This window comes from Dryas octopetala, chromosome 4, assembly GCF_963921425.1.
Source record: "Dryas octopetala chromosome 4, drDryOcto1.1, whole genome shotgun sequence".
Taxonomy (NCBI): domain Eukaryota; kingdom Viridiplantae; phylum Streptophyta; class Magnoliopsida; order Rosales; family Rosaceae; genus Dryas; species Dryas octopetala.
The window spans coordinates 7,907,501-7,976,811 of NC_141369.1; the positions used below are offsets into that span (position 1 = coordinate 7,907,501).

Genomic DNA, 69,311 nt, shown 5'->3' on the forward strand with positions numbered 1-69,311 from the left:
ATGTTTTCCTGGCTCCGCCAATGGTGATGGTGATCCAATCTTGAATAATGCATGTGCAAGAAAGGCGAGATATGCTACAAGAAGTCAGACAATTTGTCAATAGATAAGATTATGGGAAATTTCATTAAATAACCAAATACAAAACTAACTTTTTTAACCCTCCCCTCCCCTCCCCTCCCCTCCCCTCCCAACTTAAACTTTTTTGACTCTTTAGCCTATTTTTGGACAAAAATACTCCTGATTTACATCCTCCTATTTCACTTCAGAATTTCTCTCACCTTCTCTCTCTCTCTCTCTCTCTCTCTCTCTCTCTCTCTCTCTCTCTGTGCAACACAATAGTCATCGGAGAACAAATAGAGGTTGGCGACCTAGCTGGGCTCTAAATCAGAGACCAACGACCTTGGACCTTGTAGCTTGCAAAAAATCTTCTTTTATGCTTTATGGGGATAACTACTCTTTGTATATAATAAATTGAAAAATTGATTTGAAAAAGAGGGTCTGTTGTTAGATACTAAAAAAATATCCAAATATGAAATTTCGACATGAGTTTGTTATTTCAGACCTAAAATTTTGAACTGGGTTTGCTATTTCAGATCTGAAATTCGACATGAGTTTGTTGTTCTAGATCTAGAATTTTGATGGTCGACAAATGAGAGAAGATGAATATGATGAACTGGCTCCAACACAGTCTAATGTGGCGACCATTTGTCAACTATTAGTCAATCATGTGTCTACCATCGAAATTTCATATCTGAATTTGGGCTTCATTGATTCCGAGCTTTGAAGATAAACAAAACATTCAAATCTCTGAAAAACAAGATGAAACTCTCAAGGAAAAAAAAAAAAAAAGTTGTTTCATTAACCTTTCCCCATCATCAATCAAACCCAAATCTCCAATTTTCATCTTTAATGTCGATATCCATTTTATTTTCATCAATTTTTTTTATACACAATCTCCATCATCTAATTAATGGAAAAATTGATTTGGAACAATTGCTTTGTTGTTAGATACTAAAAAAATATCCAAATATGAAATTCCGACATGAGTTTGTTGTTCCAGATCTGAGATTTTGATCTGGATTTGTTGTTCCATATATGAAATTCTGACATGAGTTTGTGGTTCTAGATCTGGAATTTTGATGGTTGACACATAGTCGACAAATGGGAGAAGGATGAACATGATGAATTGGCTGCAGCACCATCTAATATAGCAACCATTTATCAACCATTAATCGACCATGTGTCAACCATCTAAATTTCATATCTGAATTTGGGTTCCATTGATGCCAAGCTTTGAAGATAAACACGAACAAAAAATTCAGATCTCTGAACCTAACTAGATGAAACTCTCAAAACAAAAAAGTTATTTCATTAAGCTTTCCCCATCATTGATCTATCGAACCAAGATCTCCAATTTTCATTAATCTTTCTCAACAATTTTTTTTATATACAATCAAAACCTTACCGAATCGGTATGGCTAGTCAGCCAATACGTGGGTCCGTCAGCGGAGGAGAGAGAGATGGAGCGAGGAAGGGAGGAGGATGGTAGTGGAAAAAGATGGGTTGGGGAAAGAGAATGAAGGAGAAATGTAATGGGAAGGTACTGGTCAGGGGTAGTTTTGTTCGATTTTGGCGAAAGAGTAAAAAAATATAAAGGTGGGAGGGGAGGGTTAAAAAGTTATTTTTGTTTTAAAACATGTTATTTAATGAAATTTTCCAAAATAAAAGAGTTACATATGGCGTCAGGAAAAAAGTTAGTTTTAAACCACTCCTTGCGACTTAAAAATAAATAGATATTTTACATAGATCTATGAGTGAAATCGTAAAGTCACTTTTGGTTCCTGTACTTTAGGGTAAATTGCAATTTGGTCCCGTCATTTCAATTTGCACATTTGCAGGACCGTGTTTCAATTAGTGTCGCAATCAGGTCCAATCCATCAAGACCGTCTACTTCAGGGACGGAAAATACTGATATGGCACCACTTCATTGGACCTGAAGTAAACTGTCTTGACGGATTGGACCTGATTGCGACACTAATGGAAACACGGTCCTACAAACGTGCAAATTAAAATGACGGGACTAAAATGCGACTTACCCAAAAGTACAAGTATCAAAAGTGACTTTACGCATTATTTTTTTTTTTTTTTTTTGACTTTTTGCTAATTTACTTAAAGAAAGATGCTCTAATAGATTTTTTCATCGCTTTTTTTTTATTTTATTGATGATTGCAATTTGAACACCTCATTCATTCTCAGTACACACCACTTTCATTCAATTTGCGAAATGATAAATTCAACTTTATATTAAAAGACTATTAAGGACACAAATTTATTAAAAAAAAAAAAGCCAGAAACATTAAGGGTGACCTAAGACCTGATCCCAACCCTGCCACCATGCCGCTGCCCTCACTACCGGGGGTGGGGTCCGACAATTTCATTCTCAGCTGCCTTCCAAAGGGACTCGGACTATGTATATTGGATATGGATATAGTACTATAGTCTAAAGAAAGATCTACTCCAAAAATGGTCATTCAGATATTTCATTGAAATAATTACTCATTACTACATCTTTTCTATGGTTTTTAACTTCTAATACTATTATTATTAATATATAACAATCAGGTCACTTTGAGTTGGTACCAATTGGTATTAGCCATCAAAGCAATCCAATGGTTGCTAATTTTTTAATTTTTTCCAAACTCTCTTAAACTCTCTCACTTGTTCCCATCGAATTAGAGTTGACAAGGCCGGCGATGACAGGTGACAAGGCCGGCTCTCCTTTTCCTCTCATCTCTCCCTCTGGTCGTTGCCTCTCTGCTCAAGCCAAAAATTTCAGCGAAATTTCAAAAATTTCAGAAAATTTCGAAATTTCGCCAAAATTTCGGCAAAATTTTTCGAAATTTGTTTAATATAGTGTTAAAATTTTCATACCCCTAAAAATCGAAATTTAACACCTTGCATATTATTCAAACAAGAGAATTTACATATTATAGAATTTTAAATCACATCATTTTAAATTCCATCATTTGTGAATTCCTTAGTAGTTTCAAACTACTTCATCCAAACGCACAGTAAAAGTTTACTCCCATTATTGGTGATTTTAAGAGGCTGAACTAATCCATGTTAACCATAATAATGGACGAAAATGATAAAAAAGCTCCTCCACAAGAATTTCATTGACAAAATAGTTCCAAGTGTTTAAATTCTTTCCTTTCAATCCAACTTTGGGCTCATGTAAATGTTAATTGGTATTATGCTATTAATAAGATTCTCTTGCTTATAAGAGAACTTTTTTAGCAGTAATATCATATTTTTTGAGTTTAAGATTGTTTTTTCTTTAAATTTGTGTATGAATTTATTATATTAGTGTATTAAAATTTTACAAGTAACATACGACAAATGCCGTATATATAACTATAATTTTAACATAATTAATTGTCAGTAACTATAGGGTGATGGGTGTTCAAAGTTCAAATACTAGCTGTTATATCCAGAAAATAACTTACCTGCCCCGTGTTAGGGGACAGGTGGTATCACAAGAGAGAAAGAAAAAGGGAGAGAGAGAGAGAGATAGAGATAGAGGGAGGGATGGGGATGCCAGCTGGTGTCATTGGGGGTGCAGGCAAGTTCTTCTCATTATATCCAAGTTAGCCTTGACCTATTATCCGCGCAGTTGCCTCAGCCTATAAGAAAATACTGTTCACAGGCAAAAAAATCCAAACTGTACCTTGTCAAAAGCTGCTGAAAATAGAAGGGGCAGCGAGATGCTACTTGTTAGCCTTGTAATTTTTCTGGTATATTTTACGAAACTGAAGAAACAAAAATCTTAACTCTGGCTGCAGGAGGAGCCCCTCCTTGCCATCCAATCCTGTGTAGGACTCAGTTCTGTTAAACACCATGCAAATGCATCTACTGCTTGGTTTTACTACCAATACCGGACAAGAAATCCAGAATTTTAAGAGCTTTTGCAGTGTCATTCTGCAAACCTTCACTCATACTGCTATTCTTAGAGTCCCTATCAACCTGAGTACTTGTAGAACCAATTGACTGATTCATCCTTTTGGTTTCATACTTTGCTGCAAATGCAAGTGTCGAAAAGAATGCCCTCTGAGATGATTTGTCTGTGTCTTTATGAAACCTGGATGCTATGTGATCTGAAGATTGACCCGAAGTAAGTGGAGAATGTGGCAGCTTCAGTGAGATTGCACTTGGGTTTTGAGGGTTATCAACTCTATTTTGATTCTCATGAAAACCCTCATTGTTACCACAACCGGCAGCCAAGCTAACAGGTTTTTCACTGCTAGAGTTAGCTACGGAAGATTTCCCGAAAGAAAAAAAGTTTAGTCCCTGTGGTGCTGCTGCAGGCTGATTAACTTTAAGCACCCCAATTGAGTTTTGAACAGTCCTGGACACACTTGGGCTTGTAAGATCCTCATTGTTACCACAACCAGAAGCCAAGCTAATTGGTTTTTCACTACTAGAGTTAGCTATGGAAGCTTTCCCAAATGAAGGACAGTTTAGTTCCTCTTGTGCAAAACCAACTCACTTCAGCTTTCCCAAATGAAGCTTTCCCAACTCTCTCTTAAACTCTCTCATGTGTTTCTTAATCCAATGGTATTAGAGTTGCAGACTTACAGTTTCTGTTTCTGTTTTTTGGTGTTTTTTGGTGATGCGTTGATGCTGGTATTTTGGAAGATGTCTGCATTTTATGTTTTTGTTATGTCTATTTTCAAATAGTATTTTGGGAATTAGTGGTGGTGGTGTGATGTCTGCATGGTATTTTGGAATCTAGTGGTGGTATGGTGTCCGCAAATAAAAAATGAGTTTGTGATAGTTGGTCCGCAAAGGAAGAATGATGCTTTAGGTGGTTTGGTTAATAAAATTAGATGTCAGTACCTATATATTAATGGACTCTATTTCATTTACCAAGTAAAATAGTTTGGAACTTTTTACCCCAAAAAGAAAAGAAAAAAAAGTAAGAAACTGAGGAAGACAATCTATTACTCAAGTTTTCACTATACAGGGAAGAATACCATATTAGAGGGGAGCTTAGCTCTCTCTCTCTCTCTGTGTGTGTGTGTGTGTGTGTGGGCAACTTCATGAAGACCATGAACAGAACTGCTTGATTCCATAGCTCCAGCTCAATGTCTAGAAGCAAGTATTGGATTTTCTGTCCCTTGCTTCCCAGGTCTGGTCTTGTCCAGTCGTGCTCGTCGACCATACTCTTGGATCCGACGATCATGCTCTTTAAGCATCTGATCAACATTGTTTGACGAAACATGTAATGGACCAGAGACATAAATTTTGTTTCCCTTGGGGCCACGACCATGCTGAAAAGAATTTGGAAGAACAATTCAGGTTCAGTTACCTAGAATAAGGAATCAAAGAGAATCTGACAAGAATCCAGGGTATGCAACAAAAACTGAGAATAATTAATTGACATACAAGAGAAAAACAAAACTAACCATATTTGTTTCTTTACTACTTGCTTTCTCATCTTCTATCTGATGAGTACTGGCATTTCTCTGCGTGTGATGCATCCAATCCTGCTTTTTAGTGGACTCCTCTTCATCAAATGATCCTGGAAATCTGCATACTTGCTTTATTGTTTCTGGCCTTGAGGGACCTGGTTTCTCTGGTTGGTCCTCAGATGTAGCAGTCCGAGCCGATACCAAACCAGATAATTTTGACAAGTTCACTCTACTTGAAAACATAAGAGAATCATTAGGTTCCTTCCTAGACTTGGCCCATCCAGGCTGATGGACTAGGGGTCCTGAAACTGAAGTCCTCTTATTATGGTGCACCGGGAAATCTTTTCTAGCATCTTTATCGGTTCGCAACTGTTTAGTTTGATCAATCAGATAACTAGAAACAGCTTCCTCCCTATGAGGTTTGAACATTTCACTTCGGAGATTTGGGTTGGAATGGCCTTGTCTTCTCTGTGATTAGAGAGCAAATGACATCAGAAATAACTAAAATACAATAGCAAAAGCATTAATGGCAGAGTTAAATTGTTATGACTAGAGAGTAGTCCTCACTATCAAAATTAAAGACCAAAATAATTAAAAAGTCTTGGCCTACATTGAAGGAGAAAATCTTCGAAAGACTGAACATAGGTTAGAGAAAAAATTATTAAAAAAAAAAAAAAAAATCTTCTAAAGCGTGCCTTAACAAGTTTGATATAAATGTACATCCATGCAAATATTATAAGAAGCTGCCTTTAATATTGATTCATTGAACACCCAATATTGGAAGCACTGTTCCATAAATTCTCCCTCCTGCAAACGGATATGAACTACTATTCTAAGGGGTATCTAGACACTCAATACAAATGGCATTCTGTGCCAGTAGCAAAGGCAGCTACCCTCCAATGTGATGTACATAAAAACAAGCCACAGCTCCATAGTTTCTTCCTGCTAGCATCAGAAATGCGCAGCAGGAATCTAGAAATTTTAGAGAAATTTAAATATCCACAAGCCTGAAACAGTCAGCAGTGAAAGGAGGGATTCACCGCTTGAAAGAAATACAAAGGATCAAGAACCCAAAATACAAATGACCTAAGAAATCAACACTTTTCACTAACTCTCAAATACAATATTAAGAGAAAAAGGTAGGAAAATAAAAAGTTCCAAGAATTGAAATGAAGGAGCCATGTTCAATTGACAGTCACCACCAAACTTGGCCTATTATGACATGAAATTTAGGTTATCTGGGTCATTGGGTAGGTACCGTACATCAAAACAGTCAAAAGTCAAGCCAACTAGCGATGACTGCAAACCACCATAATTTTGCAGCCCAGAAGCTTGAATTACTAAGAAAATTTAATTTAAGACAATTTTTTATGCATGTGGAATAACATAATAGCAGAGTTTAAACGTTGTAAGAAAATTCCAACATTTCCAAAATTAAAAAATAATTCAAACATCATTTTGTATATACAGAATTATAACTTCACTAGAGCTTATACATAACTTTTGGTCTTTGGCAACTCACTTCAATTTCAAACAAGATCAGAGTTCAACCAAATTGCAAAACCAAGATTCAAAACATATGTGAAGTTACCTGCAGTGACGCAGTTGACTCAGCATTAGCATTGGAACCAGCAATTGCTGAACCTTGTCCTCTCCTGCCTAGGTCTGCCTTTTGAACCCTTCCTCCAATTGCTCCTTGCCTAAAACAATTGTAAAACGATTAACCTTGTATCACCTTTGTACAATATCCGAAAGAACATTAGACATTGGATGTACCTTCTAGCTTCTCCCTCTCGCAATTTGGCATCAATCTCTTTGCTGGGGGGATACATGGGCAAACTTGAGGGATCACAAGCAAGAGGTTCTGTAGTAAAGTACTGTTGAAAGAATATTAATAATTAGAACACCTAAAGAAATTCATTGGCCTGTTGGAGTATCAGTAAAACAGTTTTATGGTTTTAAAGGGAAAGGAAAAATTGTAATGAGAAAAGAATTTCGGGAAGAGAATTTTAATTGTATTCCACTCATCGTCTGCTCAGGTAAATGCATCAAAGAATTGGTTAAGAGGTCCAGAAGATTACAGGTTTTCCTGGTAATGTTTTGCAGATGATTGAAATTGTCGGTACATAATAGCAAAGGTGAGAGCTTATCCAGTGTTGTTAAACCAGTCTGTTTGGCTACTTTAGGCTTTCAATAACTTTGGTACTGATCTGAACGTACCCTTTTTATCTTCATGGACTTCATGTTACATGAACATGAACAATCTTCAGGACCAATCAAACAACTTACAGTTTCAGTTTAATTCTCTGACCCAATGCTTCAACTAAAATGATCCGTTAAAACTTGATTAAAGATGCAGAGGAACATCATTTATGGACTATGAACACTGGCTTTAAAGGCAGAGCATAGTTCTTTCCAAAACAATTTAAAAGTGTTCATTTCTAATCTAAGTCGTAGAATAAAAGGCTCATAATCTAAAATTAAGGAATATTTCAAAGAACTTTATAGACATAGGAGTTGATAGTGTCCTCACAATTGTGGGAAGTTTTCTTTCATATCTTTATCCCTGACATTTTTTTAATCTTTTGTTATTTTTATTTATTTATTTATTTTTCCTTTTTTTTTCATGGAAAGTCAATTCTCATGTGACTGTCATGTTAACTGGTCCTTGTCTTTGCTTATTTTTCAGGCTAACTGCTGTTCCTTATCGTTTCAAGTCTCTTTACAGAAGGAACTGTTCTTAGTCACTACCAACTAAGAGAAAAGTAAAACATACACCAAAAAGAAAAACAAAAATCTGCCAGGGGAAAGAACATGAATTCAAGAATGTCTGAAAAACTTTAGAGATCATATATATCAGCATTCATAAGATTATTTTTGTTGCATTTTACAGAAAAATAAATCCTCATACCTCATTCTCGAGAGCAATTGCAGCAGTTCCTCGATCAGCAGGGTCGACAGAAAGTAATATTTCCACAAGCTGCACAGCAGCAGCAGGAAGGTCCTTAAAAGTCTCTGCAACACATCTTCTATAAGGTTGTGGAGGTTTGATCACTGTAGAATGTCGCAAGTGCAATTTACGCCAATACTCCTCAGATGGTGAACCACAGAGCTTGAAAATTTTATGCAACTGTTCAACCTGCAACATAAAATACACATAAATTTATAGGCACCTAAATATAATACAATTATGATACATTTAATGGAAGACTAACCAAAAAAATTTCTTTAAATATGTGTTCATGTGTATCTGTAAGAAGGGAAAGTTCAGTTTAAATGTGAGGCAGACAGAGAGGACAAATGTACCTGTGAAGAACAGGCAGTGTTGCCTATGCTTCACACTAACCCACGGCACATGTCAAGTACAAAAACTTGCTACCCAAATAAATGGTCAATATAGATTCCTAAAATACATCAAGCACTGTACTCTAGCTATTCTCCCAGCATCTGTAACTTCAGTTGCAGCAAATTACAGTATTCGAAGCAGATAATTACCAGTTTCTAGTGCAGTTGGATGTATATTATAATGTGGGGGAGGGTTTGAGTAACCATATGAGCTTTTAATTAAGTAAATCTTCACCATTAATCATAAGAATGATTGGTCAATTTTGAATTAAACCATTACCATCCAAGAATTATTTTTGACATAATTAGTCATATACTCTGTCAACAGAAATGAAATACGGATTTAAGGATTGTTTCAATAGCCTTGATAGAGGAAATAAATATATTCATTTCCATGCAATTTCCAAACTCTAAATAACCTCAATATCATTGCAATTTAAAATAAAAATCAAGAACTCAGAGAGATCTTTTAGTTTTATCCTTATTTTATGATATTGTAATCCATGATAATTTCATAGAACATATGTGAATAGTATACTAACGTTTCGATGTGGCCCACAAGGGCATTAACAACGCACGCGTTGCAGGGGGAGGGGTGGGGCAATTCCTAAATATGTTACCTCTGTTTTTCCTGGGAGGATAGGCTGTCCCAAATATAATTCTCCTACTATGCAACCGGCGCTCCATAAATCCACTGCAACCCCATATTTTGAGACCCCAAGTAACAGTTCTGGAGGTCGATACCAGAGAGTTACCACACGGCTTGTCAATTGAATACTCTGATGAGGATCATAAGAGCTTGCCAAGCCAAAGTCCGCAATTTTCAAGACGCCATGGTTGTCAACAAGAAGATTTGACCCCTTTATGTCACGATGCAAAACACCATGACTATGACAGTGATCAAGTCCACTTAGAAGTTGCTGCACGTAACATTTAACCTAAAAGGAATAAAAACAACCCTAGAAGTTAGGCATCAAAGTGAGAAGCAGAAGAATAACTTAATGAATTGAAAACTAAGGAAAAATTCTCTATCTACATTGCTTATTAACCATAAAGCACCACAAAGATCAGAGCTGTAAGAGAACTGTAAAAGTGGTAGAGTACCTGAGGTTCAGAAAACTTAATGTCTGGGTGTGATGCAAGTCCTGTAAGATCATGTTCCATGTACTCAAAAACAAGGTACAAGCTACTAGATGTCCGTGATGTGATTAACCCTTCCAACTTTATTATATTAGGATGATCAAGCCTGCGCAAGAAAAGGATTTCCCTTGCCATAAACTTGACACTCTCAGGATCGAGATTATCAAATCTCACTTTTTTCAAAGCAACAAATTTATTGTTCATGACATCACGAGCCTTGTAAACACTACTATAAGTTCCTTGGCCAATCTGAAAGAAAGAGATGCCACCACATGCCCAAAAAAAGAAAGAATTGATAAATATCAACATGAAAAAGAGTAATTCATCACACAATCAAATTAGCTAGCTAAGAATTATCAAATCATTATTCCCCAGACAATAACATTGGTTATGCCATAATATGAAGATAATTTGAGTATCAAGTAAAGAGTCGAGCATACTTTATTTAACTTCTGGAAAGTGTCAGCACGCCGTGGTATCCATCCATTAACAGCTTCAGCCGCAGCTGCAGAAAGCCAACCTGGCCACCCTGCCGCAACTTGCTCAGCCACTGTAGCCTTCGGAATTCTTCTTGATCCAGGACGATCCATAACAATAATCTCGGCCTTCTCTTTCTTCATATTCTTACCCTGATCATCATATGATCGCATCGAACCATTGACTTTCTTATCAATCAACATAACTTTCACATCACCACCATCCAATCTATCTTTTGTACGAACCGTCTCCTCTCCTTTTGAAGAATTCAACCGTGGAACCTTCAGCTCCGAGTGTTGCTTATTTTTTATGGAACTTGTAGATGATTTTTTTGCTGGGCCTTCCCAGTTATCTTCAACTGCCGAAGGCTTGGAACATATTAAACCCATGTTGCACTATAAACAAATAACTAAATAACCCCCACAAAACCCTCCTTCACAAGCAAAATTCACCACCCGGAACCAATCCAAACCTTCACAAAACCTCCTTCTTTACCCAACTCCATCAGCAAGAATCTAACCCAATAATCAATTATCCATAACCTTCCTCAAAACTCACACTTCACCCTATACCCATTTCATATGAAAAGCATTGGGTTGAATATCAAGACCTCCAAAGTTGCAAACTTCAATATTCACCCAGTAAAAAAGGCTAAGAACCCAGAAAGGAAAAAAACAAAAAACAAAAAAAACAAAAAAAAAGCTGCTAAGTTTTATTTTTTTGGCAAAATCAAATTTACCCAATACAGAAGTTACCAAATTCAATCAAATAAGACCCTAAAAAAATAATTTGAAAAAGAATCTCAAATTTTATATAACCAAAAAGAAAGAAAAACCCATAAAAACATAAACTTTGCTTAGTGCTATGGACAATTGGAGTACGGAAAGTATGAATTTTTTTGAATAAGTCGGATGAATAAATACATAATACCTTAAGAAGTGAAAACCCAGATGAGGGATCAAGAATAAGGATTGAGAGAAATCGATTGACAGAGGCTTAATTACCGAGAAAGAGCAGCAGGCTTGGTGTGGCTTTGGGGTTTGATTGTTCAACGCGTATTCAAAAAAGTAATATATATTTAAATTATTATCATATAGGAGACGGCTTCTGCCGGCTATTTTCTCAGTCAACAAAACACACACATACACACACACACACACACACAGTCCCTCCTTCCCTCCCTCTACTACTGAAAACAGTTGGAGTCGGTTTTGCGTTCAAAGATTGTTAGTGGGTGGGTTCTGTTTGGCACTTCAATGCTTGCATTAACGCGTTTTTACTCAAACCTGACCCTACTCTTTAAGCCTTCAACGAGCAACGACCTTCAATAAATAATGATTAAATAAATAAATTGGACCCAAATGCCAATGGCCCAATCAATACTTTGGTTATTAAAGAGACCCGGCCCAAAAGTAACTTGATGTTTTGGGCCCAGCCCAGAAGCCTAGTCTTGGTTGACCAATTGATGGCCAGCTCAGGCCCGCCCAACTGTAAGCCCATTTTCTTTCATTATTAATTTGATATAGGTCTCCCATTGACATTTTCTTTTGATGAAGTTCAATGGCATTTTTTAGATTAGGTCTTTTAGACTACTTGCCAAGAAGGTAAAGACAAAAAATTGGTCCAGATGGATCAATTTTTATCTCTTTGAGTTATTGAGAGTTTTTCTTTTCTATCTACTAGGACTTACGCTAAAAAAGTTGGAGCAGAGCAATAAATATACAGAAAATGATTAAAAATTTTGGTGTACAATTTGAACCATGTTGAAAAACAAATTATAATTTATAATTAATCTATGATTTTATGGGATTATGATTTGATTTGAATAATATTAAATTTATCATGAAATTTTGATTTAATTAGGTTTGCTTTATGAAATTAGGCAAAGATTAAGGAATTAATTAGTTTTACAGTAATGCTACACTTACCACATTTTTATACCACAATTTCATATCATCTTACATGGTATTCATACATTGGACACTATAAATTAAAAAATAAAACCTAAAAAAGAAAAATGAAATATCCTTCCAATAAAGTAATGACACATCAGATGAGATACAAATGTGAGAAAAAAAATGTGGGACAACTAGCATTATTGTTAGTTTTATTTTCCTAGTTAAGTATTACAGTATTCTAGTACTATAAATTCGTTCAAGATGACGAAGAATAAACAACTCATACTAAAGTTTTTTTGTCAAACTATTAATGAACTTCATGCTCTCTCCCTCTCTCTCTATCTATCTTTCTTTCTTGATTTGGCCTCTCTTTGGATCTGTTCTCTAGATCTTGGTGCCTCAACTAAAACTAACCAAAATCAATCTAACTTCTCGGTGAATCAATGGTCTCGTTTTTGGCTTCATCAGTAACACCGTCGGTTACAGAATGATTCCCATCCGTATTTGAAATCAAATATATCCTATATATAATGCAAAAAAAAAAAATATCATCCCTAGTTTAGAGAAAAAAAAAAATAGATAAAATAAAGTATAATTTATAAACTAAAATTACTATACATATTATAGTTTGGAGAGTAACTTTTTGCATAGTATTCCATGTTATAATGTTATTGGATTGAGATATCAAATCAGCCTAACAGGCCTAAAATTTACTTCTGTAAAAGGATAATTCATTCGGATCAACATGAGAGTCCAACTTCATTGCATTGTCAAAATTATGGATGAAAATATTCACGATATTGTCAATATATCCGTCGAGATATCTGTAATTTCATTCATTGATAGGTTGTAACCGATGTTTTTCTGATATCAGTATATGTTAACAAAATATCAATATATGTCGATAGAATATCGATATATATCGACAAAATTGTATAAAAAATTTGGGAAGGATAAAAATAAGATGAAATCAAATCAAATTCAGCCATAATTAGATCAAAATTCATCCACTAATCTTAATTAATCAATAATAAACTAACAAAAGAATAAAATTTAACTCAGTTTTCTTTACATCAATATTTACCGATATCGATGCATCTATAACTTTGAGTATCCATATTTAATAAATTTTCGATATTTTTATCTTGGCCGGAACCTACGTTGTATGGGCCTAAAATACTAAAATGAACCGGACTTAAATCAACTCTATCATCCACCCTCAGCCTCCTCCAATCTCCATCGCGTTTTTTCAAACCTCTCCAGCCTCTCCGCCTCCGCTCTCTCTCTCTCTTGTCTCAGACTCTGTCTCGCCGCCCTCGCACTCTCGCCGTCGCCCCTCTGTCTCGCCGCCATCTCGCCACCCACTCGCCGAAGCCTCTCTGTCTCCCCACCAGGTAGACCACTCCCTCCTCCTCAGTCCAGAGGAATGATCAATTTTTACTTTAATTTTAGGGTACACGATGAGGCCTAAAATTTCAAGGGTCTGAGTTTAATTATCATGAATGTAATTTAGCATAGTTTTCTAATAAATTTTCTTTTGAAATTGTAATTCCTTAGTTATTTGGTCTAGTCAGCCGTTAATGTTTGTACAGGGAAGCTTTGCATTCATTTTCTTCTCAAATTACAGGTTTTAGGCGTAAAAAGGAGGCAGGTTGCTATTGGTTCTGGCTCTAAATCAAGAGACAAGGTTGTTATCGTGGAGGAGATGACCCTACAAAGTGGTTGATCCTTGAATGTAACATGAAGCTTGATTTGCTTGTAGTAATGAGACTGACTGACCATGTCCATTTGGTTTTGTTTGTTGGTTTAGCTTTTTTTTGGATCAATTGAAGTCTGTAGACACTTTTCTTTTTGTGATTATTTACTTATCCAAACGGGGATTCGGGGCGTTTAAGTATCCAGGGAATTGGGTCGCATTCGGGGAATAAAATAATTTGGGGACCCGAGCCCCGCCCCGTTGCCATCCCTAGAAATTAGTGAGTGTGTAGTGAGTTCATTAGCAGCACTCAAATTAATTCATAAATCATAACAGTAAGATAGTAAATTAAGGACTATATTAGTTTAAATAAAAGTCTGCCTTATGTACAGCAGGAAGCAAGGCTCCCTAGTCCCCATCTATATCATAAAGGCTGAGAGATAGGTGATAATGTGTGGGAGAGTTTCAAACGAAAATGTACCAAGAAGCAGCAAATTAAAGACTAGATTGGTGGAGTCTTTCTCTGGTAAGGAGATTTGATTCTGACGAATACCACCCAAAAGAAAAGAAATTTGGAATTTGGGTTTCACTGGATATATTTTTCCTCATAATTTGCCTTCCATATTTATATATGTTTATGTTTTTATTGTTTTGTGGTCATAATGGGCAAAGAGTTGTGTTTTCAGGTGATCTTTATCATCAATATGCTAATGTTGACTGCTGCAAGTACAATTGTTATCCCAACTCTATTGCCACCAGGTATTGTATGTGTATCCATTGCTAAATTTCTGTGATTCAGTTTATATTGGATTGTGTTAAATATTTGCGAAATAGGAATATGCTTTTTCACCTAATTTAGGTTGTAGGAAATGTGGGTTTGAGTTTTCTGTTGAATGCAATTACATGCTCATGACTGCAGAAATTTACCGAACAAAAAGTGTCTCTTGGAAGAACTTCTTCTATAAGGACCATAACTGTGTTGGTGGTTGAAATTTTGTTTTATTGGGATTTTCAGTTTGATGATATTTGGGTTTTGAGTTTTAGGATATATGACTGTTATCATGTTTCTTTGTATACGGTGGATACAGTGGGTCAATTCCCTGGGCGAGTAGCGCTTCCGGGTCATTGCTGTGGGCAGGTTGTGCTTTCTGGGTCTGATCCAAGATGGGGTAATGGAAGAATGGCAAAGCTTTGGATGGGACCAGTGGGGCTTGGTGCACAATTTTCACTTCTTGAGAGAAGAAAACCAATCACCGGGTCTAGTCGAATGCAGTCTGCTTCTGTAATATGTACTGCTGCTTTGGTTAGTTTGTTTTTGCACATCTTGTATCATTTTTACCTGATTTCTTTGTCTTTGTATGGCAATAGAATTTATATCTGTAGCATGCAGGAAAATTATCTTTTAGATTTCTCTTCTCTAGCAATTTGAAATCATGGTTCATTTGAAGTCATTTTTGATTAAATTATCAATAACCTCATTCATTTGAATTGTGAGAATGGTGACTTTGCAGGTAAGCCAATGCATTTCCCATTTCTTCCCTTTTAATAAGAGTTGGACGGAAGATATGGGCGTCTTTTTCAAAAATTATTTTCACTTAAGTAGGGTACTTGGTTATTAGCTCCAATTTGCCTGGAATTAGGCACTTAATCAATTGATCACCTGGTTCCTTTTTCTTTTCTTGTGTTTTCTTTCTCTCAAATTCTTCTGATGCTCATTTTGGCAGGGAAATTACGCAATCGTAGTTGTATTGTATACTTTTTCTGAACTTTCTGTTTTTGCATCACCCTTGAATATATAGTTAAATGATGGGAGTAATAACCTTTTTGTTGTCTCCTTTTAAATTGATCCCTAACTTCCTCCATTGAGGAGCGAAAAGGGAATCCGAATCTTAATTTTTTCTCTTTTTTTTTTGTAGAATGCCACAATGGGTGCAGAGCAAACCCAAACTGTTATACGCGAGTCTCCAACAATCACACATCTTCCTGGTAAGAGCGGTTAGTTAGTGTTAATTGCTTATATGCTGTGAAAAAAGCTCATTTTGAAACCTGGGAGATGAGTGTCTAGCATTTTTGTTTTTGTTTTTGTTTTCTTCTATAGCCCTCTCTGTCAAGGTTTTAGGTTTTACTAGCTGATACTTATTTGAAATTCTTTTGGAACTCTGCATGTTGTTTTGCATTTTCCGTTTTCTTGAAATTCTGGGGTAATGTCAGAAATCATATAACAGTTGAATGAAATTACAGGGAAGGAGAAGTCCCCACAGCTAGACGATAATGGGCCTGATTTACCACCTAATGACAGTGGAGGTGGTGGTGGCGGTGGCGGTGGTGGTGGAGGCAACTGGTCGGGAGGCTTCGCCTTTTTTGGCTTTCTTCTTTTTCTAAGCTTCTTAAAGGATAAAGAAAGTGAGGGTTCTTATCGGGACAATAGGAGAAGGTGATGGAAGGATTTGAGAGGACATAATATTGGAGATTTTGCGTTGTAGTTTATGGTCTTTTCGGTTGTGTTTTTACTGAACTATGATTTAACTTTCATACTTAATAGAACGGCTTTTTGGCATCAACAACACAACACATAGCTGGTAGCCTGGTATTCTTTGGCCAAAAAATTGAATAAACTATCTTTTAACTACCGACTTAAAGAGCATTGGCAGTTATCAACTAAATTGGTATTTGGTTTGATCCTCAATTACTAGGGGTCGGCTTGGAAAGGGAGTCGTTGGGGACTGGGAAAGGACTTCTGAAATTTTTATGAGTAATTGTGTTTTAATTAAAAAGATAATTGAAATTTCTAATGACTGTATTAAATATAAAAGTTTTAACTATGGTTAACTAATAGGACACGTGGCTTGGATAACAGATGGTGGTGACTGGTGAGCCTCAACACCTAAATTAGGTGGTGAGCAAATTTGCTCTCCTATCTTAAAAGGCACATTACATTAATTTTTGAGCAAATTATAACTTATATCCTGAGGTTTGGGGTGTTTTTCAATTTTAATTTTTTAAATGTGTACCCTAATGTTTCATTGTTTCTATTTACTAACAGTTTGCACTTTATTGGATCAAGGAAATTTTGGGTAAATCATGTTTTGGTTAAAAAAATAATTTAAAATAACAAAAAAATAATTTAAATAATTTCTCCTCTCTCTCTTTTTTTTTCTCTCTTTTATCTCTCTCTCTCTCTCTTCCCTTTATCCGACAACCCCTCCCGACCCCACCCCCACCCCCACCCCCACCCCTCCCAAGCTGTTGAATCTCCGATCTACAACAAAGTTCAGAGGCAAACAGGTAGATGGCGACCTTGGAGACGAACATGTGGGATTTAAAAAAAAGGAATGGATTTTTTTTCTTTTTTCCGTGAGAGACAAAATTGATTGGTGGGTTTCTTTGGTGAGAAAAAGGATGATTTTTTCCTCCTTTCTTCACTGTGTCATGAGAGAAAAAAGAAAATGGATGATATATATATAGTCCTTCTCTAAAGAAGACCGATACGAACACATGAACTGACTGCAGCACATTTAAACTGCCTACAACACATCTCGACATCATGTCAGCGCCATGTCAGCGGTCTGTCGGACATCCACAAATTTTCCTCTCTAGAGAGAAATCCTATATATATATATTATTTTTTTGCTGTTTGTTGCCCCCTCATGCAAAAGAAATGTGAGTGCTTTTAGGATATTAGTTTTGATGAGAGGACCATTGGGTGTTGGTAGGGAGAAAAGAGGTTCGGCGGCTTGGGAGGGGTGGGGGTGGGGGTGGGGGTGGTGTGGGGAGGGTTTGCCAAAGAGAGAGAAGAGAGAGGAGAAATTATTTTTAAAATTTTTTTGGCTATTTTAAATTATTTTTTTTTATCAAAACATGATTTATCCGAAATGCCCTCGAATAAAGTGCTATCCAAATAGCCACTTTATTTCAAATGAACAAAGAGCAAGAAAGTATGGGTTATGAATTTATGATGGAGAATCTAGAAGCTAGCTTTGAAGAATTTATTTTTCATTTTTCATTTTTGATGTCATTTTGGGGAATTGAAATTGTAATACCTAAGGGTAGAATCGGTTCGATTACCGAACTGAACGGCTGGTACCAACAATGGAAACAGACTCAAACAGAATGGCATAAAACGGATTGTTTCCAAACTGATTATGGACGGTTATTGACTTTTCGGGTTCAATTAGGCTCGGTCGTGTGTCGGTGACGGTTCGGTTCAGTTTTTTGGTGTTTCGAGGAGAGTGATATCCAAGTCGTTTCCGATGCCGATATTGACGGTTCAGATCGATTATACCACCAAAATCAACTTTCAACAAATAACGACCGAACCGATCGGTTCGAATTGGTGCGGTTGTCGGTTGTTTTCGGTAATGTTGGAAAAAAAAACCCACCCCTAGTAATACATTGTGACTATTTTTAAGAAAATTGATAAGGGTTTAACTTATGACCATTAATTTTCAATGATGGCGGCCCCTCTGCATCTGCATGTATGCATGTGCATGTACATATGCATCTGCGCATCTACATGTATGCATCTCCACCTGCATCTCTTAATAGTGTTTGAATTTTTTTTTATTTTTTTAAATGATTGTTGCATGTATCTGCATCTTAATAGTGTTTGAATTTTTTATTTATTTTTAATTATTGTTGCATGTATCTGCATCTTAATAGTGTTTGAATTTCTTATTGTTGCATGTATCTGCATCTTAATAGTGTTTGACTTTCTTATTGTTGCATCTGCTTCTTAACAGTGCAGTTGCATTTGCATGTTCCTTGCATCTGCAACAGCATGCTGCGTGCACGCACTGCATGCTGCGTGTATATGAATCTGCATGCTTGTTGCATATGCATATGTAAGCATTTGATTATTATTATTATTTTTAATATTGATTCCAATAATTTTTATCTTTAATATTAAAGGTCCGTTCATTATAACTACTAAAGTTTAATAAAATTTTAGTTTACTACCAAAATATAATTAGATTTTAGTTTACGTACCAGTTGACTTTTCAAGGAGCCTAAATACATAAATGTATCCAATTATCATGTTATTTACGAATCTACCCTATTAAAAGTTAGGTTTGTCTCAGTCTGAACAATATACTAATACCCAATACATAGAGAAAATGGAGTCACATACGTACATGACAACAAACAATGTGTTTGATGAAGCGTCCAACCCCACATGCCCAATTACAAAGAGCCACCGTTGGAGTCCTTGTCCAAATGTATAATGTTATGTGACTGGCCAATTACTCCACCCACTTCCTTAACCTATGCAACCAATCCCACCTTGCTCTTTTCCTAAATATATAATACGTATAATCCATCTCCTTAGCCAACAATTAAAAATGAAGAGAGACAAAAACAGAGACAAAAACAGAGACAAAAACAGAGAGAGATGACCATTAATTAATTACATCATGCAATTGCTGCCTCAATCCAAAATCGAAAGCACCTCCTTCATCAATTAATCCCATCAAACACAGATCAAGTACTTTCATGGCATGTAACCAAACCCAACTTTCAAGCCTTACGTATGCACATGTTTTTCTAATGACCCAGTTGCGAATTATGTCTGCAAATTTCATTTTGGTGTTTCATTTGTTAATTTAGTCACAATTACATTATGATTGTGTGACACACAACTGTGAATGTATGATAGTCACAATTGTGACTGTCATGTAGTCACTAATGTGGTGACTTAGTCACAATTGTGACTGACATGCAGTCACCAATGTAGCTAAGTCACAGTTATACCAATACAGATCAGTCAAAATTATATTAATATTTATACATACACTAAATAATTTTACCTATTTATTTTACTTAGGATCTTGTTTTCACTTAGTATTTAGGATATAACTCCCGGATTTGAGCTTAGCTCGAGAGCTAAATCATAAAAGCATAAACTATTAACTCTAAAATTTGATTTTAAATCTTAAAATAGCAACTTGAAACGTTAAGCCCTAAACTATATTAAATCATAATCCAACAAACCTGCCAAGAAACTCAATAATAAACATCTGAACTAACTTTCCAAAAATAAAATTAAAAATGATACAGATGTTGCTCTAGTGGTATGTTGGGCAACATATGCAGTGGCCCATTCATGAGTGTAGTTTAGTCATTGTGAACCACAATTGTATATTGCAATGAATGATACAGATGTTGCTCTAGTGGTATGTTGGGCAACATATGCAGTGGCCCATTCATGAGTGTAGTTTAGTCATTGTGAACCACAATTGTATATTTCAATGAATGATACAAGAGTATTGAAACTCTTGCATAAACTTCATCAAACGTGGGTGGGCAAATCTGTCAACCAATAAGGCCCAAAAGAAAGGGGCTGTTAGTTTGTGACCTAATCTGAAAATCAACTCTATTAATTAGTAGTCCGACCAAAAAATGATAGAGTCTTACTGGTTTCTAATTTTCTATAATATTAATGTAAATGATGCTTATTGTTGTTTTTTTTTTTTTTTGACATCGTGTGAATAGTATCACATGAACAATAACTGGCTTTTTAAAACTGGAGCTTAAGTCTTGGCCCAACTTTGTTTAAGCTTAATAATCTTTCTCATTTTGGGTTGCAATTTAAAGCACCCTAATAAATTCATATTAACGGCAGTAATAAGATTAATAGAAAACTATGAGATCATAAACACAGTGCTCTGATACCACATATAATAATTAATCACATACACATTATAATCTTTGGAATATTTGATCTACATGATTTCACATATACTAACTAGCTAATAGATAAATTCAGAAACGCGTACCTTGAGCCATTGTACACGGTACTTGAATGCGGAATAATGATTGATGACAAATTGTTCTCAAAACTTGAGGACTGAAATTCGTGTTTCTCTCCCTTCTCCTATAAAACGGTTACGTAAAGTGTATTTTTGTATGTGTAGGTTTAAGAAGCCTACATATTTATAAGAAGAGAGAAGACCAAATTTCCTATGTCAATTCCATTAAAACTCTACCTTCTATCATAGTAGAAATAGATTAGGAATCTAACTCACAATCCTTATTGCTCTGACTATATCAATTTTAATCCTTAATAGACCTGGATTCTTATATGGACCACAGTCACTATAAAACTTAATTATATAATTAATATTGTTCGTATGACTAATCATCTGGGCATAACGACAAGTCACATAAGGCTTAGCATCATATCGTTTGGGTCTAGGCCCAGATAAGCCCCTCCTAAGTTCATGGGCTCTTGGGCACCAACTTCTTAGGCCCAAAGACTAAGCCTTTCCTGGGCTCCTGAGCTCCTAACCCCTAACCTCTTAGGCTTCGGCCCCCTAGGCTCCGGCCTCCCAGGCTCCGGCCTCCTAGGTCTTGACCTCTTAGGTTCCGGCCTCCCAAGCTCCAGCCTCCTAGGCCCCGACCCGTGTCAACTCATTCGGATCCACGAGATAGGTGACACGTGGCGCTCCTACAGTGCGAGTCATTACAAGGGACACGTGTCATCACCGGATTGGTTGACACTCTTCCAAAAGTACTATAAAATAGGTACTTTCTTGTCACAAAAGGACATTCAATTATTACTATACTATTCACTCACTCTGCTCACAGATTCTCTGAACACTGACTTGAGCGTCGGAGGAGCTTCGGCCAGTACCACACCGGTGCCCTTGCTGCTCACTTTTGTGTACTTGTGCATGGTGCATTGGATATTACTCTTTCTCCACTATTCACTAGTCGGACCCAGCTACCTGTTCCTACCCCACTTCGACGTGTCATCCACTCAGTAGTGGGTCAACGGGTCCACGTGGTTTGACTCGACGTTGACTGCTTTACCATTTTTCAGCATGAACAGTTTGGCGCCGTCTGTGAGAAAGTTACAACTTTTTCCCATTTAATTCTCTACCCTCAGTTGAGGTGCAAAAAACCTTCCAATCTTCCGACCCTCGCGATGTCTGACGGAGGTCTCATTCTCGACCAAGTCGACAACACCCCACTGGGTGACAAACGAGGCAAGAAGATTGCCGAACCTGATCAAGATGCATACATCCAACGGTTGGAAGCTCAACTCCAACGAACCCAGGAACAGATCGACCTCCAAAAGGACACAACACAGCTGTACAAGCGACTTCTCCACGACAGGGAATAACATACCACACTCCGGAGTGGTGAGAGGAGGAACCCCACGACAGGGAAGAATATACCACTCTCCGGAGTGGTGAGAGGAAGAACCCCCGAAGGGATCGAAATGTTCCGCGTCAACTGGATGCAGGGCAAGCTAGCCACCCACCACCAGGTTTCCAAAAGAAACTTGTCCACCCGGTCAGCCGGGCCCGATCTGGCGAGCATCCTACCCGCTCTGAAGAGTTCCACATTTATGGGGACTGCCGCCATCTGCTCGACGACAACCGTTCTAGACGAGATGAGCAGCGGGCGACCCGGGGTGAATCCAACCCACGTCCCCAAGACTTTGAGGAGGAGGAGGCTATTCGTCCCAAGCGACGACAGGGAGAAGAGCAGGCTTTCTCGACTGGACGTCGTGCAGGAGATGATACTTTCACAGGTGAGCAAATCGCTGACTCCGGTAACAGCGGATCTCTTCCACCAGACCAGCTCCAACAACTCCTCATGGACATCAGTGAGTGCCTGAGGAGAGTGGAGGGGGGAAGTCGTAGTGGACACCCATCTTTGGAAACAAGGGAGCTACCTGGACCTTTCACAGCCCGCATCATGTCCATTCCCCCGGTTGACGACGTCCGACCTCTCAAAATCATTCCGTACACAGGGAAGGAAGACCCATATAACCACCTCATAAGTTTCCGGTCAGCTCTGGAGTCTAAAGGTGCCGATGATGTTACAAAGTGTCGGATCTTCCCTTCTACCCTCTCTGCTAGTGCAAGGAATTGGTTCTATCAACTTTCTCCCGACTCGGTTGATTGTTTCAATGAGCTCCGAGAGCTCTTCCTAGGCTAGTATATCATCCAGACTGATAGGATTTACACCACGGATGACCTGACGCGGGTTCGCCAGGGCAACAGGGAATTCCTTCGAGAATATATCACCCGATTTCAGCTAGAGCGATCTAGGTGCTGCGACTGTGATGAGAAGATAGCCTTTGCTGCTTTTAAGGGTGGTCTCATAAAGGGAGATTTCTTGTTTGAAATCAACCGCCGCAATTCGCACACCTACAAGGAACTCATGCAAGAGGTCATTACCTATGCTACTGTTGAATTCAAAACATATGGGAATAAGCCGCCTACCATAGACTGTCCAAGTACCGACCAGGCCATCATAGTGCCACCCCAGCCCGAGCCCTACTCGGGTAACCAGTATGGGGGGTCCGGGAAAAAGTTCAAGAAATTTACCAAGAAACAATTTAGTGAAGGTAGAGGTGGAGGACAACGAAAGGAGGAAACTTATCAGACATCCTATGCCTCCAGGTTCAAAGTCTATACAATTCTCACTGTTACTTATACATAATTGTATCCCCAGATCAAGGACATACTTCCTAAGCTCCCACCCCGCCCACCATAAACACAGTACCGAGCTAACAAGAACTTTTTTTTTCCTTTACCATGACGACCATGGCCATGACACTGAGGTATGCAGAGCCTTTAAGGAGGCAATAGAAACTTTGGTACATGCAGAAAAGTTGGATGGTTTTGTAGACAAGGAGGTCACTAAGAAAGCCAAGACCGAAGGACAACGACGAGGGCGAGTAAAGACCATCTGTGGTGGCCCGACCCTCGCTGGCAATTCCAACAGGGCTAGGAAGGAATACGTCCGAAGTGCTCAGCAATGCTCCGGCGTTATGGCTTTAGACTTCCACCGTGGCAAAAAGACTCCTAAGCTCGAGTGGTCGCCCATTTCCTTTGCTGAGGAAGAAGAACGTGATTTAATTTTTCCACATGATGACCCTTTAGTCATTGAGGCCACCATAGCTAATTTCGACGTGGCTCGGATCCTTGTCGATTGCGGTAGCTCCGTCAACATCCTCTTTGCCTCAGCCTTCACAGCTCTTAGAATTGACCAGGAGAGGCTTGACCGGTCGGTCGCTCCTTTACTTAGTTTTTCGGGCGATATGGTCACCCCTTTTGGTGGGATCTACCTCCCACTCACCCTCGGGAGGTATCCTTTGTCCGCTACCACGACCACTCAGTTTTTGGTGGTCGACTGCCCCACAGCTAACAACGTCATCCTGGGACGACCGGCCCTTAACCAACTGAAGGTTATGATCTCCACTCACTTGCTTTTGATCAAGTTCCCGACCCCATGTGGAACGGGGGTAGTTAAAGGCAATCAGGTATCAGCCAGGTCATGCTATACGACTTCCGTCAAGAAGAAGAAAGAGGCCAAGCCCTCTATGGCTGTTTCTGTTTTCCCCACCTGCCCTACCCCGGATTCTCCTGAAGATCCCCGTGATTCGTCTTTCAGAGCTATTGCCCAACCAAATGACAATTGTGTGGAAGAAGTTCTCATCTCACCTGCCTACCCGGACCGCAAGGTTCGGGTCGGAACCCAGCTCAGTGTTGGTCTCTGAGAAGAACTCATCCACTTCCTTCGTGCCAATGCCGAAGTCTTTGCATGGTCCTATGATGACATGCCCGGGATCTCTCCGAAGGTAATTTCTTATCGCCTGAGTCTTAACCGCCCCGTCCGAAAAAAACGTAGGCAGTACAAGCCCGAAATCTATGCTGCTATGAAGGACGAAGTCGACAAATTACAGAAAATTGGTTTCATCCGCGAGGTTTCCTACTCGGATTGGCTCGCCAATGTTGTGATGGTCAAGAAATCAAATGGCAAGTGGCAGATGTGCGTGGACTTCACCAACCTCAACAAGGCCTGCCCCAAGGACAGCTTTCCTCTCCCACAAATTGACCAACTGGTTGATGCCATAGCAGGCCATGCACTCCTTAGTTTCATGGACGCCTACTCCGGCTATAACCAAATCCTTATGCACAGCTCCGACCAGGACAATACGGCCTTCATTACTGACAGGGGCCTATATTGTTACAAAGTCATGCCTTTCGGACTCAAAAATGCCGGAGCCACCTACCAGCGTTTGGTCAACTTAATCTTCTCAGAGTATATCGGCAAGTCCATGGAGGTCTATATGGACGACATGCTTGTCAAGAGTGTCCGGGCGGAAGACCACGTCCACAAACTTTCAGAGATGTTTTCAGTGCTCAAGAAGTACCAGATGCGCCTGAACCCTGCCAAGTGCACGTTCGGCGTATTTTCGGGAAAGTTCCTTGGCTTTATGGTGAGCCAAAGGGGGATCGAGGCAACCCTGAAAAAATCAAAGCCTTGATCGATATGCAATCTCCCAGGACTCAAAAGGAAGTCCAGAGCCTAACAAGCCGGGTAGCCGCCTTAACACGATTCATATCTAAGGCCACCGACCGTTGCACCCCATTCTTCAAAACCCTCAAGACTCGGACAAAATATAATGACTGGACTTCGGAGTGTGAAAAGGTCTTCCAAGACCTTAAAGAGTATATGGACAAATCACCTCTACTCTCTAAACCCGAGTCAGGGGAAGAGCTACTCCTCTACTTGTCCGTTTCCCTCACAGCCACCAACTCAGTCCTAATTCGACTTGAGGATAGGGTCGAGCACTCGGTGTACTATACCAGCAAGGCCCTGTAAGATGCTGAGACCAGATATCCAGAGATAGAAAAATTAGTCCTTGCCTTGGTCACATCAGCACGGCGCCTCCGCCCATACTTCCAGGCTCACCCTATCGTGGTTCTCACCAATCAATCACTCAGGCAAGTCTTGGAGCGATCTGAGGTCTCCGGCTGGCTTATCAAATGGTCTATTGAGCTGAGCGAATTTGACATTTCCTACCGCCCACGGCCTGCGATAAAAGGACAAGCCAGTGCAGACTTCATTTCAGAGTCTACATTTCTACCCGAGGCTGAGCCCTCCTCCGCCATTGTGTCGACCACCGACCCACCAACTTCTTCAACTCCAGCAATCAGGTTAGATCGCCCAATCTGGTCTTTATATGTTGATGGATCTTCCAACCAACAGGGCAGTGGAGCCGGACTTGTTTTGATTGCCCCTGACCAGACCACCATCGAGTATGCTCTTCGATTCGGCTTCCAGGCATCCAACAATGAGGCTGAATATGAGGCCTTCATTGCCGGCTTATCTTTGGCACTACATATGGACGTTGAGCAACTTAGAATCTACAGCGATTCTCAACTTGTGGTGAACCAGGTCACACAGGAATATCAGACAAAGGGTGAACGCTTGGCAGCTTACTTCACCAAAGTCCAAAGCCTACTCAGTCAGTTCATAGCATACCAACTCATACAGATTCCTCGGGCAGACAATGAGAGGGCGGACGCCTTAGCTCGCCTTGCCTCGGCTGTTGACCAAACCTCCGGGAGGTCTGTCCTAGTCGAGTTATTACCTCAGTGCAGCACTGATGTTATGGAAGTCTGCCAGTCTGAGCAACAAACTAGTTGGATAGACCCTCTCCTCACATTTCTTAAGCATGGGAACCCACCTGCGGACAAAACCGAGGCTCGGCGCCTTCGCCATAGAGCCTCCCGGTATACCATTATCAACAACAAGTTATACAAGCGAGGTTTCTCCATGTTATACTTACGATGCCTTACTCCCAAGTAAGGCGACTATATCCTCCGAGAGATCCAATACAAGCGGGGTTTCTCCATGCCATACTTACGATGCCTTACCCCCGAGAAAGGCGACTATATCCTCCGAGAGATCCATGAAGGGGTGTATGGCAATCATGCAGGGCCCCAATCTTTAGCCCACAAGGCCATTCGCCAAAGCTATTATTGGCCGACCCTCCGCGCTGATGCAAAGAAGCTCACCTAGAAATGCATAAAGTGCCAAAAATTTGCAACTTTTCCGCGCCAACCATCCGAACCCCTGACTACCATGAACAGTCCTTGGCCCTTTGCCCAATGGGGCATCGACTTAATCGGGCCAATGACAGAGGGGAAGAGAAAAGTCAAAATGGTAGTAGTCACAGTGGACTACTTCACTAAGTGGGCAGAAGCCAAGCCCTTGACAAAGGCAACCACCCAGACCATCAAGAGCTTTGTATGGAAGAACATAATTTGCTGTTTTGGTCTCCCCTACGCCATTATCATTGACAATGGCAAACAGTTTGACAACAAAGAGTTCAAATCATTTTGCTCCGCATTCAACATCAAGGTTTTCTTTGCCTCTCCTGGTCATCCTCAGGCCAACGGGCAGGTCGAGGCTGTCAACAAGACCATTAAACATACCTTGAAGACCAAGCTTGATGCATAGAAGGGAAAGTGGCTTGACCTCCTACCCGAAGTCTTATGGTCCTACCGGACGACTTGTCGATCCTCAACAGGGGAAACCCTTATTCCTTGGCCTTTGCTTCTGAAGCCGTCATCCCAGTTGAGGTCGGACTTGACTTCTACCGCCTCGACACATTTCAGCCTGAGCAAAATGCTGACCAGCTAGCCCTAAGTCTCGACCTTGCTGAGGAGCTTCGGTCCCAGGATGAGCTACACAAGTATGTCTACCAGCAACGGGTCACTCGGTACTACAATTCTAAAGTTAAGCCTCGCCACTTTCGAGTGAGGGACTGGGTCCTGCGCAGCACTACCTTGGCCAAAACAGGTGCTCTGAAACCTAACTGGGAAGGACCATATGAAATCATTGAAGTCGTCCGTCCGGGCACATACAGGCTTCGTGCCACAACCGGCAAGGAACTAGACCACCCTTGGCATGCCGAGCACCTCCGCTACTTTTACAAGTAGACACATGTTGTACCCCCCGAGGACTTTTTTCAATTTCATCTATCTTATATCGCTTTAATAAATGAATGTCCTACCACAGACACATTTTTTTTCAAAGTGTTAATTGTCTGTATGGACCCCCGGCCCATTAGACATCCGACCCTACCCATATCCGTACCATGCATTCAAGGGAAGCTAAGTATCATGCATTCAAGGGCGGCTATGGAGAATGCATTCAAGGGAAACTAAGTACCATGCATTCAAGAAAATTCCACAATACCATGTATTACAAAGAAGGACATTCTACCCATAACGGGTCGGACACCCTCCAAATCATCCAAATATCATCAAGTACAAACTTAATAATCAAAAGAGTTTGCAATTTGGCACGGGCCACATCCGACCCGACCATATAACTCAAACAAAAATAGGGCGATGGTCCGCCCACCCCTGCCCCCGGGCATGTTTGCTTCAAACATTTATTTGGGATCCTCTCCCATGTCATACTCCCCACCTGTGGATGCTCCATCCTCGGACTCTTCCCCCTGGGTACCTCCCTCTGGGACGTTGGCATGCCCATCATTACTGCCAGCCCTTAGCAGACCACGCACGCGGTCCCAGTCAAAATCAGGGCACATCTCCTCCAGCCCTAATTTGCAATCGCCAAAGCCCATTGCATAGCCGCTGTTATACTCATTGTCCAACTCCTGCTTGGCTTGGCTCAGCTCCTGCCCGTACTGCTCCAACTCTTACCTAGCCTGGTCCGCCTCTTTCCTGGCCTGCAGTAGCTCGGCCTGCAACGCATTGTTCTGGCCGACCAGGGTACTGACCTTCTCCTCGGCTGAGAGCGCTCTGTCCTTCCACACCACGAAGCTCGACATCTCTTCCTTCATCTTCTCCACCGTGGCAAGGACACTAACATGTGCCTGATAAGTAAAATACAGTGCCTGCCAGGTCGAATGTCACAACAATGTTATCACATGCTATAAAGTTTTAACTTTGGACATCTCATCATGATATACCACCATTCCTTACCTGGGATTGCTCGGAAAAGGCCTGCTGCAGAACAAATAGAGGCTTAGCACCATCGCCGATTACCCGGTCATCCCTCCCTTTCTTCAGCGACCCTCCAAAGTCTGTCACCGCCTGCTGTACTAGACGATCCTCCTCTGGGACCGGATCAGACACATTAGCTGCCCTCTTGCCCTCTCTCCCGTGCTTGGCCACATCTACTCCAGTCTTTCTTTTCCTCCCAGGAGAAGTCACCTTCGGAACAAGGGTGTTGGTAGACCCACTATGCCTGATATCCCCAGGCACCGACGCACCTCTACTTGTATTCCCTTGGGACAAGCCACTCCCGGCCAACAACGCCCCCATCATCAGCCTCCTCTGGGCAGGCGGGGCAGGACCAACCGGTCTACTTGTCTTCTTCGTATTGGCCATCTTCACTGTAAGACAACAAAACCAATGAGCACAAGTTATTTTCTCATCAACCAACACTTCAAGAGGGGAAGTACAGAAAATCACCTGGGGCTCCAAAGCCGTACTTGGCCAACTTCTCAGGAGACAGGAGGTATGCGGCGCTCAACTTTCGGGCAGGTCGACTAAGCAACCTCCGCACCTCTTCCACACTTTCTTCCGACAATGGCAGCCTCTCCCACTCACCTCCTGCAAAAACAAACAACCAAAAATTACTATTAGTACAAGCACATTGTCAGCTAATAATTCAAGTGTACACAGACCAATGCATCGGCTCAACCAGACAACCTATTATGTGAAAATTTGTTGGCACTCTATTCATGGTCATCCTTTCACTCCGACCGAATTCCCAGGCTCCACTCGCGAAAAACCATTTTTTCTTCCAGTCCTTGTGAGCATCTGGGTGGCCCACCTGTATTTGGCGAGTCGTACTATCGGTGAACTGCCCGTTTGGCAATTGCGAGCAGTACACCCACCCTCGCAAATTGGGACTTGACTTAATTTCAAACAAGTGTGTGAATTGAGCCATACTCGGGGCACCATACCCCTCATCTCGGAACAATACATACAACCCAATTAATGTTCTCCAACTATTGGGTGTTAGTTGAGCTAGCGCAATTCCCAACTTTCTTAACATATATTGGAAATAGGGATGGAGAGGAAGTCTAAACCCATGGTGAAATTTTTTGGCAAAACACAAAATATGCCCATCCGACGGGTCACTCAAGACATCACCCTCTCCTGGGAGGCTCAGATGGATGTAATCGGGAATTTGGAACTCCACTCTCAATTTTTCAAGCTCCTCTTCTTTCATCTTATTCTCACATAGCCCATTCACGGACCAATACGTCCTAGGTACCCTGTGCCTACCCACATCACCACCACTTGTGGGCGTTTCTCTGTCATCACTGTCCTCACTACCAGTGTCTTTTCCTTCACTTTCCCTCACCATGGACAGGCTCTCTTGGACGGTTTTGAGCACTTTGCCCACCCCCATGTTTCCACACCCCATCCGGGGTCGGGGCACACTTGGCCTCGTCGGTGTCCCATCACTTGTAGACGCCTGGTCGGACTCTCCATCATCCATGGACTTGTCCTCCCTTAACGAATCGTCTGAGGAAACTATGGACTGTCCGACCCCACCACACCTGCCCATCCAAGACAAACCAAAAAATCAAGATGGGAAGTGCTCGAAATACCAAGGCAACACCATGGACATATCAGATTACTACTGGTTTCCCACCCCTCATATGTGCTCTTCCACCCCCAATTTCACAACATTCACCCTATCACTTTCCAATGTTCAGCCACCAATCATGCACATATCAATATTCACAAAATCAAATCAACAGGAAGAGCAATCACAACCCAAGCCTTACCCATATTCCGCGGCTTCCACAGCCCACACAGGCTCTGACCTACTTATGTCAGCTCCTATGTACCTGGTCAACAACAACAAAGACACCCAATAAATTACAAGTCTAAAAATGAAGGCTTGTCGCCTACCCAGTGCTCCGCACGGTTCATACCCGCTTGCCCCTACTCACAATTTCCACAATTCACAATCACAATTCAAAGGTCCGCATCGGGTTGCACAATTACAATTTCTCACAATTCAAAATTTTCTAAGGCAACATCAACAATTCAAATGGCTAGGAAGAATTTCAAAGTGCCTACCTCAAGTGCTCGGCACAACCTCTAATTTTTCGACCCCTTTGGCCCAAGCCGCTGCTGCCCGAGCCCACGCCCAACGAGCAGACTCACGCACCACCGCGCAGCAGGTTAGCCCAGCAGACCCGCGCACTACCGCGCAGCAGCCCAGCCCCGCAGACCCGCGCCCTCCACGCAGCAGCTCCGACCAGAGCACCCGAGCAGCTCATTTCCCCCCCTGCGCAGCAGCCCGAGCCGAGCACCTCACAGCCCGAGTTGAGAAGCCTTTCTAACAGCCACCCCCCTCCGAACCGCCAGAGCTGACCAACTCCTCCGAGCCAAACACCTCCCCCCGAGCCGCGCCGCCCCTCCGCGCAGCACCACAACCGGCCTGAGCCCACCTTCTCACCCGTGCAGATCAGCGTTGATCTGCACTCCGCCCCGTGTCGCACTCCTCCGACCCGAGCCCACCCACCTGCCCGAGCTCGCCCCCTCTCTCTTTCTCGATCGCCTTCCAAGCCGCCGCCAAAAACAGCTCCAGCCCAACCTCTGCCCAGCGCAAAATATCCAGCTCGAGCCCGATTCGATCTGAGCCCACTGCGAAGCGCCTCCGACCCGAACGTTGGCTTCTCGGCTCCGCGCCGCCGACCCGAGCACCTCAGCCAATTCCTCTGACCCAAGCAGATCTCCCCCCAACCCGAGCCCTTTTGCTTCACTGCTGTTTCCAAACACAGCTGAGCCTTATATTTGGTTTTCCCCTGTTTCAAAAAAAAAAAAAAAAAAACACATACATACTCTCTTAATTCTCTCTCTCCAACACACAAAAAAAAAAAGGGGAGAGCTGTGGGTGTGCAATCTTTATATTTATGCTCTACCATTTAATTCCAGATTCTCATTTACAAAGGGCAACATCCCACCATTACGGGATTCACTGGGATTTCGTGAAACGTCTACTGCTCGGAATACAGAGTGATCAAAATTCAAAAAAAAAAAAAAAAAAATCTTTCATATGTAACCCCCCAAGCTTTCCTACAGTACATCTTTTCTTGCTAAGGAACTTGGGGGACTTCTGGACAGTATCTTAAGCAGGAACAAGTATGTGACACTTGTCGTTCTGCTCGGACTTCTTTGTGTACAAAGTTCTCAACCAAGAAGTATCTTTTGCTTGGAAACTTGGGGGACTTCTGTTCGTATGACTAATCAGGCATAACGACAAGTCACATAAGGCTTAGCATTATGTCGTTTGGGTCTAGGCCCAGAGGATAAGCCCCTCCTAAGTTCCTGGGCTCCTGGGCACCGACTTCTTAGGCCCAAAGACTAAGCCCTTCCTGGGCTCCTGAGCTCCTAACCCTTGACATCTTAGGCTCCGGCCTCATAGGTCCTGACCTCCTCGGTTCCGGCCTCCCAAGCTCCAGCCTCCTAGGCCCCGACCCGTGTCAACTCATTCGGATCCACGAGACAGGTGACACGTGGCGCTCCTACAGTGCGAGTCATTACAAGGGACACGTGTTATCACCGAATTGGTTGACACTCTTCCAAAAGTACTATAAAATAGGTACTTTCTTGTCACAAAAGGACATTCAATTATTACTATACTATTCACTCACTCTGCTCACAGATTCTCTGAACACTGACTTGAGCGTCGGAGGAGCTTCGGCCGGTACCACACCGGTGCCCTTCCCGCTCACTTTTGTGTACTTGCGCAGGGTGCATTGGATATTACTCTTTCTCCACTATTCACTAGTCGGACCCAGCTACCTGTTCCTAGCCCACTTCGACGCGTCATCCACTCAGTGATGGGTCAACGGGTCCACGTGGTTTGACTCGACGTTGACTGCTTTACCATTTTTCAGCATCAACAAATATATAATTAATTCCAACATAAGAGCCATCACATGGAAGTCTTCGTTGCTTAATGGCCTAATTAAGGGATTGTTGCAGTTTGGATAAAAAGAACGGCAACAACATTCAAGATAAAAAGTCAAATCAAATTGCACAAAACTGATAAAATAATGAGTGATTAGAATGATTGTAAATAGTAGATTCAATTGAACGAAGTCTTTCAAATAAGAGATGATGTACATCATGACTTAAATGATTTGGGTTAATCGTCACATGAAAAGAGCTATGGTTTGTACTTTCTAGGGTTAAAACGATTTGGGGATGAAATTTGTTTTTTTTCCCCGTAATTTAGATTTTTAAGATTCATAATAAATTAAGGACAAATTAGTAATTGAAAATTTTGATGTTAAAAGTAAGGCATAAATTCAATTTAGATACATAACTATATATGCTATTTCAATGGGGTCCACAAACTTTCAAATATACACCTGATTTATTATGTAAATTGAAAAATGAAATTTCGTCCATCAATTTATTGAGATATCAGTTAAATGTCAGTTTGGCTTTTGCTAACGGGGATTAATTGGCGACGTGGCACTAACTCAGCATACATTTCCTGCCAAATGAGCAACACATGTCCGTTTGACACGAGCCCACACACTCATCACCTCTTTCTCGCTCGTCGAATGCTCTCCTGACCATTTAGTCTCCCAAAAACATCACGTTTTCCCCTAAATTCGAATATAAATCCCTCACTTGTGTTCAACGAGCGAGAAAGAGATGATGAGTTTGTGGACCTGTGTCAGAGGTTAGGTGGACTCGTGTTGCTCATTTCCCGCCAAATGAGCGACACGGGTCCACCTAACCCCTGACACGGGCCCACAAACTCTCTCTCTCTCTCTATTATTATTAAATTGTGGGCCTGTGTCGCTCATTTGGCGGGAAATGTTTGCTGAGATAGCGCTACATCGCCAAGTAATCCCAGTCAGCAAAAGCCAAGCTGTCATTTAACTGATCTCTCAACGAATCAATTGACAGAAATTCATTTTTCAATTTAGATAATAGATCGGATATATATTTGAAATATTTTAAAGTTCATGGACCCCGTTGAAATAGCTTATATAGTTATGTGTCTAAATTAAATTTATGCCTAAAAGTAAATAATGTTATGGGGCTATGCTCTTAAGCGGGGATTACCATGATTTTCTTGATGTGTTGTTTGCCCCAAAGTAACTGTATTCAGAATATGAGGCTGGTCAAGTTGCTTTTATTGCAGGAAGATTGTGGTATGATAGGAATCAGATAGTGCATGGTCAACGTGATGAATTGGCGGGTGTTTCCCTTGAAGTCAAGTAGCTATGTGGCTACATGATGAGTATTAGCAAACAAACACTCAGTTTAGGACTAGACAAGTTGCTGGTCATTAAACATGGCAACCTTCAGGTATCATGATGTAATTTTAATTATCGAAAAATGTTTGGGTATTCAAATTTGAGTATTAATTTTGTACTCATCATCAATCACATGAGATTATGATATCGTCTATTATTTTTTTTCTTACGATGAATCTCATCACGAGGTCATATGATTAATGATGAGTACAAGGTGATACTCAAAATTGAGTACTAAAACAGTGTCTTTAATAATTTACTTAAATTATAACACATGTAAAATTATTAATATCTAAAAAATTAATTCTTAAACAAAATTTACATATATTATAATTTGACTGAATTGATAACATTACTCAGCAGTTATACACAATAATTTTTTTTTTTTTGAGCTATAATTAAGATATCATTATAGAATAACTTATATCACACAAGAGAGAGAAAGAAAAGAAAAAGAAAAAGAAAGAGATACAGAGAGAGGAGAGAGATAGAGAGAGAAAAAGGGAGAGGTGCCAGCATTACTCTATTAATAAATGCACTCTCTTCCGCCGTAGAAAAAAAAAAAAAAAATTCTTGTACACGATTAGTAGGAAAACAAAAATAAAGGCTTCTACATGGACATGCCGTACAAGACCATTCCAACGATACAACAAGCGACCGACACCGCGCGACGAGGAGACTTGGTTTGACATTCAGGAATCGCGTGTCCAATAGCTACGGCATCGGCTTTCTTTTGTGATACGTGTTTATGACTCCAGTCTATAGAGACCATTCGACCAAAAAAAAAAAAGTCTATAGAGACCTTGATTTTATAACTGTTTTGTTTATTCTATTTTTATTACCAGATTACTCATTACTGATTTGCTCTAATTATAATAGGAGAATTATGCATCTGGATTCTGCTAATTATTACCACTTTCCTTAAATTTATTATTACTTACAAATTAAATTAAAAAAAAAAAAAAAAACTTAAAGAAAGAGAAACACTGTATTACTAAAGAAAGCATCTGTCTCTTACATAAAAAAAGAAAAAGAAAAAAAAAGAAAGCATCTGTCTCTCACATGAGTACAGTTTTCAGATCTGTCAATTCTGAAATCCTTTGTCCTCGGTCGATCAAATGGTACATTTTCCTTAGCTTAAAAAGTCAAATGATTGCACAATCTGAGGAGATGAGCTGTGTGACTGTGTGAGATAGTTTCTTTTTCTCTTTTTTCTTCTTTTCAATTTGAATGACCCTTTTTTTCATATAAACTATTAAGCAGTTGGTGAGATTCAGCCATTCAGTATAAATCCACACATGGCCCATGGGTGTTGATCAGAGACCTGTTGTTCAGTGTAACATTAAACTTGAAGAAAAAGCAGTGGAAATCAGGTGCCTCAGATCTAAACAACCAGCAGACTCTGATAGCCTGATACCAACATTCCACCACACACCCACCACCACTCTCACTCTCTCACTTCCATTCATTCATTCAAATCTTTCTCTCCTCTCTCATTTTTGACTGTTGTTTTCAAGGTTGAACATGTTAGCTGTGATTTCTCCACCTTATCCCCCACATGCTCTGAATAAACCTTCCACATTTCTTGCATAATCTTACTTTAGTTCAGGACAGCAATATACATGTTTCTCAACTATTGGGTGCATTTTGATGTGTGTGTGTGTGTGTCAGTCTTGAGCTTTTTTGAGGATTCTTGGAGTTTGAGGATCTGGGTCTCCTAAAGATTGGGGTTTTCAAGCATTCCTGTTGGCATCTGGGTCTAAGGTACCTTAATCTCAATCTGGTTATTAATGGTTTTACAAGTTTCTTGAAATAGAGCCAAAAGGGTGTCCAAGAATCTTTCCAATCTGTGCAAATTTTGGGGTTTTTCTTTTTTATGATCTTGAGGTCCTCTACAAGATATAGAAAGAAAATGGTAGCAGCAGGAAATGGCCTGTTCTACCCAATTATTGGATTTGCGTCATTGGTGGCTTTCATCTACATGTCCTTTGGTGACTTTAGGCCGAATTTTCATCAAGAACCCAAGTTGGGTTTTGTGGAGAGGAATGGGACTCAGTTTATGTTGGATGGTAAAGCATTTTACATTAATGGATGGAATTCTTACTGGTTAATGGATCATAGTGTGGATGAATATAGCAGACCCAGGGTCCGCGAAATGCTGCAAGCCGCTGCGAAAATGGGTCTTACCGTGTGTAGAACTTGGGCCTTTAATGATGGTGACTACAATGCTCTCCAGATTTCCCCTGGTCGGTTCAATGAGCGAACTTTCAAGGTATTAAGGGATTCATATATTTTCATCTTTTTGTCTTATATTTTGCCGCTATAGATGGGCAGTTTTTTTTTTTTTTTTTTTTGTAGGAAACTTTAGGCTTAGGATTTCATGAACAAAAATTTCGACCTTTTTTCTTTCATTTAGTTTGATTGAGTTCTGAACTTTCTCTTTGCTCATGTTTGGTTTTCTGGGTTTGCTTGAGTGGTGATCATGTTTTTCCATATGTTGACATGAATCATATATCAGTGGTGAAGTTTGCAACTGAAGTAATAAAATTACAGTTCCATATAAGAAGGTCAATGAGAAATTCTAGTACGAACTAAATGCATGCTAGTGCTCTGGAGATTCCTTGTTGATAGAGATTATATTGCTTTTTGAAACTGTGAATAACACAAAACAAAAACTATGTATTCTGGAATTTAGCGCAGTTGAAAGAAGATCAGTCATGTTTAGGTGTTTTTAACAGTATAAACTTAACACAAAATGTTTTGGATTGTTATGTGGTAAAATTTTTCCAATTTGTTATTCTTCTGCTCCTTCTAAGTTCTTTTACATTCACGGTTTTCTGTACTTCAATTTGAAGAAGCACATACATGCCTATGAATTTATTCAGATAGCCATATTTTTGTTAATATCCAGTAGAATTCTCTATAAGTTTTTTATATGTTTGTCTTGCTGTGACAATTCATTTTTAAGGCAGGATAATCAAAGTTGCCCATGCTACACATATACCTACAATAAAATGCTTTACTATTTCATTTTTACTAATGTTTTTGTTGTCTCATTAAGTATCATTGCTTAGCATTTCTTCTCCATTTCTCATTCTTCGTTATAACAACTTGATTTGGGTGACAGGCTTTGGATCATGTCATTGCAGAAGCAAGACAGCAGGGAATCCGGTTGCTTCTTAGCATAGTTAATAACTTGCAAGCATATGGTGGGAAGACTCAGTATGTGAAGTGGGCATGGGAAGAAGGTGTTGGTTTGAGCTCTTCCAATGATTCCTTTTTCTTCGATCCATCCATTCGCAATTATTTCAAGAATTACGTCAAGGTACTTTTGTTTTGTTAATTTTCTTTGCAGAAAAAAAAAGTTTATTGCATTACTTTTAAAAGTCATTTTGAGACATCATAAGCCTAAATTGAATGGCTGGAAATCTCTTTATATTATGTTGGGTAATAATATTATAATTTATTTACAATTTTTGTTCAACAATTTTATAGTATGTCATTGATATGTTTATTTTATATTGGAAAAGGGAAAAAAACAAATTTTGGGAGTCATGCTGTCTTATATTATACTTAGGTCCACCATAAGTCCTTATGTTGACATGAAGGCAGGGTATGGGGAAAAGATTTTGTTGCCAAGACGACTTGCTACTTTTTTTTTTGAGAATAAAGAAACTTTATTAAGAAGAGCTCACAACTGTACAATCAATGGACAAGGAGTCCATCAACTTAGGTGCAACACAAAATAAGAAAAAAACAGCTCTTGCACCACACCCTTTCCTCTTGACTAAACAAATCAAGTCCAAAACTAACTAATTGCTGCCCTCCAATCAAGTAGAATGGCAAACAAAGACACTACCCTAAAAACACTAGAGACTGAGGCCCAAAAAGATGACCAAAAAGAAACTGACTCCCACAATGGACAATGGCAAACTGACTTGCTACTCGATTATACTTACTGCACATGTGACAGGTTATGTAATGTAAGCTTTTTGGTTGCAAAGTGGGGATTGGCCAAAGGTATAATGACTAAGAATGCAAAACTCTGACTCTGAGTGTCATGATCAACATGAAAAGATTGTACTAAAGCTACATTTGATCTCATAGAGAAATATGTAGATTGAAAGGAAGAGCTTGAAATAGCTTTCTTTCTTGGCCTTTGTAACTTTTTTGCTTCCCTTTCTGTGTTCTTGCTGAGATACAAATGGAAGGATCTAATTGTGTGCAAGATCATATAGTAGTGGTAGCATGAATTTTAAAGCATTCTGGAGGGAGATTGTGAATTTTAAAGCATCGAGTAAAGGTTAATAGGATAGTGGCAAATAGGATTGAGATACAGGTGATATCACTGATTCTGGAAGCCATTTATGAAATTTAGATTCTGGAGAGCATGTATGTGACTCGCTAAAGAGATTGATTGTTATGAGATAAATGATTTTGTACCTTGCTGGTATCCTGAAAGGTCACCGCTTTCCTTCACCTATACTTTTTCCTAAAATAACATGCATTCCCAAGAACCTTTTTTTTTTTTGTGCTTAATTACAGCTATGCCTCTGGACTGTTCCCACTTTATCCCATACATCTCTCTCTTCTCTCTTATCTTCCTGCTATGGCTGCTTCTCTCTCATTTATCTCATCACATCTTCATCTTCTTGATTACTTGGTCCAGCTTTTCCAAATTTTCAATTCTTACTTCTCTTCATCTGAATTTGACTACAATCTACCCATTTTGTAACACAAATAAAATTCAGGTTTCTTCTTCGTCTTCCCAGTTCTAAGCCTCTTCTTCTATTTTCTTTAGGGTTAGGTTATATTGTATGGGTTAATGCTGTGAGTTGTTGCTTTCCTGTTAATGCTGTGAATTTTTGCTTTGCTTTATTTTATAAGTCTATTTCGCTACAAATTTATAACAAGGAGCTGCATTCATGTTTCAATATGACCCAGTTAATTTATAAACTGGTGATAAAACTACACTTTGACATTGTAACGCCATTCTAAAATATCAGAATCCCAATTTCTTCTGGAAGTAACAAAAAATGTGTTCAATTGTTCATGGACCAGACAAATGAATAATAGAAGTGAGAGAAGAGAGAGAAAAGAGAGAAGAGAGATTAGAGGGAAATGTTGAAGGACCAAAATTCCCATCAAAATTTTGTCACATAAGTGCCATGCCAACAAGGCTAACAGGAGGCTTGGCAGAGTTGACAGAATGAAGTTTTTTTAAACAAGGGGAGTAGCTTAGGGGACAATTCAGCTTTGGAGGGTAAAGTGAGAAATGGGACATAGTTGAGGGGTATAGCCATAATTAAGACTTGGTTTTAATTGCTTTTAGGTGCTACAATGATATAACATTTTTAACCAATTCTAATTCATTCTTTTTTTTCTCCAGACTCTCTTAACAAGGAAGAATACTTTCAATGGAATTGAATATAGAGATGATCCTACCATCTTCGCATGGGAGTTAATAAACGAACCCCGTTGCATTACTGATGCTTCAGGCGACACTCTCCAGGTATGCTGTTTACTCTTGAAACTGCTATCTAAGAGATCTTTTAATTTGCTTGTAAATAATTTCTTAAATCCTTTTATGGTCGCTAAGTTTTCTTGTGGAACTTCCAGAATTTGGTATATGTGAAATTTGATGTTTTGTGGGCCAAATAACACACTTTTTTCCTATTTTACTTTATTTATTGCTGATACAAAGGTGTATGATAGGATCACCTGCATTGGTTGTGCCTACTAGAAGGGAAGGATTTCGAGTTTCAGGAGTTGTGTCTACATGGTGGACTCCCTTTATTTGAATTTTACCGTGTTCTTTCACAAAATATTCTCACTTTCACTGAAATTCAGTCAGAAATATCTTAATTATTTGAGACAAAGCGCAGTTCTAGTTGAACCTTCCTTTAACTTGCTTTTGGTTTCTTTCTGATTACCCTATTAGGAAAAAAATAGTAATTAATAAAGAGCGACTACTTCTTCTCATTCTTCTCTTTCTTTGGCAAAGAGCTTCTTATTCTAATAACTTGATGGTTCTTAATTTTTATCGTTTGCTTTACCAGTCAAGGCTTTTTTGGGTGGGGTGGGCAGGAGGCTCTGTCACTTCTCCTATCTGAATATGAATTTGATTGAATGGCATACTATTGCAGGATTGGATTGAAGAAATGTCAACATTTGTGAAATCAATTGACAAGAACCATCTACTGACTGTGGGCCTGGAAGGATTTTATGGTCCTAAAAATCCCAAGAAGTTGACTGTAAATCCAGAAGCATGGGCATCCAGACTTGGATCGGATTTTATTCGCAACTCTAAGATCCCAAATGTTGATTTTGCCTCCGTTCATATCTACCCTGACCATTGGTAAGTATATGCATGTCGGTTTACTTTACGTGAAATTTCTTGAGTTATGAGGGAATTTCTCACGAAAAAAAAATACGAGGGGAGTCAAATCTTGCATACTTATTAAAATATGTGTGTATATATATATATATATATATATAATGATGATCTCTTGCTAGATATGTGACATGTAATGTATCCAGATTGTGAATCAAGACTTCAAATTCAGACATGATTCTAGTTAGTGGAACGGTTCTAATTCACAATCTAGCAACATAACATGTATGTCAGACGAGGAAATTACTCTCCTCTCTCTCTCTCTCTCTCTCATATATATATATATATATATATATATAATAAATATCGATACATCTCAATACATCTCTATGCATATAGGGAAATGTTCTCATACTAGACTTAATCTGAAATAATGATTAGGTGGATTCTTATTTGAATGTGTGGTTCAAAGTGACAATGTGATAACATAACATGTCAGGCAGTTTGGTAAGAGGATATTACTTTTCTAAATTATATTAAGTATGTAGTTACTGCTCACCTATTCTATTTGAGTAGATTCATTTGGACATGTAATCCAATCCTTTCTATCCTTTAGTTCAGCTCCCAGGCTACCTATGCCCCCAACCTCAAGTCTTTCATAATTCTTTGAAAGAGATTGTTCTCTTGTATTTTTCTGATTGTACATCTAACCAGTATTCACTTTATCCTTACTTCTTGGGTAGGTTTCATGATCAAGAATTTGAAGACAACCTGAAATTTGTCTCCAAGTGGATGCTTTCTCACATTGAAGATGGTGACAAAGAACTGAATAAACCTGTCATGTTCACGGAATATGGATTGTCAAACCTGAACAAAGACTTTGATCCATCTCAGCGTGATAGATTTTACAAAACTATTTTAGACATCATTTACAAATCTGCAAAGAAAAACCGTTCTGGGGCAGGTTCTTTAGTCTGGCAGTTTTTTGTTGAAGGAATGGATGAGTATAATGATGAATTTGGGATTGTTCCATGGGAAAGGCCATCTACATATAAGCTGATAATAAGACAAACATGCAGGTTGGCTAGAATCCATGGACCAACTCAAGAACAGCGAAATTTGAAAGAGTTGTGTTCACAAAAGCAGTGAAATGCTTACTTTCTGACCAAAAACAAAAAAGAAAGCTTACCTTTTTTAGCAGAAAATTTCATTTCTTTGGCGGGGTGAAATATGATCATCTGTTATGGTTTGACGGTGTTTAAAGGAGGAAGCAGGTTTTGAGTTTGTACCATACACATTATATGATTTCATCTTAAATGAATTAGATAAGTTATAGAAACTGTCATAAGTTGTGTTGTTTATCAATCTTTTCATGAGAAAAGTGCATATTAACAACCAAATAGTAACTCATTTGAATTATTAAATAGGTTACTTTTCTTGTAAGCAATGGTTATCTGCCATCCTGAAACTATGCTTAATAGGACACCGGTAGGATTGGCAGCTCTCTTATAGGTATCATGGCACTAGCTCTCTTGTATTGACACTGCTGTATTATTATTTATACTGCCCCATTCATTCTGGTGGGGTCTTATCTCATAACTTGAAAATTTTCTCTAGCAGAATGCATTTTGCAGCTTTTAAGTGAAATCTACACCCAAATGGACTGATTGTGCAAACAATGAGTTCTGTTCTCTTTTGGGCCAGTGCTTTGAGGACTTGACATTAACGTTTCACTGGTGCTACCTATGAATGCATTTTAGACCTTGATTTCATTCAGTAAAAAACATGAGGCATCATTGTCCAATGTTTACTCCTTCACAACAAATGCAAAGGCTTGAACTTTGAAGAAATATTCAAGCATCAAATTTAGGCTTAAATTTGTACTTTTTAATGGAATTTTTTCCCAAAAAAACCTTTTACTGCAGAGGCGTATAGGGTTGAGTTTGAGATGACCATTACATATATGTTAGATGGACATCATTGCACACTAATATAATCACACCTTAATTCATGAGAATAATGATAAAATGAATTGACAATTTCTGCTCTGCACTCCAAAACCAACAGATTTGTATACAAAGCAGTGTGTTTTTTAATCATAAACATCTGAACAAAAACAATAAAAAAAAAAAAAAAAAAAAAAAACGACTACATCAACATTCAGCTACGGCTTGCCAATCTAGGCGAAGTCCTAGTCCCACTTGCATTACCAGACACGGTTTGTTTATTCTCTTTCACCTTGTTTTTACCCTTGAAGTTGCTACCCTTGAAACTCAACTTATTTACCTCCTCTACCACCTTCATCACAGACAGAGTCTCATCATCCACCTCCAATTTCCGACTCCTCCGAGTTCTTGAAGCCACGGACTCCGACGATCCGCCACTCAAACCCTTCGCCGGGCTCCCACTGCTACCCCTCTCGCCCTCCATAGCCACCTTATCAAACTCATCCGCCAGCTTCTTCACAAGTCTCTTTTCCTTCACAACAACTTCTTCTTCTTCATCATCCTCATCATCATCGTCTTCATCGATCAGGGCCAAGAATCTACGGCGCTTCGAGGCCACCGGAGCCGGAGGGGGCGAATCATCGGAGGCAACCCTCTTGCTCTTGCTCTTCCCCTTGGGCCCCACAATTGCGGCAGAAGAGGAATCCGCAAGTTCTTGCTTCAGCTTCTTCTTCTCGATCTTCTCGCGCTCGGCGCAGAGCTTGCCGACGTTGCCCTCGATGCGGCCCTGGAACCGGAGGCGCTTGAAGCTGAGGCCGCCCATGGACCAGTGGGCCTCGTGGGCCCACGAGAGCAGCGGGTCGAGGACGGGGGCGGGCGGGTCGACCCGCTCGTCGCTGAACTTAAGGTCGGTGTAGTAGCGAGGGCGGGGGAGGCTGGAGCCATAGAACTTGACTGGGCTAGCCACCTTGAGCTTTAGCACCATGGCTTCTGCTGCTGCTGAAAAACTAGGCTTAGCTTTTTTGAGAATCTCTCTTTCGGCTCTTTTGGGAATTTTCACAAACAGATTGGGGTCAATAGAATTATGCAATTGGGTATTTTTCTAAGGTGGTTATATAGCAGATGGCGTGGCGGGTAAATACTGGCGGGAATTGTTTGGCGCTCAGCATTTTGGCGCCACCATTTTGCCGCTAATAAATCTCAAAAAAGTTTAAAAATTGGACCCTTTGCTTTTTTTTCATTTATTAAGGGCTAAAGTTGACTTTTGATTCGTTTAGTTTGAGCTAAGTTTTACTATAATTCCTATAGTTTCAATTGTTATGATTTTAATTTTATAATTTATAAATTATTGTAATTCAAAGATATCTTAACATTTTCAATATCAAATCGTTAAATTTATTGTGTTTTTGGTCATGTACTTTACAAATCATTTCGATTTTGGTCATGTTAAGTATATACGTAAAGTTGTTAGATATACTGTTGTTATTGCGTATAATTTAAAATAATTATTTTTAAAAATTTTAATTAAATTTTTTGCCTTAACAGTTAATTTACATTAAAACAAATTTAAAATTAACATTTCATTATTGGTTGAGGCTATTAATAAAAAAATTGGGTACGAATAGCGGCACCCAAAGAAAAATGAGGAATGTTATTCATCTTCTCCATCCACCTTCTCTACTGATCTTTTCTTTTATTATTCTCATTGTACAATGTATTTTCATGATCATAAACGTGTATATCTTTTAGATAATTATTTAAAGATTATCTTTGCAAAAAATCAACTAAATTGAAAATCGTTTAATCATATAATCATTACAAATAAACTAACCGTGAATCAAATTATTACTAAATCCGTTGGTTTATTTGATCACAGTTACATAACTAAATGATTTTCGATTTGGTTGATTTTTTGAAGAGATTATCTTCATAGTTAGATCTAAAAAATGAACGATTTTGATCATAAATTTACACTACAAAATGAGAATAATAAAGGAGAAAGTCGGTGGAGCGGGCAGATAACATTTCCCGAGCAAAATTAAGCCTTTATTAAGTGCAACCGCTCAAACGACGTGGTTTTGGTAGTTTCACTTGCGCAAAATGCTTCAGTCGACTTCAGTTCTGGATATCTGAGTTTTGGCTCACCTGAGTTCACTCTCCTCTTCCCGTTTCAGCCGACGCCCGCCGCACCGCACCACCACGTCATCGTCGCCACGACGTGTTGACGCTTTCTATCGTCTCCAATCTCCACTATTGGTACTGTATGTCTCAATTCAAACTCGTCTTTAGATTTATTGTGGTTTTTATGGTGTTTTTGATTGATTAAATTCATTGGGTAATTGGGTAATGGGTAGTATAATTATATAGAATAAAAAATCTACAAACGCTCTACGGGTTTGTATTCAGCCTTTTGTTTTCTCTGTGGTTCAATGAAGTGGATGGAATTTTAGCTTCGCATTTGTATTGATTTTTCTCAAAACTATGCTTTTTCGCTTTTGGTTTCTTATCTGAATCTTAAGGGTCAGTTTCTCATGTAATATGTGATATATATATATATTTATATATATCGGTACTAGAGCTAGTCCTGCTTGGAAATTTTCTTTATCTGCGTGTATATGAAGTTTTGTAGAGCAGTTCTTGCTGCTATTAACTATAACCTGTGAAGTAGAAACCATTTTGATAAAAGGGTTTCTGTTTAACAAGTAAATGGTGATACCCCCATTATGATAAAATCTGCGCTTCATAGGCCAAAACCACTTTTAACTTAAACCTTTCTCACAGACTCACATTCATGCAGGGGCTAGTTTGGTCAGAACCATAAACTCACCGAAAACTAAATGGCCACAGTTTCAATCTTAGCATTCTCAGCGCTACACTCAATCTCTATGCCCAGAGATCACCGTTCCTCGGCAATTGTGAGCTCCTTCAAGCATTTGGCAGCCGAGGAAAACTGTTCTCAATTGGAGTTGCTTTATAACACCAATGCCTTGAAGGCTTATAGTATAAGGAGGGCTAGCTTTAGCTTCCATGCTGTTGAGAAGCACTCAAAATTGAGGACATTTTCGGTTGAGGCAAACCAAATATCTTCATTACAAACCCACCAGGGAACTTGGGAAGATCCTGACGATGGCAGTGGCAGCGAAGATGAGGAAGGAGAAGAAAATGACTTGGATTTTCAAAGTGAATGGGAGGAAGAAGAAGAAAATGGTGCTCCAGCTTCCACTGATGTTGAGACGTCCACAACCAACAAGTATGAAGAGGATCTTGTGAAAGGTTTGTTATCCCCTTTTATGGTCTATTCTAATATCCTCTTACATTTTATTTTCTATTTTCTTCATATTCACTGTATTCACTGCAATGGGCATTATGATCTTACTGGAAAATTGATGGAAAAAGAAATTAATTTTTCTAACTATTTTTATGATTTCTTAAATATAGACTTAATGACAATGTTCTCTTGGGAGACAATCTGACATGGTGGGGTTAAGATTCACATCTTGACAACATAATGTGCCAGATTGTGAGATTGTTTGACAAGAGAACATTTCACTTGACTTAACCATGTTAGCTTGCAATATTTGCAAAGCTGTTCCTGTATGATTATTCACTTCTGGCTGATGATTTGCATTTTAAAATTCCCTGGTCATGTAGATCTTAAAAATACCTGTTTGACATTTTTCTTTTTTAATGTTGTAAGTTACTAGTAACACATTTTGGGCATCTCAGTTCCTGACTTCCTGATAACCACCAAACATCTATTATTGGTATTTTCTGATTATTGTAGAGGTTGAACAGCTCTTGAAGCAAGAAGAAAGAGCAATTTTGCAAAAGCATGCGGTTCCCAACATGGAGAAAATATCAACTGTAATTTTTTATTTTTTTTTTTAGATTTTCAAAATTTAGTTCGTAGCAGTCTGCTGCTGCTATTTCCTACCTCCTATAGTACAAATTATTGCTAAAATGTAGATGCAGCAAATTAATTGAACTGTTTCTTTCTTGCTAAAGCATTACAGGCTTACAATTGTTAATAAGAAGTCAAATATGCAAATAGAGACTGGTTTGCCTTTGAAAACTTCATTTATTGCGTCTTGTACTTTTATTACTCAGGAAAAATGGAGCCCAGTACATACTCTTGCACTATCAGGGATGGTTACTTTCATGGACAAACTACTTGAAGATTGTATAGATATTGACCTTGTTGATAAGGTGAGTTTTATCTATAATTGAATCACCATATCTGTCTTCAATTTGGTAGCATCCTGTAATACCTGGATTAGTAAACCTCAAATAATTTGGTGAAACAGGATGGTGTAACTGCTCTTCATACTGCAATAATAGGCAAGAAGGAGGCTATTATTAGTCATCTTCTGAGAAAAGGCGCAAATCCTCATGTCAGAGATGGGGTAAGGATAAGATATTCCTTAGTATCTATCTCTTGGTCCGTTTTTCAAAACTATGGGTTTCTAATTTTATAACGTAATAGGATGGCGCAACACCACTTCATTATGCTGTTCACGTTGGCGCCAAGCGGATTGTGAAGTTATTGCTCAAATACAACGTTGATGTCAACATTGCAGATAATGTGAGTTTGAATTTCTAAATTTCATAATGCTTATGTCCAGTTGATTGTTTAGTTTCTTTTTGCTCAGCTTGTTAACATCATTACTTGTATTCCAGGAAGGATGGACTCCATTGCACATAGCTGTTCAAAGTAGAAATAGAGATATTGCAAAAATTTTGTTAGTCAATGGTGCAAATAAGACTTTAAGAAATAAGGTAAAAGTAAAAAGTTTAAAACCAACCATTTATCATGCTAGAGATGAAGCAAGGGTTTTTCTACTTTTTGTTTTTTCTGTAAAAGTGAACTAAACATAGCTGCTCACTGTTTCAGGATGGCAGAACTCCCTTAGATCTGAGCTTATGTTATGGGAAAGACTTTAAGTCGTATGACCTCGCCAAGTTACTGAAGACAGTGCCGGTGGACAGAAACTTTTGATGTCTAGAGTTGAGACAACTTTTAGGAGAGAATATACAGTCGATTATGTTTTTTAGTATCTGGTGTTACATTGTTTCAAAAATCCTGCATCCAAGATGGTACGAGATCTAGGGGGAAGCTAAAAATACATGGACGGGAAATTTGTGGACGGAGAGAATATATCATGAAGCAAATTGGTTGAATGCAGGGTGTACAGGAAATATAAACTTATTCTGGATGATCTATTTTGCATCAATTAATTTCATGGTTTATATGTTTGATGGTATGGGAGTACAGGAGCTATTGGATGACTTGCTACATTTTGTTATGGGGAAAAATTTAGCAAGATGTGAGACCTTGAAATGATCATTTCTGGAATTTGATTGGACACAGAGGAACCGGTAACTGAAAGAAGTAACTATACTCGAAGAAGGAAGACGAGTCATAAAGGCAAATATCTAACGATTTGAGGATGCACATCTCAACCGAATGAACGAATTTTTCACATTTTTTTTTGGGGCCAATGAATTTTTCACACTTAGGTTGTGTTTTTGAGATTCAGATTGAAGTTAAAAAGGAAACTCTAAGAAACCAAATCAGAAATTGAACCATTGAAGTCAAATTAGCAAAGTACCTTGGGGGATAATTTGACTTTGGTGTTGACCTTGAACCAAGCGTTTACTCGAAGCACCCACATGGTTAGGGCTGCCCTTTCGTTTGGTTTTTACCGAACCGACCGATTACTGACCAAATTTTTTTGGTTTGGTATACCGATTTTTACAATTCGAAACCGAAAAAATCTAAAAAAAATTAGTTTGGTTTTGGTAAAAAACCGAAAAAAGTTGGTAAACTAACCGATTACTGAAAATTATTACTGAAAGAAACCGAATTGATTATTACCGAAAAAATCAAAATATATATCCAAAAAAACTGAAACAATTATCGAAATTTAGTTATATATACTTATATAATATTATATAAGAAAATATAATTGTATAATGTTATCATATTAATATTATAAAAAATGTCAGTTAAAATATAGAGTCATTCTCTAATAAGTAATGCATATATATATCTACTCATATTTATTGGTATATATACATACTAAATTAATAGGATATGTACTAATACATATTATTAAACTAATTATACTAGTATATATTATTAGTGTATTACTAATATTAATATTATTGCAATTAATACTAGTACTATACTAAACTACCAATACTACTTGTGCAAATATATATTCATCAAACATTATATTATTTTATGCATTATATTTCATTAAATTTTAATTTATATTGGTATATAATAATTAGTATTATTATAGTTAAATCGAAAATGAATCGAAAATATACCAAAGTAAATCGAAAATGAACCAAAGATATACTGAAGTAAATCGAAAATGAATCGAAAATATCCGATACCAAAATTACCGAAATCGAACAAAAAACTGAAATTTACCAAAAATTACAGAATAAAAAAATACCAAATTTTTTTGTTTTGATTTGGTAAGCTCTAATACCGAACCAAACCGACTCCCTACACATGGTAATGGACAAAGAGACGTGGGGTTGACCATAGGCTTGATTTATCTTGCTTACCAAAAATATTGTAAAGTACACCAATGAATTTGGTGGACCCCACAATCTAGAATTTGGCACCAAAGGCCAGTAGGAAAAGCTCATGACCGAACCTAAATTATAGTCGAGGAGTTTTAAACGCTGCATATGTTTATTCCATGCTCACAATAACGTTAATGTGTCCTCTACCCACTGTTCCAGAGTTTGATTAGTTATAGATTGAGTCACATCCAAAGTGGACTTGTGAAAAGTGGCAAAGATGTTTTCAATACTATTATCAATTCATAAGAATTGGCAAACAAAGAGAAATAGTTTTCAGCTTGATCAATCACTCATTATATACTTAAACATAAAATCAGAACCACTTACAATGACGGCACCTGTGGGTTAAAAAAGAATCAATGGAGCAGTTAAAAGTAAAAAAAAAAAATGAAATAACTTCGGCTGCATACACCAACATCCATTCATAGAAAAATAATCACGAAAGCCGGCGACAACGACCATTAGACATTAATATCTGAGCGCTTTGATCGGGCAGTACTGTTGATTTCTGTGTAACCAGTATGGGCAAATCTAGGAAGGTTGTAGTTTTCAGAAACTGAAACTGGCTGCTGAGGATAAAGTGTGGGAGGTGGTGTCAGATTGCGTTGTGCTGGAAGAGGAGGGAGCACCGGGTACTTGTAAGGGTTGTCACGTAAGCTGCCAAAAGGAAAATTGGTAAGAAACATTGCTTCTTTTTGGTCAGAAAAAACATAATGATCTTCAAACACAGTAAGACAACAAATTGGGAGGAAGAGGAATTGATGGTGATGAAGACTATGGTTATAAACAAGTTCGTGAGAAAATGTAACTAGCTGAAACTACCTGGTATTCCTGTAGGAATGATCCTCATCAGTCCAATTTTCATCTACAGTCTCTGCAGCTCTTTGAACTGGAGAAATAGACCATGGATTTTGTGCAGGTAAATCATCGGAAAAATATCTTCTCCTGATCAACTGAAACAACCAAGGCAAAAGAGTTGGACATCTTTCTTAAGACAAGAAAAATAAGCTAACATGAACAAGAACACAAATACAGACCGTACGGAAAAATTTCATCACAGCTTCCTTGTCATATCTTGCTTCTTTGGCAGCCTGTATATATTCAACGGACCATCACATATTAGTATAACTACAGCCTTAAAAAAAAATTGATTAACAACCATTCCTAATTCATGTTGCCAACAATTCCCTCACAAGATACTTGTGTGTAATCATGATGACACATGATGTTCCCTGACAGAGCAATTGAACAATTTTTTATATAGAAAACATACTTTACTGATAAAAGTCAATAGTTACAAAAAGTTTACCCAACCTTGGACAATAGGTCCACAATGTAACGAACCTAAACAAACTTAGCTTACTTCATCCAGGAATTGAACTACAAACTTCTCTCTAACTACAAAGGACTAAAACTAACATGCTCTAGACATGGCCTCAAAAAGATTATCGGCATAAAGATGAGCTCAATTGTCTTCCTGCATGTTAAATGCAATCACAACCGACAGATTTGTTAGATGCTAACTTACCATATCCTAATTTAATTTTCATCAGTCATAAAGCCTACAATGACAAGAACCAAGGAGAAAAAGGTGGGGAAAGAAAACGAAAAATTAAAAATCCGTTTCTCACCGCAACAAGGCCTCCAGTACTCGGAAAACTCTCAGTCAGTGGAATTTCCTCACTGGATGGAAGCAAACCTTGCTTCTCCACCCAGTGTCTAGCTAAGTCAACTAGATTGCCACTGCTTTCCCTTCTACCCTCTTTTGCCTCAATATCAGCTTTGTTACCAATAACGATATATGGAACAGGAAGGCCACCAGGACCTCCAGATCCTAGAGGAGCCGAAAATGTCCCAGTTGCAGCAATCTCAGCTGCCCACTTTTGCAAGCCAGTTTTTGTCCTTCTTTGGGAGAGATCATGAACAAAGATTACACCTGTACAGAAGTTCAAGCAAGAGTATGAGCTGAAAAATCAAAGGTCTGCTTGCACCATGTTGGTCCCATTGCTGTTGATAGGAAGCAAAACACAAAAAGAGATGTCTGAATACTGTAAAATAAGTCGCCTACCATCATAATGGTGATAACCGTATACTGCCATGACTTACCCAAATTTTTACTAAACACTTCTCATCCTCATTTGCATCATTACTACATAGAACACGCATGCATCAAGAGACGCATAAATGTTTAACCCACACACTTACAAACTCAAGCAAGGTTGGTTTCTATATTAAAGATATATATCAAATAACTTTTTTGATTAAGAGATATATAGTCAAACAATTTGTCTCCCCGCAGCATTTTTAGATTTAACATGCATACTAGTTACCAGGAGAATAAGAAGCTAATAGAAGGAGAGAGGTCCCAAACCTACCATTAATTTGAGAATAAAAAAGAGACCGGCATTCTCTGTATCTATCATGTCCAGACACATCCCATAGTTCAATAAAGAAATCTCTCTCAGCATCACCTTTAATGTTGCTTGAAGAGCTACCAGAATTTCCATAACTAGTATGCTGAATTAAAAAAATGGTAAAGACTTAATGAAGACTTGAACATCAGCAGTAGCTCACAATATCCCCTTAGAATCAAAGTAATAGCAATTCTTACCTTTACACCAACTGTACACCCTACTGTCTGAGGAGGGCGAGCGACGGAAGAACCTTTGACAATCAAATGAACAAGAGAAGTTTTTCCAACACCTACCAACCAATAGATCAAAATCTAAAGATGTTGAAATTTATAATTATAAATGAACTTATGAGATGTAATGGACAACAAGGCAGAGATTGGAGAAAGACCATCCTCCATGCATGCATTATACAATTGCACTTAAGCACATGCGTGAATGTTAAATTATAGATTCAAAGGGTTGCATTTCAGCCTACCAAATACTAAATCATCCAGCCCAACATCATAAACATGTAACACATTGTTCTTCTAGTTGGATATGATAATATACTATAGCAATCAAGCATGTCAAATAACAGATCTTGATACAATTACTTGAAACTATCATTTTTTTTTTATAACAATTACTTTAAACTAACACATATATACAATTACTTGAACATCAAAATATTCAATGCTAATTCAAGATCAAATCAGGTAAAGGTTCGTTCAAATCTGGTCAACATATGTCAACATCCAATGAGGCATTGATCTTTCCTAAAAGAAAAAATTAGTCTCCAACATAACACCACCAATATCATTCTTTAATCCCTTCAATTCTACAACCCACATCTAAGAATACTATGCAATCTCATCCACTGATACTCAAGGATATACAATAAATTTCAAAATTCTTATATAAAATGTGTAGAACATCTATTAATCATGTTCCGCAAGTTACATGTCAAAGCCATTCTCACGTGTCACTTAAGTCCCTGCATTAACATTATTTTGGCATCACATGAAACAAAAGTTTTTTCACTCTAACAGTTGTACTCAATCCAAAACTCTTTAATTGAACTAACCCGAAGAAGCAGGAATCACTCTGATCAGAACTGTACCCAAACCATAATGACGGAAATTTGATCCCCAAAGTTTTAAGCAAATTTAATTCTCACTACCCATATTCTTTATACACGAGGTTTCACTAATTATGAACCTCATTAAACAAATACAAGCATATGCAACATAAGCCAAAGGCCCAAAACAAACCAATCAAAATTTGCAAAAACAAAAATATAAATAAAAAATGAAACAAAAATACATAGAAAGAGAATTCTACAGTCAGAATCAAATACCTGAGTCGCCAACAACAAGCACTCGAACTTGCCCACAAGGCGGTCCACCACCGTTTTGCTCTTTGTTCTCCCTCTCCCGGTCCCTCCAGAACATGTTGTCCTCCAAACCCTTTCAAACCAAAATCACCTCAAAATGCATACAAAATCAAAGACCCCTCTCCTTTTCTCACACATTCGAGACCCATAAATCAAGTCCCATCAAACAAATGCAAGAACCAACAATTTCTCCAAATGGGTACCCTCAGTTTCAATCTAAAATCCATTTCACATCAAGATCAAAGCTCGAACCATAAAACCAATTTCTAAACCGAAGGACCCAAAGAAAGCCCTACTCAGGTGCTCAAGAACTAAAGCCTAGTTCCACCGACAGAGCTGGTGATCAAATCTTCAAGATACCTCTTTGTAAACGCAGAAAATAAGAACTTTTAGTTGCAAAATCAATAACTGGGTCATGAAATAAGAACTGGATTTGGCTCCAACTTCCGCGGTAGATTTTAAGTAGTTAATAATGAGGACGATCTGAAAGATGGGATATAATAAAGAGGTTGATTAATTGAAGATCGTGATCATTCTTGTTTTAAATTCCCTTTTTTTGTTTTGGCTTTTTTTTTTTTTGGTTGCGTTAAGCAAGTGAAACGGTATACAAAATTTGGATTTTTTTTGTTTTTCTAGGTTAAGTCCGAAAATAAAGTGATAAATAAGGAGAGGGGTTGAAATAAATGAAAGGGAAATTTTCATCAAATAACCCTTTTTAATACCAAAATTATTTTTTGATTCTCAGCTCCAAAATTAATCTTTTTTTTACTCTTTGAACACTGTTTGGACCAAAACACCATTTACGTCCACATGGTCGACATGTCAATATCGACTAAAAAATTAAATTTAACAAAAATGTCAAAAAAAAAAAGGGAGAGGATGAACATAATGAACTGGTTGCAGCACAACTTAAAGCGGTTGTCGCACCATCTAAAGTAGATGTAGCACCATCTAATATGACGACTATTTATCAATTATTAGTCAACCATATGTCGACCATCGAAATCTCATATTTGAATTTGGATTCCATTGATGGTCAAGCTTTGAAGGTAAACACGATGAAACTTTCAGATCTCTGGATCTAACAAGATGAAACTTGCAAAGCAAAAAAGTTATTTTATTATGTTAATTTTTTACATCAATACAACACGAGGAGATTGTAAAAGACCCAATAAGCAGATTCAACAACCCAGATTTAATTAGCTTCTTGAAATTTTTTTCAAGATTCAATATAGCTCATTTTAGCACGTACAAGACTCAATAAGTAGCACGAAAGTATAGGTATTGGGACCAAACCCATTTCTCATCCATTCAAAATAGAACACCAAAGCTTGATCTTGTGGTTTTCAACGAGGCCGCTGACGGTGGAGAGAGAAGAAGAGAGAGAGAGAGAGGTGGGATAAGATCGAGAGAGAGGTGCGATGAGATCAGAGGACAGATTTGATCATCTTTGTTCTTTGCTAGTTGCAGCAACTCTTCAACTTTAACAACTTTTTAATCTATATAGGGTTGTGGTCGCTGGAGAGGAAGAGGGAGGAGGGGAGGTGGGGAGAAGGGGATCAGAGAGAGATAGAAAGAGAAAGAAGAGGTTTGTGGGAGAAATTATGAAAAATATATAAAGGGTAATTTTTTCTAAAGAGTAAAACAAGATTAAATTTGAGAGTGAGAGTCAAAAAAAGTAGTAAGTTTGGTATTAAAATGGCTTATTTGATAAAATTTCCCTAAATGAAAATGCCGGTCCACTCTTCAGTTTAGGAAAAAAAACGTTTTTAGTCCCTACGTTTTACTCCGAAAACAAATTTGGTCCATGTGGTTTTAAAAATCTACATTTAGTCATTGTGTTTAATGTTATTTACAATATAAGGACAATTTTAACAAACTCAAATTTCAATTTTCGTTTCAAATCATGTCCAAACAAGTTCATTAAAATAAGTTTAGCAAACTCAATCATGTCAAATTAGAAAGAGAAATATAATTTGCCAGAATACTTGTTCTATTCCACGTTCTGCGTAACTTATACAAAAACTATCCTACTAATCAGCTTTCTAGAATCAAGTTCAATCTTTACAAACAAGGAAAGTAAATATATACATAAAAGAGTATAATAAAACTTCCTATATTCTATTCCTAAAATGGTGGTACAAAGTTGACTTATCGACACTCCTCCTCAAGTTGGAGAGTGGATGTCAAGAACTCCCAACTTGCGCAGCATAGTTGAGAAAGCATCATTTCCCAATGGATTTGTAAACACATCAGTTAGTTGGTGTGATGAGGAAACATGTTTGGTAACGATTGAACCATCTTGTACCTTGTCCCTGATGAAATGGCAGTCTATTTCAATATGTCTGGTTCTCTCATGAAAAACATGATTAGCAGCTATGTGCAAAGCTGCCTTGTTATCACAATGTGGTAAAGCAGGACCATAATGCTGCAAGAATAAATCTTTCAGTAAAAAATGAAGCCATGTCAATTCACAACAAGCACCTGTCATGGCCCTGTACTCTGCTTTAGCCGAAGAAAGAGAGACTGTCTTTTGTCTCTTTGTCCTCCAAGAAATTAGAGAAGACCCTAAAAACACACAGTAACTGGTTGTAAATCGTCGAGTGGTTGGACATCCTGCCCAATCAGAATCACAATAAGCATGAAAAGAAAAGACTTTGTCTTGGTGTGTTTTTGAGGTATCTCAAGACTCGCGGGGCTGCCTCCATATGAGGTTTGCGTGGCTCCTGCATGAACCTACTCAACACATGAACTGAATAAGTGATATCAGGCCTGGTAATTGTGAGATAAATTAATCGCCCTACTAGTCTTCTGAATTTGGAAGGATCTTTGAGAAGGTCACCTGTGTCCGAAAGTTTAGAATTTTGTTCCATTGGAAAATTGACTGGACATGCGCCCAGAAACCACCATCTTTTAAAATTTCAAGAGTATATTTCCGTTGTGAAATGGAGATACCTTTCTTTGATCGGGACACCTCAATACCCAAAAAAATATTTTAAGTCACCAAGATCTTTGATACGAAACGACTGTGTAAGAACTTTTTAAGAGATAAAATAGCAGTATCATCATTCCCTGTAATCACAATGTCATCAACATATATTAAGAGAGCTGTAAAAGACTTCCCTTGGTGACGTGTGAAGAGAGAATAATCAGCCTTGGACTGAACATAACCAGCAGCTTGAATAGCCTCAGAAAATTTAGCAAACCATTGGCAAGACGCCTGCTTCAAACCATACAACGATTTGTTGAGGCAACATACCAAATGCTCCCCCTGTCAGGAGGAGACATGTAGATTTCCTCATGGAGATCACCATGAAGAAAATCATTGTTAACATTCAACTGATGAAGAGACCAATGCCTAGCAGCTGCAAGAGCGAGTAATCAACGGACAGTAATCATCTTCGTAGTTGGAGAAAAAGTATCATGATAATCAATACCTTCCAGCTGAGTATATCCTTTAGCGACCAAACGAGCTTTATAACGCTCAATGGTGCCATTAGAACGATGTTTGATTTTGTAAACCCAATTAATGACAACCAATAGGAACCTTGCCAGGAGGAAGAGAGGTAAGGGTCCAAGTGTGATCATGTTCCAAGGCTTGCAACTCTGAACGCATAGCCTCTTGCCAGTGAGAATGAGAAGCGGCCTCAGCATAAGAACGGGGCTCCACAGCCTTGCTAATGGTACCAATAAAGGAAAGATGCGACGGTGAGTAGCGATGATAAGACAAATAATTACAAAGAGGAAACCGAGTACCTTTAGTAGGACCTGCTGACAAAGACGACAACGAGTTTGGAGGAGGCAACATAACCTGCGAGCAAACAAAGTCCTGAAGATGAGCTGGAGGATTATGTGGACGTTGAGAGCGGCGGAGATCAAGCGCAGGTGGCGAAGCAATGGGAGCAGCTGGGGAAAGATGTCAGACAGGAGTGAAGGCCGGGCTAAGGGGAGCGAGTAAAGGAGAAGAAACAAGAGAGGAAGGACTAGCCGGTTCTGGGTTTTCAAGAGGAGAAGGAGATGACGCATGGAGAAGGGATTCAGTTTTGGTGTTGGGCAAAACAAAATGTGGACTGGAAGGGAATGGGTGAGACGGGCTGGAAGGGAAAAATTGTTTTGTGAAAAATGTCACGACTTGTAAAGATTTTATGAGTGGCAAGATCATAAAGTTTTTAGGCCTTTTGACTCAAAGGATAACCAATAAAAATACATTTCTTGGCACGAGAATCAAATTTGTGAGACACATGAACTTCAGTAGCATAGGCAAGACACCCAAAAACCCGAAAATGAGAGAAAGTGGGTGGCTTGGCAAAAAGAAGTTCAAAAGGTGTCTGTTTGGAAAGGTTTGGTGTTGGAAGCCGATTGATGAGGTGTACAGCAGTAAGCACACAGTCCCCCCAAAAGGATAAAGGCAAATGTGCCTGAAAACGTAAAGCCCTTGCCATTTCAAGTATATGGCGGTGCTTTCGTTCGATAACACCATTTTGTTGAGGCGTGTAGACACAAGAATGCTGATAAATAATGCCTTTTTCCTTGAAGAAATTACGTAAAGAAAAAAAATTCTCCTCCATTGTCCACTCGAAGTGTTTGAACCTGGGAACGAAATTGTGTTTGAACAAAGGAGAAAAAAGTTTTAAGAAGATGTTGTGTCTCATGTTTATGATGCATAAGGAAGATCCAAGTAAACCTAGAATAATCATCAACAATTGTTAGGAAATATCTTGCTCCAGAAAGAGAGGTTGTTTTATAAGGCCCCCAAATATCACAATGAATAAGACTAAAAGGTTTAGTTGTTGAAATAGAACTAGTATTGAAAGGAAGACGACTCTGTTTGGCGAGAGGACAAACATCACAAGCATTATTCAATTTAAAAGGAAAATGTAATAAAATTTTTGCCATAAATTCTAATCTAGAAGAAGATGGATGACCCAAACGACGATGCCAGAGCTTGGTAGATGATCGAACAACATTGCAAGAAGGTGTGATGACGGGTTTTGGTCTAGAAGATGCCAACGCCACCAAGTAATAGAGCCCTCCATGTTGCCTACCCAAACCAATCGTCTTCTTCGTAGCCAAGTTCTGCAGAAGACACCAAGAAGGGAAAAAAGTTACTGAACAATTCAATCCTCTAGTAATTCTACTCACGGACATCAAATCAACTTTGAAAGTTGGTACACATAATACATCTTGCATAGATATGGATGAATTTAATGATAAACTGCCTGTGGAAATAATCGGAGCCTGTTCTCCACTAGGCATGATAACTGGCGGCAATGTATTATTCTTGAAACTGTGAGTGAATATATGTGATGACGATGTAATATGGTTCGTCGCACCGCTGTCGATTATCCATCGACGGAGGTGTAGCGATGATTGAAACAAACCTGTGGAAGTCCCTGCGGCATTGGCTTGAGGAGCAGCTGATTGCTCAGTTTCTCTAGTATTCATAATAGAAAGAATTTGTTGAAATTGAGTATCAGAAGTCCGGGTATGGCTGATTTTAATTCCTGGACAGAAGGGCCATCAATCACATTTTTAGCAGAGGAAGATCCACCACCGCAATTGCTATGACCACCACCACGATGTGACTTGGTGGACTTATGGAGACGGTGTCTAGGTGGGAACCTGTGCAGTTTATAACACGTCTCAATTGTGTGGTGATCTCGATCGCAATGGAAACAATGCAGCGGCTTGCGATCAGAAGAAGAAAAATATGATTTCGGCTGTGAGCCTTGGCGAACAGCCATGGCTGCCGATTCTGAAGTCTCACGAGAAGCACCCAATTCACGCTGCTTCTCCTCTTGAGAGATCAAGGAATAGGCTTGTCGCAAAGTTGGCTATGGATTCATCATAAGGACTTGACCGCGCACAGCACTGTAGGATTCATTCAATCCCATCAGAAACTGCATCAGTTTGTTGCTCTTGGCATGGTCAACATGTCTCTTTGCGGCACTATAGGTACATGATGGAAGATCATTGTAGGAGGCCAACTCATCCCACAAGCCCTTCAATTTTGTATAATAGGCAGCCACAAACAATTGGTCTTGTGGAAAAGCAGCGAGGGTGCGTTGAATCTGAAAGATTCGTGGAGCGTTATTTTGAGAAAAATGTTCTCGAAGGTCCTGCCAAATCTCATGAGCCGTTGTTGAGTAGATGACACTGTCAGCAATATCTAGCTCGAAGGAATTAAGGATCCAAGAAATGATCAAATCATTGCAACGTTGCCATGAAGCAAGATCTTCTGCCTTGGATTTTTCAGAAGGAGCTTTCACAGTGCCGTCGACAAAACCGAGTTTGTTTTTGGTACTCAAAGAGATCCGCATGGATCGACACCAGGTAGCGTAATTTTCTCTGTTAAGAGGTTTGGAGACAAGGACCATTCCATGGTGATTAGAATGATGAATAAAAAATGGATTGGAGGCATCAGATGAACCCCCAACCGAGTTATGTTCATTGACCATGGTGGAGATTGATGAAAAACAATGAACTTAGCAGAAGAAAAAAGAAAGAGCTAGGAGGATTTTCGGTCCCTGCTCTGATACCATGTCAAATTAGAAAGAGAAATATAATTTGCCAGAATACTTTTTCTATTCCACGTTCTGCGTAACTTATACAAAAGCTATCCTACTAATCAGCTTTCTAGAATCAAGTTCAATTTTTACAAACAAGGAAAGTAAATATATACATAAAAGAGTATAATAAAACTTCCTATATTCTATTCCTAACATGGTGGTACTAAGTTGACTTATTGACAAATCATACCCATGCCAATTCCACACATACATGTTAGAACAATATAAAATTGATCAATTACACCCAAAGAGAAATTCGGGCAACAAGCAACATGTCCATTCCGAAAGCCATAGCCTTGGGCGAAAGACCTATGCCCTCATACATGCATTTTCAAGCTATTTCATGCTTGAAAACATTAAAGCATGCATTTTTCATGTTCATTCACAACATTTGGATTTGATACTACTTGAAGATAAAATTTTCCCTTAACCGTTATGATCCTAGGTTGAATGACAGATGAATAATAAAATAGCTAAGATGAGAGATTACCCTTAAAGACCACCTTAGGATAAACCTAAGCTAGGTTGCACACATCCATGGGGATGTCTTCATTTCATGTCCTCGTTGAATTTTCGGCACCAACAAAAGAATAAACAAATTATGTTTATCATGGAACTCTCATAATAAAAGAAGGCTCAATAGCTCACATGCAATCTCTCTAAAGAATAGTCTACACTAAGTGTGGAAAAAGGAAAAATGAATAGATAGAAGAGAGCTTGGCTACTAGCTCGTCAATCCATCTTTAAAAGGCATCAAAGGCATGGTGATGGAGATGGGCTCTCCAAGACCCGAGCATCTTTTCTCTCACAAGTTTGATGGAGGAAGAGAGGGAATCCACCAATCATCATCTTCTTACATGCACTATTGTCACAAAACTCTTTAATTTGTCATGACTTGTCTCATGGGATTAAAAGTTAAAAGTCCTTTGACCATAATTTCATTTCAATGCTTTATTCAATAAGCATAGTACTTGGGTTAGGACTAATGATTAACTAAATAATCATTTATCCTTCAAATAATTAATCATTTAGTTTTGGGTCAACTAGTCGAAACTTTGACTTTCCAATCTTAGTTAGGGGGTGTATTGGATATGGATTTTGGTGGAAATTAATTGACTTTTGAAATTAAAAAATATAGGTGTATTCAATCAAGACTTTTAAAGAGTCTACAAAATTCAGGTGATATTCAATTACAACTTTCAAACACTCCATTAAAGTCATGGGGTATTCAAGCAAAATTTTTTTAAAGTCTATAAAGGTTTGGCAGTATTAAAAAAGTCATTGACTTTCAAAGACTACTAAATCATGGAGTTTATGGTGTGAGGTATATAAACCCAAAGTCTATCATTCTCCACCCTCAAACCTAGAGATTTCTATGGATATATTTCAGATTATACTCTTTTTTTTTCTCTGTCTCTCTGCCTCTCTCTCCATTATGGTGCAGCACAACACTACAACCTTTTTGGTATTTTGGACAGTGATCCCTCTCCTTCCTCCATGGGCGGTGCATAACCTTTTTTTTTTTTTTTTTTTTTTCTTCTTTTGGATTTAAGGCTTTCATTGTTGAAAACTATTCAAGCTTATTGATGGTTGGGCATTTGACTTCGCAACCCCAATATTATACATATTATAATACATATATATTAATAGATTATATGAATGGGTTTTTGTTCACCCAAACAGAAGAAGAAAAAAATAAAAGAATTGTTGCTATCTTTTTCTTATTTGTTAATCTATATATTTTTTGTATGAATTTTATTGAAACATGTGAGTTTCTTACTTAAGACCAATTGTTAATTCAAGAAAAAAATTAACTATTTGGTTTTCCAAATTATAAAAAGAATAAATTGTTTGTTTTTAATTTTTTGTGAGGGAAGTTTGGTTTTCTAATTAACTGTTTGGTTTAGGACTTTGAGTATATATATTTTTTTTTCAATAAATCATGTATTTGTATTTTGAGAATGCTTAATCAAGTTTTTGGATCGTAGGATTTAATATTAGAAGTCGATGAATCTCTATCAAATTATGTCACAAAAGTCTCACAAACTTTGTTAAACTCAATATAGAATTCTATAAAGTCTATCATTAATCCTATGGAGTCTGCAAAAGTCAGAAGTTTGCAAACTCTGCAAAAGTCTATCACTTACAAAGTCTACAAAAGTCTATAAAAATTTAAATTGAATGCACCCCCCTTAGTCTCTAAGTAAATTAATTAATTAATTGCTTAATTAATCCTACTTAAAAAAAGATTAAGTCAAATAACCACCTAATTTAATCACTTGAGTTATGAGCTCACTAATTGTCTTCATCAATTAGTAACCAAGTCATTAGAGCTTAATGATTCTCAATAGTATCTCATAGCTCATGCTAGAGCTATTTTAGGATGGTTGACCCACTAGGAAGTGCTCAACTCCCAGTCTTGGGCAATATCAACTATTATGACAGTTGCGATCAATATTCATACATATTGATCATCGGCATCATTCTTTCTTTTTGGTCTCCCACAACATTTGTTTGTGTGTGACCCTTTCAATTTGGTAGTAGAATTACAATTAATCTAGAACTCCTTCTAATTAATTGTTGTTTGGACTCTATAGAACATGTTGACGCCTAGCCACAGTTCATGGCCCCCAAACCAAATAGAATTAGATTTAGAACCTATTAAGTACGTTATGATTACAATATAGTACGGTCCTTCTCTCATCTATGTCCCGATTACATTTTGGGGCATGGAAATCATGTTAAACCCCATTACAGAATATAATCAATATATATGTGTGACTCTGATGCTTTGGCCAAAGATCGACTTTGCGAGTCTTCTTTTCCAGGGACATCTTATTATTTACGGAAGGTGAAAGATTCCTTATTGCACACTCATATGCCTCTATATGTGTGTCAATGACCTAGGCTACACATGTAACCCATGTTCAATTGTGTTGGTCCATTTTATGTAGTTAAAGTACATTAAACACACTCACACACCCACACACCACTACAAAAACCTCGATAGACATCACTACATTGATATCAGTTTTAAATGAAAGCGATGTTGTAAAACTTTTAATATCGGTTGGTTTCTTAGCTGATGTCTAAACCAATATATAAACATCATCCTTTCTAAAATATAATATATATATATTTTTTTCCATTTTAACTAACATTTTCATATTACCTAGAATGAATTACTTAAGTTGATCAATAGAAAAAATACGGTAATATATATTTTTCTTGTTTGCTAAAAATTGAAAACACTATATCTCTCTGTCTCTCCTATACACACTTCTCTTAGCAAAACCTAGGTTTCTGTTCCGACAGAGCAATGTGAAGGCGCCGGTGGCGTTCTACCAGCCAACCATGTTGTTGTTGTCAAAGAAGATCATCCATAAGGGCTCTAACGTCGACTCCTTCGAGGTCGAGGAGGTGGTGACGCTCTAGTCACATACCATCAAGCATATGGTCGAGGACGACTACACCGACCACAACATTCTCCTAGAATTTGCACGAAAAGATTTTCTCCTTTTGTCAAATTGCCAACCATAAGGGTGAGACCATTGCCGAAGCTTTAGAGAAGTGTTTGTTGGGGGGGGGGGGGTTGGGGGATTGGGGGATAGAGAATGTTTTTACAATTGCGGTGGATAATGCCACGATCAATGACAAGGTCATGGAAATTTTCAAGGGAAGACTTAATTGTTAGAAGTAAGGGGCTTGTGTATAATGGAGCTCATTTGCACATGAAGTGTTGCTGTCATGTGCTTAATTTGATTGTACAAGATGAGATGAATTAATGCTTTAAATGACTCAATTCAACCCATTAGGTTTGGTGTTAAATGGGTAAGATCATCACCTCAAAGACTAGAGAAGTTTAGAGAATTTGTCCATGGTAAAGACATATGAGGGTTGCCAATTGTATGCATGGATGTGTGTAATAGGTGGAACTCCACCTATCTTATGTTGGAGCAAGCTTTGAAGTTTTCTAGGGTGTTTGATAGGTTAGGCTTCATGGACTCGGGGTTCCAAGTCTACTTCAAGGAGCATGACAACACTAGGTGCCCGAATACATTGGATTGGGAGAATGCCAAGGAGTTTGTCTCCTATTTGAAGGGTTTTTATGAAACTACCCTCAAACTAAGTGAATCTAAAACACCCACCACCCACTTGGTATTCAAGCAATTATTGGCTATCCAAGTGTTTATGGAAAAAGAGATGAAGAAGCCAAGTTTTGAAACATTGCAAAAGGTAGCAACAAGCATGAAGAAAAAATTTGATATATATTGGGGGAAATTTAGTGTCAATATTATATTGAAATACGGTACGTGAACTTGCGGCGTGAGTTGAGAAAAAATACATTTCTCATTTTTTTTATAAAAATAAAAGAACGTAAAAGAAACTTTTGAGTACAAACTTTTATTCATAAAGGGAAGTTCGTTTATACATGTTGAGCTCATTTTATATATAATTTTTATCCTTAAATCTTACATTTTTGTCTATGCCTTTTAGCAATTTTTAGTGTTTTTAATTCTTATTGTTATTATTTAGTTAATTAGTAGGTTTTATTAGTTTTTGTTTTAATACCTAGAATTTATTAGGTTTTATTTAATTGTCTATTAGATTTTATTTTAATTTTAATTTTGATTTTGTAGGTTTAATTAAAAGAAAAGAGAAGAACAAAAGCCCAAAAGCCCAAAAGAAGGAAGAGAGAAGATGCAGCCCAATTACACATGGCCCAGCCCAATGGGAGGCGAAGAGTCACTCGCCAACAGCAAAGTTTCCGCCCAATGCAAAATTGCTTTGATTAATCATCCTTCCTCCAATGCTACAGTGACACTTGGCAAGCACTTGCCATTTCTTCTGCTTTTTCTCTTCCGCAAATCAACGTTGCTTTATGACAGCCAAGCCGAGCCACCATGCAGCCGCAAGCCACTTCCTCTTCTCTCTCCCTCACGCATTTTAGAGTAGCCTCAACTCAGCCAGCTGCAAGCCGACTCTTCTACTCCTTCCGCCCATCAATATGCTTGATTAATCAAGCATTCAACCAATCAGCAGGCGACACGTGTCCCACCTTCCAGATTTCTCCAGCTGCTTCCGGCCTCTCAGCGCCTCTCTCCTTTACTGTCATTGCGTGACAGCTGATCCTCCCCCCTTCTCATATTTTCTAGCCCTAATATTTATCTATAAATAAGAACATTGAGTCCCCTATTCATATTTTTTAATCTAGAATTTAATTTGTTGCCTTTTATAGTATTCTCCTAGAATTTCTCTCTCAAGCCATTTGGCTATGATATTTGAGAGATAATATGAATGTAACTCTCTTACAATTTTAATTAATGAAAGTTTAATATTATGTCTCTCTTCTCTCTTCTCCTAATTCTCTATTTACTTTATGCCATTTATTTTAAAGTTAATGATTATAACACCCAATTTTGGGCTTGCGCTTCCTGTGCAGCCCTATTGATTTTTCTGTTTTCCTGTGCAGCCCAGTTGTCTCTTTGCCGGCCCATTTATTTTTCTTCCGGTCCACTGTTTTCTTTCAAATGCCATTTTTACCCTTACTGTTATAAATCGTTATTTTTGAATGCGCGGGATCATAGCTGCTCTGTGCCTCTGCTCGTAAAACTGAGCTTCGTTACTCGATCGATCAAGCTTTGTGTAGTCGATCTGGTATGGTTTTTGTCTCTCTCTCTCTCTCTGTCTCTGTCTCTGTCTCTCTCTCTCTTTATCTCTCTCTCTCTCTCTCTCTCTCGGTTTGTGCTTCATCTGGTATGGGTTTTGTATTGGTGTTTGATTTGAATTTCTGTATTTTTTGAATTTTAGATTGATTGATTGAAGATTTTCGATTCAGAATCTGTTTGTTTTTGGCTCTCTGTCTCTCGGTTTGTGCTTCATCTGGTATGGTTTTTGTATTGTTCTTTGATTTTCGATTTTTGTATGTATGGAATTTTACATCGATTGAAGATTTTTACGTTTAGAATCTGTTTGTTTTTTGTTTTGATTAATGATTTTAGGGTGTGGCTTTTGTTTTATTTTTTCATTGTGTTTGTTGTTGTTATTAGAATTGGTACTGTTTGAATTGTTATTGTTATTGTTACTGCATGTTCGTAACTTTTTAGTTTTGGTTATTTTTTTTGCTTTTTTAGGTATCATGGATTCAAATTTCGTTGCGAGGGTTATTTACTGTTCTCAGACTGTGGTTTTGCCACTGTCTGTTAGTTGGAGTTTTTGTGGTTTGTGCAATTTGATTTGCACAAAGTTTAGTATGTTGAAGATTGGTTCGTTTGTGTTGAAATATGTTCTTGGCGGTCAATCTGGATGTGTATTGGCAGATGATCAGGACTTGAAGATGTTGTTTACTTGTTTGTCATTATTCAATGCTCAAATAGTTGATATTTTTGTTACTGACAGTGGTTCTAGTAGCAATTCTTTGTGTTCTGCTGATAGTGGTGGGATTTCAACAAGTGATTCAGCAATTGTTGAAAATGATTATCTAGGGTGTTATAAGGCTGAGGCGGAGAAGGTTTATTTGACCAAGGCTTGGGAAGGGTATATTGAAGGTGTTGGTCAAAGATTTGAAGGTGGTGTCATTGAGTTTAGGGAGAAGTTGTGCAAGTATGCTATTGAGATGGGTTTTAAGTTTGTGTATATTAAAAATGAAAAAACTCGTGTGTATGCTGAGTGCTTTAAGAAGCTTTCTGATGGTTGTCATTGGCATGTAAAGGCGTATCTTTGTAGAGTCAATGGTTGTTTTTACATTAGGCATTTGGATAATGTTCACACATGTCGTGGTGTGATTCGGGAAACAAAGTCTGAAAGATTGGTTTCTCGTATTGTGAAAAGTATTGTCGTTGATGATATTAGGTCTAATCCTGGGAAGAGGCCAATTGATATTGTGAAAGACATTAAAAATAGCTATGGTTTAGATGTGTCATACCGTACTGCCTGGTATGCTAAGGAGTTGGCAAAAGATGTTGTTTATGGTGATGACAAGGAGTCATACAAGCAGCTTGTTTGGTATTTGAAATCTTTGGTATTGAGTAATGATGGTACTGTTGCGAAATTGCAAGTGGATGGTGAGACACAACGTTTTCAGAAGCTGTTTATCTGTTTTGGTGCTTGCAAGAAGGGATTCATGGCATGTAGGCCGATGCTTTTTCTTGATGGTACTTTTTTGAAAAACAAGTTCAAGGGCCAATTGCTTGCTGCTACTGGAAAGAACGGAAATGAAGGTAATTTATTTGCTTTTAATGTGATTGTTTTTTGTGATTTTGTTTTGTTTTCATTGTGATTTGAAGTGTTAAAACTGTCTGATTTAATTGCTACTGTCAGTTAGTAGCTTTCTTATAATGCTTTGTTTTTGCAGGTTTCTATCCTCTTGCCTTTGGAATTGTGGATTCGGAGACTGAAGATAATTGGACGTGGTTCATGGAAAGGTTGGCTGATGTTTTGGTTCCTCAAAAGCGGATAGTTACTTTCATTACTGATCGGAATGCTGGTCTCATCAATGCTATTGCTACTGTTTTTCCGGGTTGGCCTCACAGTTTTTGTTTTCAGCATTTGAAACGTAACCTTGCAAATAGGTATCCGACAACACACAATAAGTATATGCGTGAGAGGGTTTTATTTTTGTTCATGTGTTGTGCTTATGCACGTACTGAGGAGGCATTTAACTTATCTGCTGGGAAGCTGGAGGCAGAGGGTGGTCGTCCTGCTATTGACTTTTTGGCAGAAGCACCATATGAAAAATGGTCTAATGCGTTTTTTAAAGGTAACAGGTATGGGGAAATGTGCAACAATGTGTCCGAGTCATTTAATTTTTGGATTTTGGAGCTGAGGTCCCTCCCCATTTTAGATATGATTGAAGGCATTAGAACCAAAGTGATGGAGAATATGGCAAATCGAAAAATAGAGGCAGAATCGTGGTCTACTGAGCTTTGTCCTAATTTGGAACTGAAGTTGAGAGAGAGATCCAAAGTTGGTTTGCACTGGAAGGTGATTCGATCTTCATCTCATGTCTACCAAGTTGAAGGGAAGGTGACTGTGTGTGTAGATTTGGAAAAGAAGACTTGTTCATGCCATGAGTGGCGTGTTTCAGGTTTCCCTTGTGCTCATGCTTTTGCTGCCATTCAGAGACATGGAGCTTCAATGTACAGTTTCATTGACAGTTATTTCAAGACGGAGTCTTTTAAGGGTTCTTATGAGTTTCCAATTTTTCCGGTTCCAAATATTTCTCAAGCATTATATGATTTTAGTCAAGATGCTATGATAGTTCAGCCTCCTATTACTAAGAGACCTTGTGGTAGGCCGAAGACAAAGAGGGCGAAGTCTATAGGTGAAGAAGCTGCTCGTGCCAGAAAGTGTAGTCGCTGCGGAAAACCTGATGGTCATAACCGGAAGACATGTAGAGAGCCAATTTAGTTTTATGGTTGCTCTAGGTTTTAGTAATAATGGTACTGCGTGACAGTTTATTGGTTTATAGGTTTTAAACAATTGAGGAAATTTTATGCATTGGCAATATGTGACTTGATTAATAGGAGCCAATTTGTAAATGATATTTTGGATAGATATTTTTTGTTACAGTTGCATAGTAACATTTTGTTACTATGTTGTTTTGGCTTTTGGAAATGATATTTTTTCATCTCTTAATTTTTGTTTATGTTATTCTTATGATTTTAAATTGTTGTGCTTGTTTTAATATGGTGGTTTGTGAAGTCCATGCATGTTTTGTGTTTCCCTTGTTACTGTTTTAATCACGTTTTTTGTTACTGCCTGGCAGTGGCAATTGCATATTGTTACTGCCTGGCAGTGGCAATTGTATATTGTTACTGGCTGGCAGTGGCAATCACATATTGTTCCATCGTTTGACAGTGTCAACCTGTTAAGCATTTTAAAATTCAATATAAAAAAGACAAAAGAGTTCAACATAGGAATAAAATTCTGCAATATGTTCGAAACAAAAATACATAAACTTGAATTTTAAAACATAAAAAAGCAGTAGGTAAAGTCCTTCTTCGGCACAGCACAGAGTGTGATCAGTCCTTCATCTGGATTTTCTTGAAGGATTGAAGTTGCTGCGAAGTCCAGCTTTGTTCATGGTTAATGAACCTTTCAATTACATTTGCTTTGAACTTTTGAATGTCCTTTTTTGTGATTTTGTTGTTATTCAGCTCTTCTTTTGAAACTTTGTCCATATAATACATGACAAAGACCCCACAATCCAATCTGCAAATTATAAAATTGAATGGCATCAGTTTAAGATTAGTTTTTTAATAATTTTGTTGAAATTGATCTATATGCATATGGTAGACGACTTACGATGTCTCTGACTGCTGTGGACAAATTTTAGATTGGTGAAGTTCGTAGTCATTGCTGAAGTCTTTCAACCATCTGAGTGTTGCTTCATTGTCATCTGTGAGCTCAACTTCAGTGAATTTGAGCTCTCTTGCAGTGCTTCTTTTGTTTAGCTTTCTTCTTATTCTTGATTCTAGAATACTATCCGCTACTTCCTGCATGACATAGATCCAGCTGTCCACGCGCGCTTTCTGCATTTTAAAGTACATTGTTTTTAAAATTTAAACACATTTCATATCAATCTTTAAGTCCATAGAATTTAGTTTTATGAAATCTAAACACATTTCATACCAGTCTTTGGGCTTTTTTGTAGCATATATCCATCTCGATCCTTCTTTGCTTCATGGGGTTGAAGTGAAGCCAATTTCCCGCATCCTTGTCCATCACAAGTAGTGTGTGATGAAAAGCTTCAGAAGTGACCATTGGGATGAATATCTTGTCCGACTTCCCCAAGCAATTAAGGAGTGGTTCAAAAAGGAATTGTTCTATCCCCAACTGATCATCTTCTGCATCCTTAATCTGTTATTGAATTGCCACTGACTGTCAGTAACAATGATGAAGTCTTGGTTAATTTTGAGTAATGAAGTTTTAAATGAACTTACTGAAGCAAAGGTTGTG

General features: G+C 38.5%; 9 protein-coding genes and 1 pseudogene across 18 annotated transcripts; 6 read left to right on the forward strand and 4 right to left on the reverse strand.

The window, feature by feature from the left end:
* Positions 1-4,899: 4,899 nt before the first annotated feature.
* On the reverse strand, positions 4,900-11,594 carry LOC147286464 (putative serine/threonine-protein kinase At1g54610). Its single transcript, XM_086239229.1, has 8 exons — positions 10,397-11,594; positions 9,921-10,205; positions 9,437-9,754; positions 8,383-8,610; positions 7,248-7,348; positions 7,063-7,171; positions 5,466-5,939; positions 4,900-5,330 (listed from the first exon to the last, which is right to left on the reverse strand). Exons 1-8 carry the CDS (start codon positions 10,820-10,822, stop codon positions 5,142-5,144), a joined length of 2,130 nt encoding a protein of 709 aa, XP_086095355.1. The 5' UTR covers positions 10,823-11,594; the 3' UTR covers positions 4,900-5,141.
* Positions 11,595-13,504: 1,910 nt separating this feature from the next.
* On the forward strand, positions 13,505-16,660 carry LOC147286465 (uncharacterized). Of its 8 annotated transcripts, none has more exons than XM_086241273.1 (7): positions 13,505-13,725; positions 13,959-14,307; positions 14,420-14,553; positions 14,714-14,786; positions 15,116-15,330; positions 15,944-16,013; positions 16,269-16,660. In XM_086241273.1, exons 4-7 carry the CDS (start codon positions 14,732-14,734, stop codon positions 16,463-16,465), a joined length of 537 nt encoding a protein of 178 aa, XP_086097399.1. In that variant the 5' UTR covers positions 13,505-13,725; positions 13,959-14,307; positions 14,420-14,553; positions 14,714-14,731; the 3' UTR covers positions 16,466-16,660. The 8 variants fall into 8 exon arrangements, with proteins under 8 accessions (XP_086097399.1, XP_086097400.1, XP_086097401.1 ...); XM_086241274.1 differs by having other exon boundaries at positions 14,423-14,553; XM_086241275.1 differs by having other exon boundaries at positions 13,959-14,092.
* Positions 16,661-25,316: 8,656 nt separating this feature from the next.
* LOC147286466 (uncharacterized) lies at positions 25,317-26,639 on the forward strand. Its single transcript, XM_086240772.1, has 2 exons — positions 25,317-25,645; positions 25,772-26,639. The coding sequence occupies exons 1-2, from the start codon at positions 25,317-25,319 to the stop codon at positions 26,637-26,639; spliced, it is 1,197 nt and encodes a 398-aa protein (XP_086096898.1).
* A 689-nt stretch (positions 26,640-27,328) lies between these two features.
* On the forward strand, positions 27,329-27,775 carry LOC147286467 (uncharacterized). Its single transcript, XM_086240773.1, has one exon. It carries the CDS (start codon positions 27,329-27,331, stop codon positions 27,773-27,775), a length of 447 nt encoding a protein of 148 aa, XP_086096899.1.
* A 7,381-nt stretch (positions 27,776-35,156) lies between these two features.
* On the forward strand, positions 35,157-41,893 carry LOC147286468 (mannan endo-1,4-beta-mannosidase 2-like). Its single transcript, XM_086240643.1, has 6 exons — positions 35,157-35,237; positions 35,380-36,388; positions 37,244-37,441; positions 39,506-39,628; positions 40,263-40,474; positions 41,194-41,893. Exons 2-6 carry the CDS (start codon positions 35,993-35,995, stop codon positions 41,597-41,599), a joined length of 1,335 nt encoding a protein of 444 aa, XP_086096769.1. The 5' UTR covers positions 35,157-35,237; positions 35,380-35,992; the 3' UTR covers positions 41,600-41,893.
* A 717-nt stretch (positions 41,894-42,610) lies between these two features.
* Positions 42,611-43,463, reverse strand: LOC147286469 (microtubule-associated protein). The gene has a single exon (XM_086242357.1). It carries the CDS (start codon positions 43,379-43,381, stop codon positions 42,611-42,613), a length of 771 nt encoding a protein of 256 aa, XP_086098483.1. The 5' UTR covers positions 43,382-43,463.
* Positions 43,464-44,492: 1,029 nt separating this feature from the next.
* On the forward strand, positions 44,493-47,657 carry EMB506 (Ankyrin repeat family protein). Of its 3 annotated transcripts, none has more exons than XM_086241405.1 (8): positions 44,493-44,657; positions 45,194-45,669; positions 46,181-46,260; positions 46,504-46,602; positions 46,701-46,799; positions 46,880-46,978; positions 47,074-47,172; positions 47,288-47,657. In XM_086241405.1, the coding sequence occupies exons 2-8, from the start codon at positions 45,234-45,236 to the stop codon at positions 47,390-47,392; spliced, it is 1,017 nt and encodes a 338-aa protein (XP_086097531.1). In that variant the 5' UTR covers positions 44,493-44,657; positions 45,194-45,233; the 3' UTR covers positions 47,393-47,657. The 3 variants fall into 3 exon arrangements, with proteins under 3 accessions (XP_086097531.1, XP_086097532.1, XP_086097530.1); XM_086241406.1 differs by having other exon boundaries at positions 44,493-44,652; positions 45,178-45,669; XM_086241404.1 differs by having other exon boundaries at positions 44,493-44,652.
* Positions 47,658-49,300: 1,643 nt separating this feature from the next.
* On the reverse strand, positions 49,301-53,359 carry LOC147286471 (small GTPase LIP1-like). The gene is made up of 7 exons (XM_086241577.1): positions 52,747-53,359; positions 51,608-51,699; positions 51,372-51,513; positions 50,628-50,932; positions 50,034-50,087; positions 49,819-49,949; positions 49,301-49,653 (listed from the first exon to the last, which is right to left on the reverse strand). The coding sequence occupies exons 1-7, from the start codon at positions 52,838-52,840 to the stop codon at positions 49,458-49,460; spliced, it is 1,014 nt and encodes a 337-aa protein (XP_086097703.1). The 5' UTR covers positions 52,841-53,359; the 3' UTR covers positions 49,301-49,457.
* Positions 53,360-55,777: 2,418 nt separating this feature from the next.
* On the reverse strand, positions 55,778-59,240 carry LOC147286472 (uncharacterized; annotated as a pseudogene).
* A 4,023-nt stretch (positions 59,241-63,263) lies between these two features.
* On the forward strand, positions 63,264-67,760 carry LOC147286473 (uncharacterized). The gene is made up of 3 exons (XM_086240774.1): positions 63,264-63,660; positions 65,486-66,571; positions 66,706-67,760. Exons 1-3 carry the CDS (start codon positions 63,264-63,266, stop codon positions 67,758-67,760), a joined length of 2,538 nt encoding a protein of 845 aa, XP_086096900.1.
* The last annotated feature ends 1,551 nt before the right edge of the window (positions 67,761-69,311 follow it).

Bases quoted from the DNA above. Each gene is read 5' to 3' on its own strand.
- LOC147286464 (XM_086239229.1), bottom strand. From the start codon at position 10,822: ATGGGTTTAATATGTTCCAAGCCTTCGGCAGTTGAAGATAACTGGGAA. The intron at 10,206-10,396 runs GTATGCTCGACT...TCTTTCTTTCAG, and splicing joins CTTTCCAGAAGTTAAATAAA to ATTGGCCAAGGAACTTATAG. The intron at 5,940-7,062 runs GTAACTTCACAT...CTCTAATCACAG, and splicing joins AGTCAACTGCGTCACTGCAG to AGAAGACAAGGCCATTCCAA.
- LOC147286465 (XM_086241271.1), top strand. From the start codon at position 14,072: ATGAAGCTTGATTTGCTTGTA. The intron at 14,093-14,713 runs GTAATGAGACTG...TTGTGTTTTCAG, and splicing joins TGAAGCTTGATTTGCTTGTA to GTGATCTTTATCATCAATAT. The intron at 15,331-15,943 runs GTTAGTTTGTTT...TTTTTTTTGTAG, and splicing joins TAATATGTACTGCTGCTTTG to AATGCCACAATGGGTGCAGA.
- LOC147286466 (XM_086240772.1), top strand. From the start codon at position 25,317: ATGCAATCTCCCAGGACTCAAAAGGAAGTCCAGAGCCTAACAAGCCGG. The intron at 25,646-25,771 runs GTAAGATGCTGA...TCAATCACTCAG, and splicing joins TACTATACCAGCAAGGCCCT to GCAAGTCTTGGAGCGATCTG.
- LOC147286467 (XM_086240773.1), top strand. From the start codon at position 27,329: ATGGTCCTACCGGACGACTTGTCGATCCTCAACAGGGGAAACCCTTAT.
- LOC147286468 (XM_086240643.1), top strand. From the start codon at position 35,993: ATGATCTTGAGGTCCTCTACAAGATATAGAAAGAAAATGGTAGCAGCA. The intron at 36,389-37,243 runs GTATTAAGGGAT...TTTGGGTGACAG, and splicing joins TCAATGAGCGAACTTTCAAG to GCTTTGGATCATGTCATTGC. The intron at 37,442-39,505 runs GTACTTTTGTTT...TTTTTTCTCCAG, and splicing joins ATTTCAAGAATTACGTCAAG to ACTCTCTTAACAAGGAAGAA.
- LOC147286469 (XM_086242357.1), bottom strand. From the start codon at position 43,381: ATGGTGCTAAAGCTCAAGGTGGCTAGCCCAGTCAAGTTCTATGGCTCC.
- EMB506 (XM_086241405.1), top strand. From the start codon at position 45,234: ATGGCCACAGTTTCAATCTTAGCATTCTCAGCGCTACACTCAATCTCT. The intron at 46,261-46,503 runs GTAATTTTTTAT...TTTATTACTCAG, and splicing joins ACATGGAGAAAATATCAACT to GAAAAATGGAGCCCAGTACA. The intron at 46,603-46,700 runs GTGAGTTTTATC...TTGGTGAAACAG, and splicing joins ATATTGACCTTGTTGATAAG to GATGGTGTAACTGCTCTTCA.
- LOC147286471 (XM_086241577.1), bottom strand. From the start codon at position 52,840: ATGTTCTGGAGGGACCGGGAGAGGGAGAACAAAGAGCAAAACGGTGGT. The intron at 51,514-51,607 runs GTAAGAATTGCT...TTTTTAATTCAG, and splicing joins GGTGTACAGTTGGTGTAAAG to CATACTAGTTATGGAAATTC. The intron at 50,088-50,627 runs GTGAGAAACGGA...GAATATATACAG, and splicing joins GTACTGGAGGCCTTGTTGCG to GCTGCCAAAGAAGCAAGATA.
- LOC147286473 (XM_086240774.1), top strand. From the start codon at position 63,264: ATGGATGTGTGTAATAGGTGGAACTCCACCTATCTTATGTTGGAGCAA. The intron at 63,661-65,485 runs GTACGTGAACTT...TTGCTTTTTTAG, and splicing joins CAATATTATATTGAAATACG to GTATCATGGATTCAAATTTC. The intron at 66,572-66,705 runs GTAATTTATTTG...TTGTTTTTGCAG, and splicing joins TGGAAAGAACGGAAATGAAG to GTTTCTATCCTCTTGCCTTT.